Below are 72089 nucleotides of genomic sequence, written 5' to 3'. Positions count from 1 at the left end.
AAAGGTCATGCGTCAATATGGGCCACCAATGTGCTAACTGTTAAACCATACGCGCTAAAGTTTGGCTTCCACGCGCTAGGATAATTCTTCAATGTGCTAAACGGTTTTCAAAACGCACTACTTGAAACCGTTAGAATTGGATTTCTATGAAGCACTAATGTTAAGACTTAATGCGCTAAGGTGAAAGTTTAATGCGCTAAAAGATGGTCCCCACGCGTTAAATGAATATTTTATGTTCATTTCTCTATTTGATTAAATCCAATTTAATTAAATTATCTACATTCCTCTATTTTATCTTTAGCTAGTTTTTGATTTGACAACTTTTGTTCTAAGACTGGCTTGTTTGATTTGGAAATGATTTCTCTGGTGTTTTGATTTGATTAAAAGCAGACTTTTGATAGTATGCTCTTGTCTTCAAGGGTTCTTTGTCAAATTCGCTGGATTTGTTTTGTATATAACGTTTGACGTGATGAAGGAATACCCGGTGAGATTGAGTAGTTGACGATTGATGTATAAGAACTTGTTTCTTTTGATGAATTTGGAAAAACTAGGTTGTTGTTTCTTCAACGTGATGTTACGATAAAGGTTCTTTCTTCTCAGAATACGAGGATTAGTCATGCATGAGTGATCAATGGTTTCTTTTGATTGGTTTTGACTCAGTTAATCTTGTTTGAAAATTTTTAAAACTTAATCTATCAAAGTGAAGGCTTTTAGATGCCCCTTCACGAGAAAGCGTGTCAAATGATATGGGTAAAAGCCTCTCGATTTGGAAACTTGATTTGACAATTTGAAAATTTTAAACAAGGGTTTTGAGATAAAAATCCTTAAGATGGTAAACGATTCTGTTGATACTGATGATGAGGTTTCCGCATTATGATAAGAGAGACATCTTTTATCGCGTGATTCGTTTAAGATTTTACAACTTTTGTTTTGACACAAATTAGCTCAAGAAATAGTCTTAACGGTTTGTTTTTGCTATTCTTGTTTGATGAAAATGATGTTGATGGAAAAAGGCTTCTGAAAATGTTTCTAAAAATTTTAAAATTCCTCCCGGTTTTGCCCTCTGTTTTTCTGTTTTGATCATGTGCTAGAACAAAGTCTACATGCGCTAAAAAAATTTTGAACGGGCTAGAGAAAAGACTCCACGCGCTACACTGCTCCCTGATACACGCTAACTGGTTTATTTTTCTTTTGCATTGGTTCAAAAAGGTCATGCGCCAATATGGGCCACCAATGTTTTAACTGTTAAACCATACGCGCTAAAGTTTGGCTTCCACGCGTTAAGATAATGCTTCAACTCGCTAAACTGTTTTCAAAACACGCTACTTGAAACCGCTAGAATTGGATTTCTATTAAGCACTAATGTTAAGACTTAATGTGCTAAGGTGAAAGTTTAATGCGCTAAATGATGGTCTCCATGCGCTAAATGAATATTTTATGTTCATTTCTCTATTTAATTAAATCCAATTTAATTAAATTATCTGCATTCCTCTATTTTATCTTTAGCTAGTTTTGGATTTGACAACTTTTGTTCTAAGACTGACTTGTTTGATTTGGAAATGATTTCTTTGGTGTTTTGATTTGATTAAAAACAGACTTTTGATAGTATGCTCTTGTCTTCAAGGGTTCTTTGTTAAATTCACTGGAATTGTTTTGGATATAATGTTTGACGTGATGAAGGAATACCCGATGAGATTTGAATAGTTGACGATTGATGTATAAGAACTTGTTTCTTTTGATGAATTTGGAAAAACTAGGTTGTTGTTTCTTCAACGTGATGTTACGATAAAGGTTCTTTCTTCTCAGAATACGAGGATTAGTCATGCATGAGTGATCAATGGTTTCCTTTGATTGGTTTGGATTCAGTTGATCTTCTTTGAAAAATTATAAACTTTACTCTATCAAAGTGAAGGCTTTTAGATGCCCCTTCACGACAAAGCGTGTCAAATGATATGGATAAAAGCCTCCCGATCTAGAAACTTGATTTGACAATTTGAAAATTTTAAAGAAGTGTTTTGAGATAAAAATCTGTAAGATGGTAAAGGATTTTGTTGATACTGATGATGAGGTTTCCGCATTATGATAGGAGAGACATCTTTTATCGCGCGATTCGTTTAAGATTTTACAACTTTTGTTTTGACACAAATTAGGTCAAGAAATAGTCTTAACGGTTTGTTTTTGCTATTCTTGTTTGATGAAAATGATGTTGATGGAAAAAGGCTTCTGAAAAAGTTTCTAAAAATTTTAAAATTCCTCCCGGTTTTGCCCTCTTTTTTTCTATTTTGATCATGTGCTAGAACAGAGTCTACATGCGCTAAAAAAATTCTCAACGGGCTAGAGAAAAGACTCCATGCGCTGCACTGCTCCCTGATACACGCTAACTGGTTTATTTTTCTTTTGCCTTGGTTCAAAAAGGTCATGCGCCAATATGGGCCACCAATGTGTTAACTGTTAAACCATACGTGCTAAAGTTTGGCTTCCATGCGCTAAGATAATGCTTCAACACGCTAAACTGTTTTCAAAACGCGCTACTTGAAACCGCTAGAATTGGATTTCTATTAAGCACTAATGTTAAGACTTAATGCGCTAAGGTGAAAGTTTAATGCGCTAAAAGATGGTCCCCATGCGCTAAATGAATATTTTATGTTCATTTCTCTATTTAATTAAATCCAATTTAATTAAATTATCTACATTCCTCTATTTTATCTTTAGCTAGTTTTGGATTTGACAACTTTTTTTTTAAGACTGACTTGTTTTATTTGGAAATGATTTCTCTGGTGTTTTGATTTGATTAAAAACAGACTTTTGATAGTATGCTCTTGTCTTCAAGGGTTCTTTGTTAAATTCGCTCGATTTGTTTTGGATATAACGTTTGACGTGATGAAGGAATACCCGATGAGATTTGAATAGTTGACGATTGATGTATAAGAACTTGTTTCTTTTGATGAATTTGGAAAAACTAGGTTGTTGTTTCTTCAACGTGATGTTACGATAAAGGTTCTTTCTTCTCATAATACTAGGATTAGTCATGCATGAGTGATCAATGGTTTCTTTTGATTGGTTTGGATTCAGTTGATCTTGTTTGAAAAATTTTAGACCTTACTCTATCAAAGTGAAGGCTTTTAGATGCCCCTTCACGACAAAGCGTGTTAAATGATATGGATAAAAGCCTCCCGATCTGGAAACTTGATTTGACAATTTGAAAATTTTAAACAAGTGTTTTGAGATAAAAATCCGGAAGATGGTAAAGGATTCTGTTGATACTGATGATGAGGTTTCCGCATTATGATAAGAGAGACATCTTTTATCGCGCGATTCGTTTAAGATTTTACAACTTTTGTTTTGACACAAATTAGCTCAAGAAATAGTCTTAACAGTTTGTTTTTGCTATTCTTGTTTGATGAAAATGATGTTGATGAAAAAAGGCTTCTCAAAATGTTTCTAAAATTTTTAAAATTCTTCCTGGTTTTGCCCTCTGTTTTTCTGTTTTGATCATGCGCTAGAACACAGTCTACATGCGCTAAAAAAATTCTCAACGCGCAAGAGAAAAGACTCCACGCACTACACTGCCCCCCTGATACGCGCTAACTGGTTTATTTTTCTTTTGTCTTGGTTCAAAAAGGTCATGCGCTAATATGAGCCACCAATGTGCTAACTGTTAAACCATACGCGCTAATGTTTGGCTTCCACGCGGTAAGATAATGCTTCAACGCGCTAAACTGTTTTCAAAGCGCGCTACTTGAAACCGCTAGAATTGGATTTCTATGAAGCACTAATGTTAAGACTTAATGCACTAAGGTGAACGTTTAATACGCTAAAAGATGGTCCCCATGCGCCAAATGAATATTTTATGTTCATTTCTCTATTTGATTAAATCCAATTTAATTAAATTATCTACATTCCTCTATTTTATCTTTAGCTAGTTTTGGATTTGACAACTTTTGTTCTAAGACTGACTTGTTCGATTTGGAAATGATTTCTTTGGTGTTTTGATTTGATTAAAAGTAGACTTTTGATAGTATGCTCTTGTCTTCAAGGGTTCTTTGTCAAATTCGTTGGATTTGTTTTGGATATAACGTTTGACGTGATGAAGGAATACCCGATGAGATTTGAATAGTTGACAATTGATGTATAAGAACTTGTTTCTTTTGATGAATTTGGAAAAACTAGGTTGTTGTTTCTTCAACGTGATGTTACGATAAAGTTTCTTTCTTCTCAGAATACTAGGATTAGTCATGCATGAGTGATCAATGGTTTCTTTAGATTGGTTTGGTTTCAGTTGATCTTGTTTGAAAAATTTTAAACCTTACTCTATCAAAGTGAAGGATTTTAGATACCCCTTCACGAGCAAGCGTGTCAAATGATATGGATAAAAGTCTCCCGATCTGGAAACTTGATTTGACAATTTGAAAATTTTAAACAAGTGTTTTGAGATAAAAATCCGGAAGATGGTAAAGGATTCTGTTGATACTGATGATGAGGTTTCCGCATTATGATAAGAGAGACATCTTTTATCGTGCGATTCGTTTAAGATTTTACAACTTTTGTTTTGACACAAATTAGCTCAAGAAATAGTCTTAACAATTTGATTTTGCTATTCTTGTTTGATGAAAATGATGTTGATGAAAAAAGGCTTCTAAAAATGTTTCTAAATTTTTTAAAATTCTTCCTGGTTTTGCCCTCTGTTTTTCTGTTTTGATCATGCGCTAGAACACAGTCTACATGCGCTAAAAAATTTCTCAACGCCCTAGAGAAAAGACTCCACGCGCTACACTGCCCCCTGATACGCGCTAACTGGTTTATTTTTCTTTTGCCTTGGTTCAAAAAGGTCATGCGCCAATATGAGCCACCAATGTGCTAACTGTTAAACCATATGCGCTAAAGTTTGGCTTCCATGCGCTAAGATAATGCTTCAACTTGCTAAACTGTTTTCAAAACGCGCTACTTGAAACGGCTAGAATTGGATTTCTATGAAGCACTAATGTTAAGACTTAATGCACTAAGGTGAAAGTTTAATACGCTAAAAGATGGTCCCCACGCGCTAAATGAATATTTTATATTCATTTCTCTATTTGATTAAATCCAATTTACTTAAATTATCTACATTCCTCTATTTTATCTTTAGCTAGTTTTTGATTTGACAACTTTTGTACTAAGACTGACTTGTTTGATTTGGAAATGATTTCTCTGGTGTTTTGATTTGATTAAAAGCAGACTTTTGATAGTATGCTCTTGTCTTCAAGGGTTCTTTGTCAAATTCGCCGGATTTGTTTTGGATATAACGTTTGACGTGATGAAGGAATACCCGGTGAGATTGAATAGTTGACGATTGATGTATAAGAACTTGTTTCTTTTGATGAATTTGGAAAAACTAGGTTGTTGTTTCTTCAACGTGATGTTACGATAAAGGTTCTTTCTTCTCAGAATACGAGGATTAGTCATGCATGAGTGATCAATGGTTTCCTTTGATTGGTTTGGATTCAGTTAATCTTCTTTGAAAAATTATAAACTTTACTCTATCAAAGTGAAGGCTTTTAGATGCCCCTTCACGACAAAGCGTGTCAAATGATATGGATAAAAGCCTCCCGATCTAGAAACTTGATTTGACAATTTGAAAATTTTAAAGAAGTGTTTTGAGATAAAAATCCGTAAGATGGTAAAGGATTTTGTTGATACTGATGATGAGGTTTCCGCATTATGATAAGAGAGACATCTTTTATCGCGCGATTCGTTTAAGATTTTACAGCTTTTGTTTTGACACAAATTAGGTCAAGAAATAGTCTTAACGGTTTGTTTTTGCTATTCTTGTTTGATGAAAATGATGTTGATGGAAAAAGGCTTATAAAAATGTTTCTAAAAATTTTAAAATTCCTCTTGGTTTTGCCCTGAGTTTTTCTGTTTTGATCACGCGCTAGAACAGAGTCTACATGCGCTAAAAAAATTCTCAACACGCTAGAGAAAAGACTCCACGCGCTACACTGCCCCCTGATACGCGCTAACTGGTTTATTTTTCTTTTGCCTTGGTTCAAAAAGGTCATGCACCAATATGGGCCACCAATGTGCTAACTGTTAAACCATACGCGCTAAAGTTTGGCTTCCACACGCTAAGATAATGCTTCAACGCGTTAAACTGTTGTCAAAACGCGCTACTTGAAACTGCTAGAATTGGACTTCTATGAAACACTAATGTTAAGACTTAATGCACTAAGGTGAAAGTTTAATGCGTTAAAAGATGGTCCCCAAGCGCTAAATGAATATTTTATGTGAATTTCTCTATTTGATTAAATCCAATTTTATTAAATTATCTACATTCCTCTATTTTATCTTTAGCTAGTTTTGGATTTGACAACTTTTTTTCTAAGACTGACTTGTTTGATTTGGAAATGATTTCTCTGGTGTTTTGATTTGATTAAAAGCAAACTTTTGATAGTATGCTCTTGTCTTCAAAGGTTCTTTGTCAAATTCGCTGGATTTGTTTTGGATATAACGTTTGACGTGATGAAGGAATACCCGGTGAGATTTGAATAGTTGACGATTGATGTATAAGAACTTGTTTCTTTTGATGAATTTGGAAAAACTAGGTTGTTTTTTCTTCAACGTGATGTTACGATAAAGGTTCTTTCTTCTCAGAATATGAGGATTAGTGATGCATGAGTGATCAATGGTTTCCTTTGATTGGTTTGGATTCAGTTGATCTTGTTTGAAAAATTTTAAACCTTACTCTATCAAAGTGAAGGCTTTTAGATGCCCCTTCACGACAAAGCGTGTCAAATGATATGGGTAAAAGTCTCCCGATCTGGAAACTTGATTTGACAATTTGAAAATTTTAAACAAGTGTTTTGAGATAAAAATCCGTAAGATGGTAAAGGATTCTGCTGATACTGATGATGAGGTTTCCGCATTATGAGAAGAGAGACATCTTTTATCACGCGATTCATTTAAGATTTCACAACTTTTGTTTTGACATAAATTAGCTCAAGAAATAGTCTTAACAGTTTGTTTTTGCTATTCTTGTTTGATGAAAATGATGTTGATGGAAAAAGGCTTCTGAAAATGTTTCTAAAAATTTTAAAATTCCTCCCGGTTTTGCCCTCTATTTTTCTGTTTTGATCATGCGCTAGAACATAGTCTACATGCACAAAAAAAATTCTCAACGTGCTAGAGAAAAGACTCCGCGCGCTACACTACCCCCTGATACGCGCTAACTGGTTTATTTTTCTTTTGCCTTGGTTCAGAAAGGTCATGCACCAATATGGGCCACCAATGTGCTAACTGTTAAACCATACGCGCTGAAGTTTGGCTTCCACGCGCTAAGATAATGCTTCAAGCGCTAAACTATTTTCAAAACGTGCTACATAAAACATCTAGAATTGGATTTCTATGAAGCACTAAAGTTAAGACTTAATGCGCTAAGGTGAAAGTTTAATGCGCTAAAAGATGGTTCCCACGCGCTAAATGAATATTTTATGTTCATTTCTCTATTTGATTGAATCCAATTTAATTAAATTATCTACATTCCTCTATTTTATCTTTAGCTAGTTTTGGATTTGACAACTTTTATTCTAAGACTAACTTGTTTGATTTGGAAATGATTTCTCTGGTGTTTTGATTTGATTAAAAACAGACTTTTGATAATATGCTCTTGTCTTCAAGGGTTCTTTGTCAAATTCGCTGGATTTGTTTTGGATATAACATTTGACGTGATGATGGAATACCCGGTGAGATTTAAATAGTTGACGATTGATGTATAAGAACTTGTTTCTTTTGATGAATTTGGAAAAACTAGGTTGTTATTTCTTCAACGTGATGTTACGATAAAGGTTCTTTCTTCTCAGAATACGAGGATTAGTCATGCATGAGTGATCAATGGTTTCCTTTGATTGGTTTGGATTCAGTTGATCTTATTTGAAAATTTTTAAACCTTACTCTATCAAAGTGAAGACTTTTAGATGCCCCTTCATGACAAAGCGTGTCAAATGATATGGATAAAAGCCTCCCGATCTGGAAACTTGATTTGACAATTTGAAAATTTTAAACAAGTGTTTTGAGATAAAAATCCGAGAGCTGGTAAAGGATTCTGTTGATACTGATGATGAGGTTTCCGCATTATGATAAGAAGACATCTTTTATCGCGTGATTCGTTTAAGATTTTACAACTTTTGTTTTGACACAAATTAGCTCAAGAAATAGTCTTAATGGTTTGTTTTTGCTATTCTTGTTTGATGAAAATGATGTTGATGAAAAAAGGCTTCTGAAAATGTTTCTAAAATTTTTAAAATTCCTCCCGGTTTTGCCCTCTGTTTTTCTGTTTTGATCATGTGCTAGAACAGAGTCTACATGCGTTAAAAAAATTCTCAACGCGCTAGAGAAAAGACTCCACGGGCTACACTGCCCCCTGATACGTGCTAATTGGTTTATTTTTCTTTTGCCTTGGTTCAAAAAGGTCAGGCGCCAATATGGGCCACCAATGTGCTAATTGTTAAACCATACGTGCTAAAGTTTGACTTCCACGCGCTAAGATAATGCTTCAACGCGCTAAACTCTTTTCAAAATGCGCTACTTGAAACCACTAGAATTGGATTTCTATGAAGCACTAATGTTAAGACTTAATGCGCTAAGGTGAAAGTTTAATGCGCTAAAAGATGGTCCCCACACGCTAAATGAATATTTTATGTTCATTTCTCTATTTTATTAAATCCAATTTAATTAAATTATCTACATTCCTCTATTTTATCTTTAGCTAGTTTTGGATTTGACAACTTTTGTTCTAAGACTGACTTGTTTGATTTGGAAATGATTTCTCTGGTGTTTTGATTTGATTAAAAGTAGCCTTTTGATAGTATGCTCTTGTCTTCAAGGGTTCTTTGTCAAATTCGCTGGATTTGTTTTGGATATAACGTTTGACGTGATGAAGGAATACCCGGTGAGATTTGAATAGTTGACGATTGATATATAAGAACTTGTTTCTTTTGATGAATTTGGAAAAACTAGGTGGTTGTTTCTTCAACGTGATGTTACGATAAAGGTTCTTTCTTCTCAGAATACGAGGATTAGTCATGCATGAGTGATCAATGGTTTCCTTTGATTGGTTTGGATTCAGTTGATCTTGTTGAAAAATTTTAAACCATACTCTATCAAAGTGAAGGCTTTTAGATGCCCCTTCACGACAAAGCGTGTCAAATGATATGGATAAAAGCCTCTCGATCTGGAAACTTGATTTGACAATTTGAAAATTTTAAACAAGTGTTTTGAGATAAAAATTCGTAAGATAGTAAATGATTCTGTTGATACAGATGATGAGGTTTCCGCATTATGATAAGAGAGACATCTTTTATCGCGCGATTCGTTTAAGATTTTACAACTTTTGTTTTGACACAAATTAGCTCAAAAAATAGTCTTAACGGTTTGTTTTTGCTATTCTTGTTTGATGAAAATGATGTTGATGGAAAAAGGCTTCTGAAAATGTTTCTAAAAATTTTAAAATTCCTTCCGGTTTTGCCCTCTGTTTTTCTATTTTGATCATGCGCTAGAACAGAGTCTACATGCGCTAAAAAAATTCTCAACGCGCTAGAGAAAAGACTCCACGCGCTACACTGCCCCCTGATACGCGCTAACTGGTTTATTTTTCTTTTGCCTTGGTTCAAAAAGGTAATGCGCCAATATGAGCCACCAATGTGCTAAATCTGAAACCATACACGCTAATGTTTGGCTTCCACGTGCTAAGATAATGCTTGAAAGCGCTAAACTGTTTTCAAAACGCGCTACTTGAAACCGCTAGAATTGGATTTCTATGAAGCACTAATGTTAAGACTTAATGCGCTAAGGTGAAAGTTTAATGCGCTGAAAGATGATCCCCACGCGCTAAATGAATATTTTATGTTCATTTCTCTATTTGATTAAATCCAATTTAATTAAATTATCTACATTCCTCTATTTTATCTTTAGCTAGTTTTGGATTTGACAACTTTTGTTCTAAGACTGACTTGTTTGATTTGGAAATGATTTCTCTGGTGTTTTGATTTGATTAAAAGCAGATTTTTGATAGTATACTCTTGTCTTCAAGGGTTCTTTGTCAAATTCGCTGGATTTGTTTTGGATATAACGTTTGACGTGATGAAAGAATACCTGGTGAGATTTGAATAGTTGACGATTGATGTATAAGAACTTGTTTCTTTTGATGAATTTGCAAAAACTAGGTTGTCTCTTCAACGTGATGTTACGATAAAGGTTCTTTCTTCTGAGAATACGAGGATTAGTCATACACGAGTGATCAATGGTTTCCTTTGATTGGTTTGGATTTAGTTAATCTTGTTTGAAAATTTTTAAACCTTACTCTATCAAAGTGAAGGCTTTTAGATGCCCCTTCATGAAAAAGCGTGTCAAATGATATGGATAAAAGCCTCTCGATCTAGAAACTTGATTTGACAATTTGAAAATTTTAAACAAGTGTTTTGAGATAAAAATCCGTAAGATGGAAAAGGATTCTGTTGATACTGATGATGAGGTTTCCGCATTATGATAAAAGAGACATCTTTTATCGTGTGATTCGTTTAAGATTTTACAACTTTTGTTTTGATACAAATTAGCTCAAGAGATAGTCTTAACGGTTTGTTTTTGCTATTCTTGTTTGATGAAAATGATGTTGATGGAAAAAGGCTTCTGAAAATGTTTCTAAAAATTTTAAAATTCCTCCCGGTTTTGCCCTTTGTTTTTCTGTTTTGATCATGCGTTAGAACAGAGTTTACATGCGCTAAAAAAATTCTCAACGCGCTAGAGAAAAGACTCCACGCGCTACACTGCCCCCTGATACGTGCTAACTAGTTTATTTTTCTTTTCCCTTGGTTCAAAAAGGTCATGCGCCAATATGGGCCACCAATGTGCTAACTGTTAAACCATACGCGCTAAATTTTGGCTTCCACGCGCTAAGATAATGCTTCAATGCACTAAATTGTTTTCAAAACGTGCTATTTGAAACCGCTAGAATTGGATTTCTATGAAGCACCAATGTTAAGACTTAATGCGCTAAGGTGAAAGTTTAATGCGCTGAAAGATGATCCCCACGCGCTAAATGAATATTTTATGTTCATTTCTCTATTTGATTAAATCCAATTTAATTAAATTATCTACATTCCTCTATTTTATCTTTAGCTAGTTTTGGATTTGACAACTTTTGTTCTAAGACTGACTTGTTTGATTTGGAAATGATTTCTCTGGTGTTTTGATTTGATTAAAAGCAGACTTTTGATAGTATGCTCTTGTCTTCAAGGGTTCTTTGTCAAATTCGCCGGATTTGTTTTGGATATAACGTTTGACGTGATGAAGGAATACCTGGTGAGATTTGAATAGTTGACGATTGATGTATAAGAACTTGTTTCTTTTGATGAATTTGGAAAAACTAGGTTGTTGTTTCTTCAACGTGATGTTACGATAAAGGTTCTTTCTTCTCAGAATACGAGGATTAGTCATGCATGAGTGATCAATGGTTTCCTTTGATTGGTTTGGATTTAGTTGATCTTATTTGAAAAATTTTAAACCTTACTCTATCAAAGTGAAGGCTTTTAGATGCCCCTTCATGACAAAGCGTGTCAAATGATATGGATAAAAGCCTCCCGATCTAGAAACTTGATTTGACAATTTGAAAATTTTAAAGAAGTGTTTTGAGATAAAAATCCGTAAGATGGAAAAGGATTCTGTTGATACTGATGATGAGGTTTCCGCATTATGATAAAAGAGACATCTTTTATCGCGTGATTCGTTTAAGATTTTACAAATTTTGTTTTGATACAAATTAGCTCAAGAAATAGTCTTAACGGTTTGTTTTTGCTATTCTTGTTTGATGAAAATGATGTTGATGGAAAAAGGCTTCTGAAAATGTTTCTAAAAATTTTAAAATTCCTCCCGATTTTGCCCTCTGTTTTTCTGTTTTGATCATGCGCTAGAACAGAGTCTACATGCGCTAAAAAAATTCTCAACGCACTAGAGAAAAGACCCCACGTGCTACACTGCCCCCTGATACGCGCTAACTGGTTTATTTTTCTTTTGCCTTGGTTCAAAAAGGTCATGCGCCAATATGAGCCACCAATGTGCTAAATGTTAAACAATACGCGCTAAAGTTTGGCTTCCACGCGCTAAGATAATGCTTCAACGCTCTAAACTGTTTTCAAAATGCGCTACTTGAAACCGCTAGAATTGGATTTCTATGAAGCACTAATGTTAAGACTTTATGCACTAAGGTGAAAGTTTAATGCGGTAAAAGATGGTCCGCACGCGCTAAATGAATATTTTATGTTAATTTCTCTATTTGATTAATTCCAATTTAATTAAATTATCTTCATTTATCTATTTTTTCTTTAGCTAGTTTTGGATTTGACAACTTTTGTTCTAAGAATCACTTGTTTGATTTGGAAATGATTTCTCTGGTGTTTTGATTTGATTAAAAGCAGATTTCTGATAGTATGCTCTTGTCTTCAAGGGTTCTTTGTTAAATTTGTTGGATTTGTTTTGGATATAACGTTTGACGTGATGAAGGAATACTCAGTGAGATTTGAATAGTTGACGATTGATGTATAAGAACTTGTTTCTTTTGATGAATTTGGAAAAACTAGGTTGTTGTTTCTTCAACGTGATGTTACGATAAAAGGTCTTTCTTATCAAAATACGAGGATTAGTCATGCAAGAGTGATCAATGGTTTCTTTTGATTGGTTTGGATTCAGTTGATCTTGTTTGAAAAATTTTAAACCTTACTCTAGCAAAGTGAAGGCTTTAAGATGCCTCTTCACGATAAAGTGTGTCAAATGATATGGATAAAAGTCTCCCGATCTGGAAACTTGATTTCACAAGTTGAAAATTTTAAACAAGTGTTTTGAGATAAAAATCCGTAAGATGGTAAAGGATTCTGTTGATACTGATGATGAGGTTTCCGCATTATAATAAGAGAGACATCTTTTATCGCGCGAATTGTTTAAGATTTTACAACTTTTGTTTTGACACAAATTAGCTCAAGAAATAGTCTTAACGGTTTGTTTTTGCTATTCTTGTTTGATGAAAATGATGTTGATGGAAAAAGGCTTCTGAAAATGTTTCTAAAAATTTTAAAATTCCTCCCGGTTTTGCCCTCTATTTTTTTGTTTTGATCATGCGCTAGAACAGAGTCTACATGTGTTAAAAAAATTCTCAACGCGCTAGAGAAAAGAATCCACGCGCTACACTGCCCCCTGATACGCGCTAACTGGTTTATTTTTATTTTGCCTTGGTTCAAAAAGGTCATGTGCCAATATGGGCCACCAATGTGCTAACTGTTAAACCATACGCGCTAAAGTTTGGCTTCCACGCACTAAGATAATGCTTCAATCCGCTAAACTGTTTTCAAAATGCGCTACTTGAAACTGTTAGAATTGGATTTCTATGAAGCACTAATGTTAAGACTTAATGCGCTAAGGTGAAAGTTTAATGCGCTAAAAGATGGTCCCCACGCGCTAAATGAATATTTTAGGTTCATTTCTCTATTTGATTAAATCCAATTTAATTAAATTATCTACATTGCTCTATTTTATCTTTAGCTAGTTTTGGATTTGACAACTTTTGTTCTAAGACTGACTTGTTTGATTTGGAAATGATTTCTCTGGTGTTTTGATTTGATTAAAAACAGACTTTTGATAGTATGCTCTTGTCTTCAAGGGTTCTTTGTCAAATTCGCTGGATTTGTTTTGGATATAACGTTTGACGTGATGAAGGAATACCCAGTGAGATTTGAATAGTTGAGGATTGATGTATAAGAACTTGTTTCTTTTGATGAATTTGGAAAAACTAGGTTGTTGTTTCTTCAACGTGATGTTACGATAAAGGTTCTTTCTTCTCAGAATACGAGGATTAGTCATGCATGGGTGATCAATGGTTTCCTTTGATTGGTTTGGATTCAGTTGATCTTGTTTGAAAAATTTTAAACCTTACTCTATCAAAGTGAAGGCTTTTAGATGCCCCTTCACGACAAAGCGTGTCAAATGATATGGATAAAAGCCTCTCGATCTGGAAAATTGATTTGACAATTTGAAAATTTTAAACAAGTGTTTTGAGATAAAAATCCGTAAGATGGTAAACGATTCTGTTGATACAGATGATGAGCTTTCCGTATTATGATAAGAGAGACATCTTTTATCGCGCAATTCGTTTAAGATTTTACAACTTTTGTTTTGACACAAATTAGCTTAAGAAATAGTCTTAATCGTTTGTTTTTGCTATTCTTGTTTGATGAAAATGATGTTGATGGAAAAAGGCTTCTGAAAATGTTTCTAAAAATTTTAAAATTCCTCCCGGTTTTGCCCTCTCTTTTTCTGTTTTGATCATGCGCTAGAACAGAGTCTACATGCGCTAAAAAAATTCTCAACGCGCAAGAGAAAAGACTCCACGCGCTACACTGCCCCCTGATACGCGCTAACTGATTTATTTTTCTTTTGCCTTGGTTCAAAAAGGTCATGCGCCAATATGAGCCACCAATGTGCTAACTGTTAAACCATATACACGCTAAAGTTTGGCTTCCGCGCGCTAAGATAATGCTTCAACGCGCTAACTTGTTTTCAAAATGCGCTACTTGAAACCGCTAGAATTGGATTTCTATGAAGCACTAATGTTAAGACTTAATGCGCTAAGGTGAAAGTTTAATGCGCTAAAAGATGGTCCCCACGCACTAAATGAATATATTATGTTCATTTCTCTATTTGATTAAATCCAATTTAATTAAATTATCTTCATTTATCTATTTTATCTTTAGCTAGTTTTGGATTTGACAACTTTTGTTCTAAGAATGACTTGTTTTATTTGGAAATGATTTCTCTGCTGTTTTGATTTGATTAAAAGCAGACTTTTGATAGTATGCTCTTGTCTTCAAGGGTTCTTTGTAAAATTCGTTGGATTTGTTTTGGATATAACGTTTGACGTGATGAAGGAATACTCGGTGAGATTTGAATAGATGACGATTGATGTATAAGAACTTGTTTCTTTTGATGAATTTGGAAAAACTAGGTTGTTTCTTCAACGTGATGTTACGATAAAAGTTCTTTCTTCTCAGAATACGATGATTAGTCATGCAAGAGTGATCAATAGTTTCTTTTGATTGGTTTGGATTCAGTTGATCTTGGAAAAATTTTAAACCTTACTCTATCAAAGTGAAGGCTTTAAGATGCCCCTTCACGACAAAGCGTGTCAAATGATATGGATAAAAGCCTCCCGATCTGGAAACTTGATTTGACAATTTGAAAATTTTAAACAAGTCTTTTCAGATAAAAATCCGTAAGATGGTAAAGGATTCTGTTGATACAGACGATGAAGTTTCTGCATTATGATAAGAGAGACATCTTTTATCGCGCGATTCATTTAAGATTTTACAACTTTTGTTTTGACACAAATTAGCTCAAGAAATAGTCTTAACGGTTTTTTTTTGCTATTCTTGTTTGATGAAAATGATGTTGATGGAAAAAGGCTTCTGAAAATGTTTCTAAAAATTTTAAAATTCCTCCCGGTTTTGCGCTCTGTTTTTCTGTTTTGATCATGCGCTAGAACAGAGTCTACATGTGCTAAAAAAATTCTCAACGCGCTAGAGAAAAGACTCCACGCGCTACATTGCCCCCTGATACGCGCTAACTGGTTTATTTTTCTTTTGCCTTGGTTCAAAAAGGTCATGCGCCATTATAGGCCACCAATGTGCTAACTGTTAAACCATACGCGCTAAAGTTTGGCTTCCACGCGCTAAGATAATGCTTCAATCCGCTAAACTGTTTTCAAAACGTGCTACTTGAAACCGCTAGAATTGGATTTCTATGAAATACTAATGTTAAGACTTAATGCGCTAAGGTGAAAGTTTAATGCGCTAAAAGATGGTCCCCACGCGCTAAATGAATATTTTATGTTCATTTCTCTATTTGATTAAATCCAATTTAATTAAATTATCTACATTGCTCTATTTTATCTTTAGCTAGTTTTGGATTTGACAACTTTTGTTCTAAGACTGACTTGTTTGATTTGGAAATGATTTCTCTGGTGTTTTGATTTGATTAAAAGCAGACTTTTGATAGTATGCTCTTGTCTTCAAGGGTTCTTTGTCAAATTCGCTGGATTTGTTTTGGATATAACGTTTGAAGTGATGAAGGAATACCCGGTAAGATTTGAATAGTTGATGATCTATGTATAAGAACTTGTTTCTTTTGATAAATTTCGAAAAACTAGGTTGTTGTTTCTTCAATGTGATGTTACGATAAAGGTTCTTTCTTCTCAGAATATGAGGATTAGTCATGCATGAGTGATTAATGGTTTCCTTTGATTGGTTTGGATTCAGTTGATCTTGTTTGAAAAATTTTAAACCTTACTCTATCAAAGTGAAGGCTTTAAGATGCCCCTTCATGACAAAGCGTGTCAAATGATATGGATAAAAGCCTCCCAATCTAGAAACTTGATTTGACAATTTGAAAATTTTAAACAAGTCTTTTGAGATAAAAATCCGTAAGATGGTAAAGGATTCTGTTGATACAGACGATGAAGTTTCTGCATTATGATAAGAGAGACATCTTTTATCGCGCGATTCATTTAACATTTTACAACTTTTGTTTTGACACAAATTAGCTCAAGAAATAGTCTTAACGGTTTGTTTTTGCTATTCTTGTTTGATGAAAATGATGTTGATGGAAAAAGGCTTATGAAAATGTTTCTAAAAATTTTAAAATTCCTTCTGGTTTTGCCCTCTCTTTTTCTGTTTTGATCATGCGCTAGAACAGAGTCTACATGTGCTAAAAAAATTCTCAACACGATAGAGAAAAGACTCCACGCGCTACACTGCCCCCTGATACGCGATAACTGGTTTATTTTTCTTTTGCCTTGGTTCAAAAAGGTCATGCGCCAATATGGGCCACCAATGTGCTAACTGTTAAACCATACGCGTTAAAGTTTGGCTTCCACGCGCTAAGATAATGCTTCAACGGGCTAAACTGTTTTCAAAACACGCTACTTGAAACCGTTAGAATTGGATTTCTATGAAGCACTAATGTTAAGAATTAATGCGCTAAGGTGAAATTTTAATGCGCTAAAAGATGGTCCCCGCACGCTAAATGAATATTTTATGTTCATTTCTCTATTTGAATAAATCCAATTTAATTAAATTATCTACATTCCTCTATTTTATCTTTAGCTAGTTTTGGATTTGACAACTTTTGTTCTAAGACTGACTTGTTTGATTTGGAAATGATTTCTCTAGTGTTTTGATTTGATTAAAAGCAGACTTTTGATAGTATGCTCTTGTCTTCAAGGGTTTTTTGTCAAATTCGCTGGATTTGTTTTGGATATAATGTTTGACGTGATGAAGGAATACCTGGTGAGATTTGAATACTTGACGATTGATGTATAAGAACTTGTTTCTTTTGATGAATTTAGAAAAACTAGGTTGTTGTTTCTTCAACGTGAAGTTACGATAAAGGTTCTTTCTTTTCAGAATACGAGGATTAGTTATGCATGAGTGATCAATGGTTTCCTTTGATTGGTTTGGATTTAGTTGATCTTCTTTGAAATTTTTTTAATCTTACTCTATCAAAGTGAAGGCTTTTAGATGCCCATTCACGACAAAGCGTGTCAAATGATATGGATAAAAGCCTCCCGATCTGGAAACTTGATTTGACAATTTGAAAATTTTAAACAAGTGTTTTGTGATAAAAATCCGTAAGATGGTAATGGATTCTGTTGATACTGATGATGAGGTTTCCGCATTATGATAAGAGAGACATCTTTTATCGAGCGATTCATTTAAGATTTTACAACTTTTGTTTTGACACAAATTAGCTCAAGAAATAGTCTTAACTGTTTGTTTTTGCTATTCTTGTTTGATGAAAATGATGTTAATGGAAAACGGCTTATGAAAATGTTTCTAAAAATTTTAAAATTCCTCCCGGATTTGCCCTCTGTTTTTCTGTTTTGATCATGTGCTAGAACAGAGTCTACATGCGCTAAAAAAATTCTCAACGCGCTAGAGAAAAGACTCCATGCGCTACACTGCCCCCTGATACGCGATAACTGGTTTATTTTTCATTTGCCTTGGTTCAAAAAGGTCATGCGCCAATATGGGCCACCAATGTGCTAACTGTTAAACCATACGCGCCAAAGTTTGGCTTCCACGCGCTAAGATAATGCTTCAACGCGCTAAACTGTTTTGAAAACACGCTACTTGAAACCACCAGAATTGGATTTCTATGAAGCACTAATGTTAAGACTTAATGCGCTAATGTGAAAGTTTAATGCGCTAAAAGATTGTCCCCACGCGCTAAATGCATATTTTATGTTCATTTCTCTATTTGATTAAATCCAATTTAATTAAATTATCTACATTCCTCTATTTTATCTTTAGCTAGTTTTGGATTTGACAACTTTTGTTCTAAGACTGACTTGTTTGATTTGGAAATGATTTCTTTGGTGTTTTGATTTGATTAAAAGCAGACTTTAGATAGTATGCTCTTGTCCTCAAGGGTTCTTTGTCAAATTCGCTGGATTTGTTTTGTATATAACGTTTGATGTGATGAAGGAATACCCGGTGAGATTTGAATAGTTGACTATTGATGTATAAGAACTTGTTTCTTTTGATGAATTTGGAAAAACTAGGTTGTTGTTTCTTCAACGTGATGTTACGATAAAGTTTCTTTCTTCTCAGAATACAAGGATTAGTCATGCATGAGTGATCAATGGTTTCCTTTGATTGGTTTGGATTCAGTTGATGTTGTTTGAAAAATTTTAAATCTTACTCTATCAAAGTGAAGGCTTTTAGATGCCCTTCATGACAAAGCGTGTCAAATGATGTGGATAAAAGCCTCCCGATCTGGAAACTTGATTTGACAATTTGAAAATTTTAAACAAGTGTTTTTAGATAAAAATCCGTAAGATGGTAATGGATTCTGTTGATACTGATGATGAGGTTTCCGCATTATGATAAGAGAGACATCTTTTATCGCGCGATTTGTTTAAGATTTTACAACTTTTTTTTTGACATAAATTAGCTCAAGAAATAGTCTTAACGGTTTGTTTTTGCTATTCTTGTTTGATGAAAATGATGCTGATGGAAAAAGGCTTCTGAAAATGTTCCTAAAAATTTTAAAATTCGTTTCGGTTTTGCCCTCTGTTTTTCTGTTTTGATCATGCGCTAGAACAGAGTCTACATGCACTAAAAAAATTCTCAACGCGCTAGAGAAAAGACTCCACGCGCTACACTGCCCCGTGATACGCGCTAACTGGTTTATTTTTCTTTTCCCTTGGTTCAAAAAGGTCATGCGCGAATATGGGCCACCAATGTGCTAACTGTTAAACCATACGCGCTAAAGTTTAGTTTCCACCCGCTAAGATAATGCTTCAACGCGCTAAACTGTTTTCAAAACGCGCTACTTGAAACCGCTAGAATTGGATTTCTATGAACCACTAATGTTAAGACTTAATGCGTTAAGGTGAAAGTTTAATGCGCTAAAAGATGGTCCCCACGTGCTAAACGAATATTTTATGTTCATTTCTCTATTTGATTAAATCCAATTTAATTAAATTATCTACATTCCTCTATTTTATCTTTAGCTAGTTTTGGATTTGACAACTTTTGTTCTAAGACTGAACTGTTTGATTTGGAAATGATTTGTCTGGTGTTTTGATTTGATTTAAAGCAGACTTTTGATAGTATGCTCTTGTCTTCAAGGGTTCTTTGTCAAATTCGCTAGATTTGTTTTGGATATAACGTTTGACGTGATGAAGGAATACCCAGTGAGATTTGAATAGTTGACAATTGATGTATAAGAACTTGTTTCTTTTGATGAATTTGGAAAAACTAGGTTGTTGTTTCTTCAACGTGATGTTACGATAAAGGTTCTTTCTTCTCAGAATAGGAGGATTAGTCATGCATGAGTGATCAATGGTTTCCTTTGAATGGTTTGGATTCAGTTGATCTTGTTTGAAAAATTTTAAACCTTACTCTATCAAAGTGAAGGCTTTTAGATGCCCCTTCACGACAAAGCGTGTCAAATGATATGGATAAAAGCCTCCCGATCTGGAAACTTGATTTGACAATTTGAAAATTTTAAACAAGTGTTTTGAGATAAAAATCCGTAAGATGGTAAAGGATTCTGTTGATACTGATGATGAGGTTTCCGCGTTATGATAAGAGAGACATCTTTTATCGCGCGATTCGTTTAAGATTTTACAACTTTTGTTTTGACACAAATTAGCTCAAGAAATAGTCTTAACGGTTTGTTTTTGCTATTCTTGTTTGATGAAAATGATGTTGATGGAAAAAGGCTTCTGAAAATGTTTCTAAAAATTTTAAAATTCCTCCGGGTTTTGCCCTCTGTTTTTCTGTTTTGATCATGCGCTAGAACAGAGTCTACATGCGCTAAAAAAATTCTCAACGCGATAGAGAAAAGACTCCACGCGCTACACTGCCCTCTGATACTCGCTAACTGGTTTTTTTTTTTTTTCGCTTGGTTCAAAAAGGTCATGCGCCAATATGGGCCACCAATGTGCTAACTGTTAAACCATACACGCTAAAGTTTGGCTTCCACACGCTAAGATAATGCTTCAACGCGCTAAACTGTTTTCAAAACACGCTACTTGAAACCGTTAGAATTGGATTTCTATGAACCACTAATGTTAAGACTTAATGCACTAAGGTGAAAGTTTAATGCGCTAAAAGATGGTCCCCACGCGCTAAATGAATATTTTATGTTCATTTCTCTATTTGATTAAATCCAATTTAATTAAATTATCTACATTCCTCTATTTTATCTTTAGCTAGTTTTGGATTTGACAATTTTTGTTCTAAGACTGACTTGTTTGATTTGGAAATGATTTCTCTGGTGTTTTGATTTGATTAAAAGTAGACTTTTGATAGTATGCTCTTGTCTTCAAGGGTTCTTTGTCAAATTCGCTGGATTTGTTTTGGATATAACGTTTGACGTGATGAAGGAATACCCGGTGAGATTTAAATAGTTGACGATTGATGTATAAGAACTTGTTTCTTTTGATGAATTTGGAAAAACTAGGTTGTTGTTTCTTCAACGTGATGTTACGATAAAGGTTCTTTCTTCTCAGAATATGAGGATTAGTCATGTATGAGTGATCAATGGTTTCCTTTGATTGGTTTGGATTCAGTTGATCTTTATTTGAAAATTTTTAAACCTTACTCTATCATTGTGAAAGCTTTTAGATGCCCCTTCACGACAAAGCGTGTCAAATGATATGGATAAAAGCCTCCCGATCTGGAAACTTGATTTGACAATTTGAAAATTTTAAACAAGTGTTTTGAGATAAAAATCCGTAAGATGGTAAAGGATTCTGTTGATACTGATGAGGAGGTTTCCGCATTATGATAAGAGAGACATCTTTTATCGCGCAATTCGTTTAAGATTTTACAACTTTTGTTTTGACACAAATTAGGTCAAGAAATAGTCTTAACGGTTTGTTTTTGCTATTCTTGTTTGATGAAAATGATGTTGATGGAAAAAGGCTTATAAAAATGTTTCTAAAAATTTTAAAATTCCTTCCGGTTTTGCCCTCTGTTTGTCTGTTTTGATCATGCGCTAGAACAGAGTCTACATGCGCTAAAAAAATTCTCAACGCGCTAGAGAAAATACTCCACGCGCTACACTACCCCCTGATACGCGCTAACTAGTTTATTTTTCTTTTGCCTTGGTTCAAAAAGGTCATGCACCAATATAGGCCACCAATGTGCTAACTGTTAAACCATACGCGCTAAAGTTTGGCTTCCACGCGGTAAGATAATGCTTCAACGCGCTAAACTGTTTTCAAAATGCGCTACTTGAAACCGCTAGAATTGGATTTCTATGGAGCACTAATGTTAAGACTTAATGCGCTAAGGTGAAATTTTAATGCGCTAAAAGATGGTCCCCACGCTCTAAATGAATATTTTATGTTCATTTCTCTATTTGATTAAATCCAATTTAATTAAATTATCTACATTCCTCTATTTTATCTTTAGCTAGTTTTGGATTTGACAACTTTTGTTCTAAGACTGACTTGTTTGATTTGGAAATGATTTCTCTGGTGTTTTGATTTGATTAAAAGCAGACTTTTGATAGTATGCTCTTGTCTTCAAGGGTTCTTTGTCAAATTCGCTGGATTTGTTTTGGATATAACGTTTGACGTGATGAAGGAATACCCGGTGAGATTTGAATAGTTGACGATTGATGTATAAGAACTTGTTTCTTTTGATGAATTTGGAAAAACTAGGTTGTTGTTTCTTCAACGTGATGTTACGATAAAGGTTCTTTCTTCTCAGAATACGAGGATTAGTCATGCATGAGTGATCAATAGTTTCCTTTGATTGGTTTGGATTCAGTTGATCTTGTTTGAAAAATTTTAAATCTTACTCTATCAAAGTGAAGACTTTTAGATGCCCCTTCACGACAAAGCGTGTCAAATGATATGGACAAAAGCCTCTCGATCTGGAAACTTGATTTGACAGTTTGAATATTTTAAACAAGTGTTTTGAGATAAAAATCCGTAAGATGGTAAAGGATTCTGTTCATACTGATGATGAGGTTTCCGCATTATGATAAGAGAGACATCTTTTATCGCGCGATTTGTTTAAGATTTTACAACTTTTGTTTTGACACAAATTAGGTCAAGAAATAGTCTTAACGGTTTGTTTTTGCTATTCTTGTTTGATGAAAATGATGTTGACGGAAAAAGACTTCTGAAAATGTTTCTAAAAATTTTAAAATTCCTCCCGGTTTTGCCCTCTGTTTCTCTGTTTTGATCATGCGCTAGAACAGAGTCTATAAGACCACGCGCTACACTGCCCCCTGATACGCGCTAACTGGTTTAATTTTCTTTTGCCTTGGTTCAAAAAGGTCATGTGCCAATATGGGCCACCAATGTGCTAACTGTTAAACCATACGCGTTAAATTTTGGCTTCCACGCGTTAAGATAATGCTTCAACGCACTAAACTGTTTTCAAAACGCGCTATTTGAAACCGCTAGAATTGGATTTCTATGAAGCACTAATGTTAAGACTTAATGCGCTAAGGTGAAAGTTTAATGCGCTAAAAGATGGTCCCCACGCGCTAAAAGAATATTTTATGTTCATTTCTCTATTTGATTAAATCCAATTTAATTAAATTATCTACATTCCTCTATTTTATCTTTAGCTAGTTTTGGATTTGACAACTTTTGTTCTAAGACTGACATGTTTGATTTGGAAATGATTTCTCTGGTGTTTTGATTTGATTAAAAGCAGACTTTTGATAGTATGCTCTTGTCTTCAAGGGTTCTTTGTCAAATTCGCTGGATTTGTTTTGGATATAACGTTTGACGTGATGAAGGAATACCCGGTGAGATTTGAATAGTTGACGATTGATGTATAAGAACTTGTTTCTTTTGATGAATTTGGAAAAACTAGGTTGTTGTTTCTTCAACGTGATGTTACGATAAAGGTTCTTTCTTCTCAGAATACGAGGATTAGTTATACATGAGTGATCAATGATTTCCTTTGATTGGTTTGGATTCAGTTGATCTTCTTTAAAAAAATTTAAATCTTACTCTATCAAAGTGAAGGCTTTTAGATGCCCATTCACGACAAAGTTTGTCAAATGATATGGATAAAAGCCTCCCGATCTGGAAACTTGATTTGACAATTTGAAAATTTTAAACAAGTGTTTTGAGATAAAAATCCGTAAGATGGTAATGGATTCTGTTCATACTGATGATGAGGTTTCCGCATTATGATAAGAGAGACATCTTTTATCGCGCGATTCGTTTAAGATTTTACAACTTTTGTTTTGACACAAATTAGCTCAAGAAATAGTCTTAATGGTTTGTTTTTGCTATTCTTGTTTGATGAAAATGATGTTGATGGAAAAAGGCTTCTGAAAATGTTTCTAAAAATTTTAAAATTCCTCCCGGTTTTGCCCTCTGTTTTTCTGTTTTGATCATGCGCTAGAATAGAGTCTACATGCACTAATAAAATTCTCAACGCGCTAGAGAAAAGACTCCACGCGCTACACTGCCACCTGATACGTGCTAACTGGTTTATTTTTCTTTTGCCTTGGTTCAAAAAGGTCATGCGCCAATATGGGCCACCAATGTGCTAACTGTTAAACAATACGCGCTAAAGTTTGGCTTCCACGCGCTAAGATAATGCTTCAACGCGCTAAACTGTTTTCAAAACGCGCTACTTGAAACCACTAGAATTGGATTTCTATGAAGCACTAATGTTAAGACTTAATGCGCTAATGTGAAAGTTTAATGCGCTAAAAGATGGTCCCCACGCGCTAAATGCATATTTTATGTTCATTTCTCTATTTGATTAAATCCAATTTAATTAAATTATCTACATTCCTCTATTTTATCTTTAGCTAGTTTTGGATTTGACAACTTTTGTTCTAAGACTGACTTGTTTGATTTGGAAATGATTTCTTTGGTGTTTTGATTTGATTAAAAGTAGACTTTTGATAGTATGCTCTTGTCTTCAAGGGTTCTTTGTCAAATTCGCTGGATTTGTTTTGGATATAACGTTTGATGTGATGAAGGAATACCCGGTGAGATTTGAATAGTTGACGATTGATGTATAAGAACTTGTTTCTTTTGATGAATTTGGAAAAACTAGGTTGTTGTTTCTTCAACGTGATGTTACGATAAAGATTCTTTCTTCTCAGAATACGAGGATTAGTCATGTATGAGTGATCAATGGTTTCCTTTGATTGGTTTGGATTCAGTTGATCTTGTTTGAAAAATTTTAAATCTTACTCTATCAAAGTGAAGGCTTTTAGATGCCCCTTCACGACAAAGCGTGTCAAATGATATGGATAAAAGCCTCCCGATCTGGAAACTTGATTTGACAATTTGAAAATTTTAAACAAGTGTTTTGAGATAAAAGTCCGTAAGATGGTAATGGATTATGTTGATACTGATGATGAGGTTTCCGCATTATGATAAGAGAGACATTTTTTATCGCGCGATTCGTTTAAGATTTTACAACTTTTGTTTTGACACAAATTAGCTCAAGAAATTGTCTTAACGGTTTGTTTTTGCTATTCTTGTTCGATGAAAATGATGTTGATGGAAAAAGGCTTCTGAAAATGTTTCTAAAAATTTTTAAATTCCTCCGGGTTTTGCCCTCTGTTTTTTTGTTTTGATCATGCGCTAGAACAGAGTCTACATGCGCTAAAAAAATTCTCAACGTGCTAGAGAAAAGACTCCACACGCTAGACTACCCCCTGATACATGCTAACTGGTTTATTTTTCTTTTGCCTTGTTTCAAAAAGGTCATGCGCCAATATGGGCCACCAATGTGCTAACTGTTAAACCATACACGCTAAAGTTTGGCTTCCACGCGCTAAGATAATGCTTCAACGCGCTAAACTGTTTTCAAAACACGCTACTTGAAACCGCTAGAATTGGATTTCTATGAAGCACTAATTTTAAGACTTAATGCGCTAAGGTAAAAGTTTAATGCACTAAAAGATGGTCCCCACGTGCTAAACTGCTTTGATATATTTTGACTTGGTTGAATTTTTGAGAGTTTTGGAATTTTCAACGCTTGTGATTTTGATGGATGATTTCTTTTTGGATACTCAAGCTTACTACGTCGAATAGATAAATTCGTGATCACTTGGTTTGATATTCCCCTAATCTTGTTTGATGAAAGTCTTTCCTAAAGATAGTTGAAATGTTGATAACCATCTCAAAAGATGTTTTGTTGGATTTGGAAATCTTCTCCACTTTATGATTTTTCCTTGTTTGAACTGACTTTTGAGTTTAATTGTTGGATACTTTGCAAGATATTTTAACATTTGTGACAAGAATACATAGCACACATGAAGACAATGATTATCCTAATGCTAAACATTGAGTGTATATTCTTTTGAGGATGTGTTCAAATCCTCAATGTTATCACTGGTTTGATCTACAACAAAAGACACATCAGATAGACTCTTTATTCAAAGGTCATTGACAATATCATAGCCCACTAGTCTCAATACTCCGTCAGCTCAAACAGCCTTGTCACCCCTAGAGGGCGCCCATTTTTTTGCCTTTTGCCAGAATTTAACTCAAAGTGAATTTCTTCACAATTGAGTAGTTATCTTGGGAGATATATGGTGAGTAATCCTGGGGGCGGATTCTTCCCCACCCTTGCACTATGATATTGCCAATGTTTGGCGACTGACTTGGTTCAAAGTTTTTAATGCTATGGTTCGTAATCAGGCTTCCTGTTTGGCCGTCAGTGATAAAATCCCTCAGGAGGCTTCCCAACCTTTAGAACAAAGGCTTTACGTATCACAAGGATACTGGGGGAAGGCTAATCGCTGCGTGTAACCGTTGAAAGGGACTTTCGTCACCCCCCACTTTTGATTATAGTGGGTTGGAACACTTGGCATCAAAGTCGTTCCCCACTTAGGTTGTTCCCTTCACACCGGCCAAAGAATGGCTTTAAGAGTTTTTCAACCCCTCGGGAAGGCAGGCCTGCTAAAGGATGTAAATGCTTGAAGTACAGAAAGCTTAAGAGTTGTTTGGATTTTTGGTCACCCAGTTATGGGGAGAGCATATGCCTTCCACTTTTGAGACAAGGCAAACAAGGTTCATTTTAGCCTTCAAGACAATAATTTGCTAACTTCTATTTGGAGATGTTGTTCCAAAAAGCATGATGTTCTTTTTAACCCTTCATAGCAAAGTGTGTATTTCCAAAAGCTTTTGAAAAATAAACCTGGTCAACAAAGTAAATCGTGATGTTTGGTCAACAAAATTAAGGTCGATAGGGGAAAGTTTTCCCTCTTTGCTTTGCACAAAATGAAGATGAGGTTCTTTTACTTTGCAAAATGAAGTGAATCCTTTTAAACACCAAAGGATGGTGAAGTTCTTTTTAAAACTTTTGCCAAAGTAAAGATTGTTGGTTCTTTTTACAGCTTCCAAAATGAAGTGTTTTCCTCTAATCTTGCAAGAAAGCAAATATGAATTTGTTGTTCTTTTTACCTTGCAATAAAGAAAAGATGAAGTTTTATTTCAAAACACCAAAAAGGAAGGCATGAAGTTCATTTTATGCATCCAAATTAAATGATGAGGTTTATTTTAACTTTTGCAAAAAGGAGAGAGTTCTTTTTAACCAACTTTTGTTGAAAGAAAGTAAAAAAAGAGACTTAAAGCCTCTAAACTTGCTCCTTCCCCTGCACAAAAAATATTAGAACCTGCACACAGTCAGTGATCAAATGTTAGTGTGGGCTTACACAAGCCTAAATTCTGATCTTGGTTACAAATTTTACAATCCTGATCTTGAAATGCCCTGAAATTTGACTAAGTCTAAAATTTGGAAGATCTTCCAAAAACTAGATTTTGCATTATAACTCCTAGAGGTCCGAAACCCCTCTCAAACATCCTGACAATATATATGAAATATAACTTAAAGTATAAGAAAGAGAAAAGAGAAGAGGAAATGTCACTGCTATATATATATTATAGGAAAGTATATATATTATGCCTCCCACAAGCCTAATTTTTGACTCTGTCATAAATGTTTGGCTCTGCCAACTCTATGCGCTAAGAAATGATGTCTATGCGCTAAGGAAAAGCACCTACGCGCTATTATGTGCCCCCAATGCGCTAAGCTATTTTTCCGATGCGCTATTCTATTTTTCTCTCATGTTGATACCTACAGAAAACTGTTAGAATATGATGCGCTAAAGAAAAGACTTTACGCGCCATATAATAGACTGCACGCGCTAAACAGTGAGCCGGATGCGCTATCTAATAGACCCGATGCACTAAACTATTTTTCAAATGCGCTACTCTATTTTTCTCCCGCGTTGATACCTACAAGAAAATATTAGTGGAAGTCATGTGCTAAAGAAAAGACTTCACGCGCTAAACAGTAAGCGGGATGCGCTAGACTGTTAACCGATGCGTTATTCTGTTTTTCTCCCACGTTGATAACTACAAGAAAAGATTAGTGGGGTTATGCGCTAAAGAAAGGTCTTCACGTGCTAAACAGTGAGCAGGATGCGCTAGACTGTTAATCAGATGCGTTAGGGAATGTTTCTCAAGCGATGATTTCTATTTCCCACGGACCTGCAAAAGTGGTTAAATTCAAAAACTGATTTGATATATGGGGTCTAGCCCCACGGTGGGCGCCAGAAATGTATGCGGGAAAAGTGGGCTGATAAAACTCAATATATGAAAATATTATAAATACTAGTCCACACACACACAGAGGACTTCTTGGTGCAAGCTATGGAGTAACTTATTACTCAGCTTCCCAAGGTGGGTCCCATGGTTCTCTATCTCACAATGTCCCTCCAACCAATGTTTTGCTCTCAGAGCCCTGAGCAAAATGGTTTAGGGATGACAAATGCAAGAACGAGAGATGTTTTGATAGTTTTTAGTATGAAAGGTATGCTAAGCTATATATGATCTTAGAAATGCAATAAACTATATGATAAGATGACAAGATTAGTATGAATACTATCCTAGCATACTATATTTAGTCTACGATTGAACTAAAATGATAAAGAAATTATTCTAAACATGCATATTTAGTCTAATTCCTGATTTAAGAGAGACTAAATGATGAGCATATATAAAATGAGAAAGCTTGAATGTATTTGAGCATAAGTGTGATGCTACAAATTTGGATGATTGATATGGAGGAATGAAAGCTCTATTTATAGCAAAAACAGGGCAATGGATGGTCAGGATTGAATGGTTTAATCAAGGGTTGAGTTTGAAAGTTGGGGATCCATGTTTGTAATTGGCACCAATGAAATGGTGACAAGTGTCAACATAGGGTTGGGTTGAGAGAAGGGGTTGGAGACATTGAATGTCTGAGAAGACCTCATGGTTATCTAGGAGCTAAGGGTCAAGCTTAAATTAAGATTACCCATTGGATTAAGAGTTAATCCAAGGATAAACCCTTGTGCAAATATTTAAGAGATAATCATCGTCAAAGCATTAAAGGCCTGATGAGACCCTTGGGTTGGATGAAGGTTGAGTCGAAAAACAAATGTTTTAACCATGTAGGAGGGTTTGAGTTAACCATTAATGGTTATTGGAGACTTTGGGGGATTAAGTGGTTGAAAGTTGAAAGCCTTCAATGGTTATCAAAGACTTTGAGCCATTTAGTGGTTGAAGGTTGAAAGCCTTTAATGGTTATCAAAGATTTTGAGCCATTTGAGAAGTGACTTCCCTTTGCTTAGGGATGTGACAAAGTTTAGAGGAGGGGTTAGGCTAATTAGAAGCTATTAGAAGAGTCTAGAAGGGATTAGAAATAGGTTTAGGATTTTGCAAGTGGATGGAGGGATAATTAAATGATTTAATTCAATTTGGTTGTAATTTGGAGAAATTAAATAAATTAGATTTATTCAATTTATGATAACTATTTAATTAAATTTGAATTTAATTAAAAGTGGATAGGGGGGATTTAATTGAATAAAATGATTTATTCATTAAATGGGTATAGCGAATTTAATTTAAATAAATTGAGTAATTTACTTAATTAAATAGAGGAATGTAGATAATTTAATTAAATTGGATTTAATCAAATAGAGAAATGAACATAAAATATTCATTTAGGAATATGGTCATTTTTATACGTCTACAGTTGAAAGTGATACTGAGAGTCCAATTCTTTGGACCAAGAACAACCTTGAATGCCACCATTAGACCTCTACAAATTAAGCAATCTACCAAGATCTTATTCCATGAGGATAAATAGATAGGGTAACAAAGGATTACCTTGTTAGTGCTTGCTAAATGATGAAAATATAAGGATGGAACAACATCGATAAGGAGTAAAAAGGAGGGTCTATTCACATATCTCATGATCTAATCAATATAGCCCCCATAAAATCTAAAAGATGATAACATGTTCTTAAGGAATGATCATCATACCTTGTCATGAGATTTAAACATATCCAATTTAATAAAAATGGCTTTTTGATTAGAACTAGAAATAAAATAATTGCTTTCGAGAAACAATAACACCATTTAGAATTTGGTGACCCTTCACAAAACCTCCCTTCTCTTGAGAAATGAGAGAGTTAAAAAACTAATTTATTTATAAAAAAATAAGCTAAGTTATTATGATCTTATATGTAACATTACATAGATAAATGGGTTGAAATGAGTCAAAAGAGATATCATTCTCCTTACTAGGAATAAAACAAGAAAGTTGGAATTGATAGATGTTGGCATTTTCTTGTTAGACTAGGATTCTTGAACCACCTTGCAAAGTTCATCTTTAAGTATGTCCCCAAATTCTTTAAAAAATTCAACATGAAAGCCATGAGGACTTACAACTTTACCTTTCATAATTTGGAATACCACCTTCTTCGATTTCTCATTGGAAATTGGACTAATTAGATGATTATTCATCTCACCTAAGAACAAGGAAGGAATTCAAGTCAAGATAGTCCTTTCCTTTACTAACATACAATAAATAATGATAAAATAGAATGAAGAACATTGACTCACCTTCTTTCTTTGACAAAATTATGAAAAAGGAAGAGTTCTTATCTCCTTGAAGTTATTGGATTTATTTTTTTCTAAATATCTTTTTCTTAAGATTCCATTCATTTATCTCTTTGGAATGAAATGATTCATAGAGAAACAACTCCCTAGTCAAACCCCACTCCCTGATTTGAGCATGAAACTAACTAATTGAATATAAAATGGAACAAATTTGATTTTTCAAATTATATAAACATGACATAAGAAATAACAATGTGTAAGATGATAACACATGCAATAATATAAGCTCATAAACTATAGTTTACATAAATGAATGCCACCAAATCTAAACATTTCATACAAAAACCAAATCTAGAATTGAAAATCAGAAAATATGCAAGTGTAAGATACATCAAGTTCACCAAAATAAAATGTACTAAAAGGGGTTCTTATCCTATAGACATGAACTAAGAACCAATTCAATATATAATTCATTAGAGGAAATTGCCAACAAGGTCCAACTTCATTCCTAAAGGAGAGCTAGATGCTATGTGTGATTATTTCCTCATTTTTTGTTTCATTTAATTTGATGTGAATATGTAATGACCAAGTAAAATGATGCAAAATTAATAATATTCAATATATATATTAAAAAAAGATATAGAATTGAAAGTCAACAAAGAAGTACAGATCTAGAAATGAGATGTAGAGAAGAACCTATCATTGAAACTTGAAGCTAAAAGTGGAACACTATAGAGATAGTTGCCCTAGTCCTATAGCTATCTTCATCAACTAAGGATGCAAATTTTAGATTAGGAGGCTCTATAGATCACTCCCTAAAAAATTTAGCCAAAAATTGTCAAACTATTAAGCTAATCGGATTAGCCATAAGTTTTTCACCTTTTCAAAGTGTGAAACTGTTTCTCAATCTTCTCTACACAATCTGTCACTTTCGGTAGTCAGATATATACTTTGCACATAAAGACAAAAAAAAATTGTGTTATATACGGGCTTACAACTCCACTACAACTATGATGATGAAAAAGAGTACATGCCCCTAGTAGATCAGAGGCTAAATCTAAATTAAAATGATAATAACTTAGGACTCCACTAGAGCTAAAATTTTCTTGTTGACAAAGATAAATGCTTTACGTATTAATATTGATGAATAAAAATTGCTATGATGCCATGTTGTCAAATTCAAATGGAAGACCAATCCCACCCTTTCAACTAGTTGTTATGTGCTAACTTAGATTGTGACACATTTGACTTACCACCTTGTGGAGTTGTGTTTAAGGGTAACCCTAATTCATTTTTATAAATTTGATTATTTGACACCTAAAAAATTTCAATAAAGAGAATTCAAGAGACATTCATTGATATTATTTAATAATTGATTATTTCATTTAATGCTTGCATCAAAATCTAGGGAATCTCCTATACACTTTCATATACTTTTTTTTCTTTTTTTTTGCAAAAAGAGGAAAATTATATTAAACAAACTTTAAGAAAATTACAACAAAAGTATTTCTAAATAACCAAAGCCGTTGTTAGGGTAGGAATTAGGAAAATCTAGGGGAGTTTACCTCAAATCCACCAACCCAAAAGATCCTAATAAATCAAAATGTCATCAATGCCTTCCTACTTCCAAACCCACAAAAAACAAGGCTAAGTTTGGTCATTTCTAAGATTCTTGAGGAGGTGGTCCAAAGTATCATGGTGGAGGAATCCCTAGTACCTTGCATCCCAACTACTCTCAACAAAGCCCACTTAGCTAGGAGATCAACCATGCCATTCCATTCTTGATAAATATGAGAAAAGGAAATAAAGTAAAAAATAGAAATAAGACAAATAATATCCTCAACCATAGAGGCCATGTCCAAGAAGAATCACTCACTCCACCTTTTTTCAAAGGGACACCAACATCATGGACTCCATATCACATATTATTTTCTTCTAGTCCAACCCACATGCTTTTCAAGCATAAGAAGAAGGGCTCTGCCTTCTATTTGTTTGTTAGTGCACATATCCCCATGCGAGGAGAGAAAAAATAAGATAGTTGAACCATTACTATATTGCCTAATTCCTCTAACACCTATAGGCTCTACATTATCTTTTTTTAAGCCATCAATGTTAATTTTCAAAAAACCAAGAGGGGGCAAAGCCACTTACCAATACTATTCACCTTCTTATAAGATTTACCTCTAGGAAATGATTAGTTACGATACTAGTTGGGTAGGTAATCTTCAAATGATTAGCCAAAAAAGGATCATGAGAATAGAGAGGCTTTTAAAAATAGCACTTTGATGCAATAGTTTCATTAACCGAATCTACGATTTTTTCTACTCCTAGGCAACTACTATTTGGCACCCCTAAAAAAACTAATAATTTCTCTATAGCCATTTTGTTTTGGATAATAAAGATAAGACCAATCTCCCAAGTAGCTATCAAGAGAGAAGCAAAAACAAGTGACTTGCCTAAAGTAGTCCAAAACTTCAAATCAAAGGTGCATGAATTGTAGGTTGTTTCCGTTTACTCCACCATTGTCTCCAAATTACCAGTGAGAAGGGGCATTGGAAAAATGGTTCAAATTTTTTTTCTCCTTTGGGATTACATAAAACACACTTAGGCGGGCCTTTGAAATCTTTCTTCCAAACATTATCCCATGTAAGGTACTTGTTTTGACATATTAGCCAAATAGTCATATTATATTTTTGACAACTGTACTTGTTTCAAACTTTTTTCCACCAAGGGTTTCCCTTCTCTCACCTATCATCTTTTTAGAACTATAAAACCTAATAGTCAAGTGAAACCAAATATGATCCTTTGGGGTCATTTCCTCATGTTAATGTATTCTCTTTGTCTAAAGGAAAACATGATATTTTAGCTAGAATGGAGGCTAGAATACTATGATTTTCAAGAGTTCCGACTTTCGGCCAACTGTTAGGATGTTTCCATTTATTGTTTTGAAATTTCTCAAGTCTAACTAAAGTTTTGAAATCAACCACCTTAGACCACTTTGCATCAATCTAAAAAATTCACTTAATAACACCAAGGAGGGGAAGGAAGTAAGAATTAGAGAATGTAAATCTAAAGAACCATTTTATAAAAGGGCTTTTCTTTTTCATTTTTAACAATACAAAAGAGGACCTCCTTAACAACTTAAGAACCCCTCTTAATTGTATACTAGATCATATATATTTTTCAAGTATAACCATTCTAGGAATATCCTCATTGGAAACTCCTCCTAAATACTTTAAATTGAGAATTCTAGCTTGAGGTTGTGTAGGATACCACTTCTAGATAAGTTTAGTAGTAAGGATTTGCTAGTTAATCTATATTTATTGAAGACCAAGACCACCCAAATGTTTTGGCCCAAAAATTGGGTCCTAATCAACTAGACTCCATTCTTAGGTCTTTAAATGTATTACCCATGGAAAATTTCTAGAAAGCATATTAGATTTCTTAAGAAAGATTATGGGAGATGATAACATAAAGAATCTATACATATGTAGAACTTTCAAGACACACTTTAAAAGAACTAGTCTCCTAGAAATAGACAACCATCTAAGAGTCTAATGAATAATTTTCATTCAAAAACTTTCTAAAATATTCTACCACTACACCATTTTGAGTTTAATAGAATATAAGGGAATGCTAATATAATCAAATGAGAGCTCCCTTATTTGAAAATAGTAAATATTTGTAATTCTTTGTTAGATTAGATTTATCAGTGTTAAAGAAGAAGATATTGGATTCATCTTAATTAATTTTTTGACTAAAAGGAGCGAGATATATGTCCAACACATTCATTAAAGGCTTCAATTCTTTGATTCAACCAATGCCCAAGAAGGTCAAGTATCATCCACAAGTTGAAAGTGATACTAAGAGTCCAATTATTTGGACCAAGAACAACCTTGAATGCCACCATTAGACCTCTACAAATTAAGCAATCTACCAAGACCTTATTCCATGAGGATAAATAGATAGGGTAACAAAGGAGTACCTTGCTAGTGCTTGCTAAATGATGAAGAAATAACGATGGAACACCATTGATTAAGAGTAAAAAGGAGGGTCTATTCACATATCTAATTGATCCAATCAATATAGCCTCCATAAAATCTAAAATATGATAACATGTTCTTAAGGAATGATCATCATACCTTGTCATGAGATTTAAACATATCCAATTTAATAAAAATGGCTTTTTGATTAGAACTAGATATGAAATAATTACTTTCGAAAAACAATAACACCATTTAGAATTTGGTGACCCTTCACAAAACCTCCTTTCTCTTGAGAAATGAGAGAGTTAAAAAACCAATTTATTCATAAAAAAAAAAGATAAGTTATTATGATCTTATAGGTAACATTAAATAGATAAATGGGTTGAAACGAGTCAAAAGAGATATCATTCTCCTTACTAGGAATAAAACAAGAAAGTTGGAATTGATAGATGTTAGAATTTTCTTGTTAGACTGGGATTCTTGAACCACCTTGCAAAGGTCATCTTTAAGAATGTCCCCAAATTCTTTAAAAAATTCAACATGAAATCCATGAGGACTTACAACTTTACCTTTCATAATTTGGAACACTACCTTCTTCGATTTCTCATTGGAAATTGGACTAAGTAGATGATTATTCATCTCACCAAAGAACAAGGAAAGAATTCAAGTCAAGATATTACTTTCCTTTACTAACATACAATAAATAATCTCTGCAAGTTGATAAAATAGAAGGAAGAACATTGACTCACCTTCTTTCTTTGACAAAATTATGAAAAAGGAAGAGTTCTTATCTCCTTGAAGTTATTGTATTATTTTTTTTCTAAATATCTTTTTCTTAAGATTCCATTCGTTTATCTCTTTGGAATGAAATGATTCATAGAGCGAGAGCTTCCTAGTCAAACCTCATTCCCTGATTTGAGCATGAAACTAACTAATTGAATATAAAATGGAACAAATTTGATTTTTCAAATTATATAAACATGACATAAGAAATAACAATGTGTAAGATGATAACACATGAAATAATACAAGCTCATAAACTATATTTTACATAAATGAATGCCACCAAATCTAAACATCTTATAAAAAAACAAAATCTAGAATTGAAAATAAGAAAATATGCAAGTGTAAGACACATCAAGTTCACCAAAATAAAATGTACTAAAAGGGGTTCTTATCCTATAGGCATGAACTAAGAACCAATTCAATATATCATTCATTAGAGGAAATTGCCAACAAGGTCCAACTTCATTCCTAAAGGAGAGCTAGATGCTATGTGTGATTATTTCCTATTTTTTGTTTAATTTAATTTGATGTGAATATGTAATGACCAAGTAAAATGATGCAAAATTAATAATATTCAATATATATATATTAAAAAAAGATATAGAATTGAAAGTCAACAAAGAAGTACAGATCTAGAAATGAGATGCAGAGAAGAACCTATCATTGAAACTTGGAGCTAAAAGTGGAACACTATGGAGATAGTTGCCCTAGTCCTATAGCTATCTTCATCAACTAAGGATGTAGATTTTGGATTAGGAGGTTCTATAGATCACTCCCTCAAAAATTTAGCCAAAAATTGTCAAACTATTAAGCTAATCAAATTAGCCCTAAGTTTTTCACCTTTTCAAAGTTTGAAACTGTTTCTCAATCTACTCTACACAATCTGTCACTTTCGATGGTCAGATATATAATTTTCACATAAAGAAAAAAAAATGTTGTGCTATATAGAGGCTTACAACTCCACTACAACTATGATGATGAAAAAAAGTACATGCCCCTAGTATATCAGAGACTAAATCTAAATTAAAATGATAATAACTTTGGACTCCACTACAACTAAAATTTTATCGTACATGTACGAGAATACAAGTACAAGAATATGAGTATGAGGAAAAGATTATGAGAATATTCTTTTAGGGTTAGGGTTACTTATGTTAATAACTTTGTAGGTTTCCCTAAAATTACATATTATAAACAGTTGGAATGAAAAAGGAAATGTAATGATGTACATACTATTTTTATTGGATAATAAGAAAAGATTGGACGCTTGTGTTTCTATGGATGTAGCCCATCTTGGGTGAACCATGTTAAATCTTTGTGTTATGTGTTGTACATTTTTCTTCATCTTTGTGTATTTGGATCTGCATATAACTTTTAGTTTGTGTTTGATTCAGAATTGTTGAAACCCTAACATAGGGATCCATCAAGTTGTCTCTTGGCCCTCGTAAGGATATAATTATCTATTACAATCTTGTAAACTCTTTGGATAGCAATCTATATTGAGTTCAACACCAAACCCCTTATCTATCTCCAAAAAATAAATTTTACAATGTATGTAACCTTTAACTTTGTCAAGAAAAGAAAAAGAAAGAAAATAAGCCAAAAACACTTCTCATGCATAACACTATCTTGAAGCAAGAAGGTAACTTGAGACGATGAAAATATTTGATCCTCTAGTGCTAGAAACCTCCAAAATGATTGAGATTAATCCTTACACCCAAAAAGTAGCACAAAGGAACTACTACAACCTTTGATAGAGGGATAACATGTACAATAGTCTCTTGATCAATCACTCCATAAATAAGCTCAAATGTGATAACTGACATCTAGGAATCACATAAAACTTTAGCTTATATTCCGCTACTAGAAAATTATTGATAGATTACATAATACCCCACTATGAAGGATGGAATTGGAAAACTCAAGCTTTCCATTGTATACAAATTTACAATGATGGAAAACTACCAACCTCTATTACATGGCTTCTTTCTTCCACTCAATATCCTTTCTCCCTAAATGTGCCTTATTGCACACAATTAGGTATGTATTGCATGCAATTAACCAAACATAAACTTTATTTTTACTTATAATATAATTTAATAAAATGAAATTAAGAGTAAATTAAATAAAATATACCTAGTTTTCCTTCCCTAAATTTTCAACACTTTTCTCTATTTATCCATCGATAGACAATAGCCCCTTAAGTCTTCAAATTGATATTATAAATCAAGTGCTAACTCTCTTTTATTCTTCTTTCATTGATATCCTTGAATCCTGGTCGCCTATGCCTTTGCTTGTTTGTAGTGATATCAATAAAAACACCTTAAACCTTTATTCTAGGCATCCTTGACACATTATCTCAATGGTATTAATGAAGCTATTGGTAATAAACTTCTATTCGATGCATCACATGCGGTAATAGAGAAAATTTGAATGTCAACAATGCGTTGGTCTACTTGTGTCTAATGGAAAAAACCCATAGATACAATATGAATGTACCTTTGTATCTTTTTCACACATTCATCCACTATCTCACCAATTCCTAATAGTACATGAGATTATGCTACTTTCTCCAATTTTAGCATTATTTTCTATTGCATCTTCCATGCTCCTCAAGTCTCTTGCATGAAAAGACATATATAGGTTGTCTATACAAACAAAATTATTAACATCATGCCTCAAAAGATGGTTTGCAATAGATGCTTGGTGACTTTCAAACACCTAGGCATAGGATTTCACAATGTCAATTTCTTACATGTAGTCATAAGACTTAAATTGCTATGATGCCATGTTGACAAAGATAATTTCTTTACATATTTATATTGATGAATAAAAATAACATTTATAGGGATACAAGCATAAGTAGTTGATTAAATTGCATATCCGCCTTAACTAAATAAAACTAAACAATATAATATATAAATGATACATTGAATTTTTTTTAGTTTATTTTATTATTATTCTAATTCAAAATTATCTAATGATGTAATATTCCAACATGTAATAGTCACTTGTGCAAGCAACCTCAAACCTTAATGAAGTTGAAGGAACTAATTAGGAGATGCAATGTCTTAAGACTAGCATTGATATTGGTAATGCTTTAGTGGAATGTAAGCATTTCCTTCACATAAGGTGTTGGTTCAAATAATAGTCTATTCAGACCATCTTCAAAAATGACAATCAAGAGAATACTATCACATGCTTTCTTGAAAGAAACTTGAATTTTTTCAATAATGCACATTCGAAACCCTACTCTCTAGGATGGTTATAATAAGAAAAATTAAATAGGGGACTTTATATGGATTTAAAAATAAATAAACATATTCAAAATAAATTAATAAATGCTTTAATATATAATACAAAATTTATGGACATGGTTTAGTTCAAGGCCACACATGTAACCTTGACTTTCTCAATCTAAATTTAAATTTAATTTGGTCTCAAGCCATTGAAATTAATGTTACCATTAATTAGCAAATCACACTCCAAAATATTTGAATTGTACCCTTAGAACTTGTATAAAAGTACATTCTAGGTCATTGCAATCATCCATTCCAATTATGATAACCCCTTAATATCCATTATTAAATGAGGAAAGATCATTCACTAATCACACCTTTGTCAGACCCTAGTCTTTGCATCAACCATCTCATTTACATCATTTGTTGCATCAATAAATATCAAAACTTTAGTTCTTGTACTTTTTCTATCACTCTAGCATCAACTAACACATGCAACATCAACTGACACATGCACCATGTCTCAAATTTTCACCAACATTGAATATAACTACTTGCACATTTATTGCATACACTCCTTTGTGTGTCTTCCAAGTTTTTAAACTATCAATGAATCAATCAAAGAGGATTAAGAAAAGTGGAAGGAGAGAAGCTAGTTAACTTTCAAATGCCTAGCATAATGACCCTCAATAGTGTTTCTCAACACCATCAAATTTTTATTTGTAGGTACATACACAATAGGACAATTTGATAAGGCAAGGAAAACCCCTAATTTCTTAGAGTCCAAGGCCACACAAAAAAATTAAGGTCACTCTTTTGCGTCAAAGGTGTACCCAAAAGATTTAGAGCCGTTCTTATGATTTTGATTGAAGTTTTCACAAGTTATTTTGTCTGCACGTGTACTTGTTGATCCCTCACATTACATTTTTCATTTATGCTGTCTGTTTTTCCATACAAGAAATGTCTATTAGAGGCATATTTGTTGCTAAATTAGAGTATGATGATGAGCCATTGCGTCTCAAAAAGTTCATTGAGCTTGTCTCTCAAGCAAATTTATGATTTATCAACTTTTCACTGGCAGAGAAGAAATGTTTATGAAAGATTTAGCCACCCCTTCAGATGGCCCTTTATGGCTCTTTGTGTCAAATTTATGGTTCTCTTGTCAAACTAACCATGCATTCCTTACAAATATACATACATTTGACAAGGTTTAAGGGTGGAGATCCTCTTTTCTTTATGGAAGATATAAATTTGTTCTTTTTTCTTACAGTTTTGTTGATATTTCCATTTCACTTTATATTAAAGGCATCATTTGTAGTAATCTAATGATGTAGATTCAACTTCAAGTGAATAAAGTGGCTATGGAGGTCTCCTACCTTCAAGAGCTAGTTGACCATTGGGGTAATACCTCATGCAATGTGGCCAAAGTGCCTCTAGATAGTTCCACCTTTCATTGTTGGTCTTCCTCCTAGGGCTATTGACATAAATTTTTCTCTTCTTGGCACTCTTGTTCACCGAGATCTCGGGCCCCTCACTACCAATCTAGTGCCAAGGGTGGTTCGGCTCAACAACACTCTGCTTGTCCTCTACACAAAGGTATTGCTTCAGGGTGGCCTTTAGGTGGTATGGGGCCATCTACTAGTGGTGGTAGTGATTAGCCTTTAGCTAGTCGTGGTGGTGGGTGGCTAGATTCTTCTAAGAGATTCCCTCATTTTGATCTTGTGATTTCTCCAAAAAAGTTTGAAGATAAAGAAGAGTGAGATATAAATTCTAATGAGGGGTGGTCCCTACCTAATATCATCTTGAAACCAGCTAATGTATGGGGTAATTTTGTAATGACATTCTTGTGTGTATATATGTATGTTTAATGGATTTGAAACCTAATAGTCATAATATTTGGCCCTAAATTTTCATAATATGTCCTTGTATGTTGGTTATTTGGATCTTTATGTAGTTTTTAAGATTAATCATTTTTACGATATTGAAAATATGGTTGTTATGACAATTGCAAAATGATCAATGAATGTATATAGATATTGTAATTTTGTGATAATCATTTCCTTTTTCATCTTTTATATGAGATGGACTAATTTTATTAGTTCCTGCAGGATACTAACGCATCCGTTGGATGCATTTTTATTAATTCTACCAACCAATCATATTCAAATATTTTTTTGCTCTTCTCACATTATTCAATGTTCTAATATTTTAATAGAATTAATAATTATAATAAAATTATTTTTTGTTTTTATCATTGGTTGTTGCCGCTAATTTTATTTATTTTTTCCCTAAAATTATGAGGATGATTCGAGAAGGTTGCAGATGAGAGCAAGTGGGAAAAAGGATTGCAACTTAAACGGCCGGGACAGCAGCTTGGTCTGTTCTGGGCGTTTCCTGAGGATAAAATGGACCCTCACAGCAAGAAGCTTAAGACCCTCTCCAATGGAACCGCCGTTTCTGATGCTAATGAAAAGGAGTTAATATCGGTTGGTTTAGGAAGCAAATCAAAGGCTTGCACCAAGTTTTTCAGTACATCTGGATGCCCATATGGTGAGGATTGCCATTACCTTCATTATGTTCCTGGTGGAGTAACTGCTGTATCTCAGCTGTCAAAACTATCAAACACTTTAGGACTTTCAAGAGAAGCAATAGGGTTCACCTCCAGTTTTTCACTATCAGATAAGTCAGGTCCTGTGACAGGCTACAAGACATGTCTTTGTAACCATTATGCTAGTGCTGAAGGATGCCAGTTTGGAGATAAGTGCCATTATGCTCATGGAGAAAAGGAATTGAGAAAAGAAAATGTGCTTCCAAACGAGTTACTACCATCTGGGGTGGGTACTGCCATTACAAATTTTGGTACTGCTACTACAAATTTTGGTGCTGGCTCTAAAGCAAATCCGGGCTATAAGACATGCCTTTGTAACAATTTTAGCAGTTCTGAAGGATGCAAGTATGGAGATAAGTGCCATTTTGCCCATGGAGAAAAGGAGTTGAGAAAAGAAAGTGCGCTTCCAAATGGGGCAACTGCTGCAGCAAATTTTGGTGCTTCATCAAAAGCAAACATTAGTATCGTTGCTGCTTATGCTGGTGGTGTAATTGGGAAAGATGGTGTAAACTCGAAGCACATTTACCGTGCCACAGGGGTGAAGTTGACAATAAAAGACCACGAGTCAGATCCTAATTTGAAGACGATTGAGTTTGAAGGTTCATTTGACAAGATTAATCAAGCCACAGCCATGGTTCGTGAGTTGATTTTAAAAATTGGATCACTTTTGGGTAAACAATCTGGAAATTCTCAACAAAGTCACAAAACTAGGCTATGTGAACATTTTGCTAAGGGTTCATGCACATTTGGGGATAAGTGCCACTTTGCACACGGTGCTAGTGAGTTGCGGGATGATTCCGCTTCCATTGCTCCCTCATTCATGTAACTTTATGTAACTTTTTATTATGTCGATTTGTTTCCCTGAATAGTTCCTAATGTGTATTGTTCAAGGTCCTCTGCCTTACCCGAAAAAAAAAAAAAAAAAAAATTCATCTCATCTGATGGAGTCCAACAATATTTTCTTGATTCGTTGCATATTTGAAGAATATTTGAATCCAGATGATACCCTAGATCTGCGGGCTGCAAAAACATGTCTCTTATCAACAACTCCCCCACGCCTAACTTCACCATTTTTCTCCATAATTTTTCACCAACATAACACTCACACACTCTCAAAAGTTGCAACCCTCAAAATCTTCGGCAGAAATTCTAACAGGGAGAAAAAATTTCTCCACATTTATCTAAAACTCTTCCTCTAAACAAAATTGTTGCATGAAATCCATTATTTCCCGTCCACTGTCAAGAGGGATTCTAGCTCAAACTCTAGCAAATCCATTCCCTTCCATAGCCTTCTAGCCAGGATTCATCAAATCTATCAAATTCGTCAAAATCTTTCAAATCTATTTTGCTGGAATCAAAGCGAAATGCTGCCAAAAGATTAAAAAAAAACCATGTAAAACTTTAAACCAAAAAATTGTCAAACAAATGAAGAAAACAATACGAAACTGTTGCTGGTAATAATCACATTAGTCAACAATGGAATGAATTTTAGGAGTGGTGTGCAAGCATTACCAAATCCACTTGTCCACATAAACTCGAGGCAATAGACTAAAGTAATCAACTCGTTACCTCTTACTGCATAGGAAGCACATACCTATAAGCATTCCTTTACATCCCCCTTACTTGAGGTCTAGATAACTCGAAAGACCAACCATCAGAGGTTGGCCCATTAGAATGAGAACTCGGATATTAATAGTGGTAATTTCTCCAACTTAATACTCCAAAACCAAATTAATTCTCATTTAATTCAATTCAAGCTCAAATGAGAAGAGAACAGAGTGATAGGTCTAGCAAATCGGGCCAATTAAATCGAATAAAAAAGCATTAAGAAATCGGTACCTGAATGAGTTCAGTGGAGGTAAACCATATAATAACCACCACAACAATCAGGAGCATTTGAATAGGATTAATTTTATATTTTTATTTTAAAAAAGCTTTCCGTACAAGAACTAGCAAAGAATTCACATCTTCTAAAATCCAAAATGCTAAATATCATTGCAAAGAGAAAGGATTTGCCTGGTAATATCTTCCATCGATCTTCTTAATGCCATACACCGTATGAACATTTCCAAATGACTTGATACCAGTCCATTCAATGAATAAATCCTCATTTCAATGTTATTCTTAATTCAATATCGTTTTTAATTACGAAATGGAGAATTTGCCTAAAACACAGCCTATATCCAATTAAACAACTTATATGCTAGAAAATGTTACTCACTGTATGAAGCCAATTTTTTTTTTTTATTAAATCCTTGCGAAAAGGTGAGGAAAGGAAACATTCTTTGAAGGTCCACCATGTCTGTTGTGTTCTGCACCTAATTGCGCTTAGATTTTTGGGTAATTTTTTATAGTTTATGTAACTGTATTATTGAGACTCCATCTACTATATGTTGTATCATGATGTTCATGCCATCTCCATTGGTGTTAAATTCTTGTCAAACAAATGTGTGTATGCAACATTCAACACTACCTCATGTATAATATAAATGACAATAATTAGGACCCACAACCACAGTTCAATGCATTTCACCACTACTAGTCCAACCAATAAACTAATTTAAATATCCTGATTGCCTCAATCTTCGCCAAAATTTCCCCCACTTGGCCCTCCACTTTTTCCCCTCCTCCTAGCCTTTCTCCTTGCTTTTGTTCTCTCTTCTAAATAGGCAAAAATTATTGAGTGTTTCTTTACTCAGCTCAACCAAAAATAACTAATCTCTTCATTACAATTTTTCACCTTAATGAACATCTTACCTCTCCCTTTTCTTCTCTCTCCTCCACCTCTAATGCAATCGGCAGGAACATGATGCTTTGCATCTCTTGTTCCTAATATTGGAATGTGAAAAGATAGTTATGTACTCTCATGGAAGAGAGAGAGTATCACCGAGAAGAGGAGTCAGCCATCCAAGGACAATTTAGGTAAGAACCTGCACACACCACACATAGCAAGCTTGCATTTCCTAATGGGTAGGGTAATTAAGTGCCATGATTAAATATTTATTTATCTAAATTAAAAAAATTTGAAATCCCTATTAATAACAAATTTCATATTCACAATAATGAATAATAGGGAAAGAAAGTAATTTATAACATTAATAAGAAAAAAGTAACTAAAAAACACACACAAAAAGAATAGACTCATATAAATATACACATGTAATAGAAATAATAAACAATAAAAACAGGAGTGTATACAAACTTTATAAGGGTGGGACCCAAAAGTTGAAAGAAGAATTTTTAAAAAAACATGAAATAAAATAAATATCTTATAAGTACCTTGAAAAGGTATGTAAACCCATGTTCTTCAAAGCAAAAGAAAAAAGGGAAAATAAGAGACATATGTCTTGGAGCACCTAATAGCTAGCACCTCCCAGATAGCTGCCCTCAAGGAAAAGCTAATTAAAATAAATAAATAAACAGCTAGTACCTTTGGAGGAGGTCTTAGCTCCCACATAGCAAGGAAGGATGTAGGAGCTTAAAACAAGGACAAGATGGTAAATTTGGAAGGAAAATAAGTGTGGAGGAAAAGTACAGCAAGGGGAAGAAAGGAGGGAAGCTACGTTGGTCTGAGTAGTAAATTTTCTGTATTTACTTAGAGGTAAGTCATGTGGGTTTTGCTTCCATTGCCAATGCTTACTATATAAGAATTAGCTAATAATATTCATACTGGCTACTCTTGGAATAACCAAGTGGTTTTCCTTTAGAATTAAGCTATGTTCTCAGTCTGGAGAGTTAACTATTCTCTAATCCGCATAATATCATCACTCTCATATGAAATATGGCATTGGGTTAGACCAGGTTTCAGGTTTACCTAAGATATCAGTAATTTTCTTTAAAGTCCAGAACTTCTAATGGGGTTTAACTCTTAACTCTTAGTTGATAAATTTTGCTAAAAGCCTGTATGGGAGAAGGACTGGTAGCACTGAAACTGAAAAAAAAAACAAGCTACTTGGTAATCAAACTAAAGGCCAATTATGATCATGTAAAACAAAAGGAAAAAACCCTTTCAGGGAAGTCTAATCTTTAGAAATTGAAAGAGTATAATCATGGGTGGAATGTGATTGTCCTGAGTATACATCAACCATGGGGAAGACAAGTATTCTATGGCTTCACATAACTGCTGTAGTAATTCCCAACAGTCACATACTACCCACCATTAGAACCATTGTAAAGCTTGAGTTTGTAGTCAACACTTATTTTCACAACTTAATTATTGAATTACCAGCATAGTAAATCAAAGAGAAGTCTAGTTGATTAATTAGTAAGATGGTGAAGGGAAGAATGTGCAAAATAGCATCATTATGCAACTCACTTGCATCTTAAAAATGTTGTAGTTTTGCAGTCTATTATTCCCACCTTATTTGAACCCTACAACTACACTTGAGTTTCTGAAATTAATGACCAACAATTTTAGATGTATAATTTGATCAACTACATAAACAGTAATATCTTTGGCACTATTGGGTTAGACCCGAGGGAAACAATGAAATAAATGTCGTGGCCAAAGAAAGTAACTATAATGATTAGCTAAGAATTTTTGGGTTGAAATTGAGTCACTTCATGGGTAAAGGGGCATATGCATAGATATTTCTTCTTGGGCATTAATAGGATGCATGTGTCAGTTGTACCATATGTAGTGTCCTAAAATTGTGACACTTGCAATTTCGACTGCATTTGGGTCTTCACGATGGCGGCGCAACGTTGAACCTGAATGGAGACCCTGAAACCTGTTTATGACATCAAAAACTGCATATTTCTGCACCTTGGCCTGATCCTTCCTTGCACCTTGCTATCCCGGGAGGTGGGACCATGGCGCCTAGTGCCCTGGTCCCTGGCCCTATTTTGGGCCTGGTCTCTTGTTGGGCATCGGGTCTTTAAGTTTGCAATTCAGAAAATAATGTTCCTAGGTCGGCCTAAGGTCGGAAAAATCAGTCTCCTAACCCTAATTGACAAGTATATAAACTACATTTCCCCTCCCAGAAAAAGGTATAAAACTTATGTGTGCAAGAGGCGGAAGCGACATTCAAACATTCAAGCATTCAAGCATTCCTTCAAGCAATTGAGTATTCTAAGTCTCCATTCAAGGCTAGGTGTTGCATTCAAGACAAGGATTCAACCATTGAAGAGAAGATCACTTACAACATATAACATACAACATCATTACACCTTCGCATGTAAGAATACAAACATTCTTACAACAAGGTATCAGTACTTGATTACATTACAAACATTTACATTTACAGCATTCTCATTTCTTGGTTAATTCCAAAACCGGGGTTTGACCTAAAGGCAAACCCCTAATCCCTAACCCCCCAATCGTCCTCTCTTTGCTATGTGTAGGTTGCAGGTACGCGGCTTTATTGAAGATCTGGAATCCTTGTACAGAGACGAATAGATCCCCATTCGTTTCGCGGATTTTTCAGAGGACCGTGTGCACTCCGGGTGCCATCGTCCCGTCAAATTTCACTCAAATTTGCAGAACAGCATCGTCTCGACATTTTACTGCTAATTCCAGGTCTGCAGCTTCATCCCGTATCCCTATCTCTGTTTATAAGTGAATCTTTCTTACTTTACATGCATTCCTAGTTCAATCGTTCTATCTACATTCTTTACAAAAGAGGGTATCCTTGATGTCTTAACCCTTGAAACTCATTTCGAATCCAATCCTGTATTGTGTGGGATTGGATCTTGTGAGTTTCAACCCCTCTTTTGAATGTAAAGTCTCTCCTAAGTGAAAATTGTCAACCCTAGTGACCCTCCTTTCTCTCTCCTTGGAGTGGGGGGGGGAACACCTAGGGTTCGATATTTCCGCTTTACATTTTGGTGAACCCGACGTGAAACATCCTAATTTTGATTATTCATGGTTAGATCTGAAAAATTTGCTTCCTTAATTACATTTCCATGTTTGATCTTTTGCAAATTTTAGAGGTTAATTGCATAAAAACCCTAAATTTTCTTTTTACTAATTGAACTTGTGAAGTGTTTAATTGTTAATGCTTGTTTCAGATCTACCCTTCTATTGCACATTGTCAAATCATATTTGTGCTTTAATTTTGAAAATTAAGTGGTTAAGTGTCAAAACCCTAATTTTTAAAACCTTCTTGATTCAACCTTTGACTGATGATTTCACTAATCAAAACACCTCCAAATCGGCTGTAACTTTGGATTCCGCAACAAAATCACAATATCTCTCATCCCTGAAAATTTTGAAAAAAGTTGCGAGGACCGTGTGCACCCCGAGAGCCATCGTCCCCGACATTTTTTCCGAAATTTCGGGAGCTAGATCTTATTGTATTTTTCTGCTAAAATCCAGAATCTTGGCTGATTTCATTAATTCTAACACTTTCAAAATTAAGGTCAAAGTTGGTCTAGTGATTGCTTGGATTAAGGCTTATAATCATTCAAAAATTGTTGAAATTGAAATTTGTGTCAAAATTGTGTTTCTTACTGTCCTAAATCTGAAAAGTGTGTTAGCATTCATTTGAAATTTCAGTGCTTTATTCAAATTTTTACAATTTGTGACTTTTGAAATTAAGTGTTTAATTGCAACAACTTTGATTTCCACTTTCAAATTTGAATTTTGCATGAAATTGAGTCAACTTTTAAATTTCAAAGCCTGCGTTGCTTTCAGTATTCCCTCTAAAATCATAAAATTCAAAATTTCAGTTTCCCTCTCTTTTTCAAAATTCAAAATTTGCATTTTTCAACAATCTTGATAGGGTTCAATTTTGAGATTGCAACTTTAATTTGGCCTATCTACAGATCGTAAAATCACTCAATTTTTTCAGATTAGCTTTAAAATCATCATAACTTTCATCCCTGAAAATTTTGAAAATAGTTGCGAGGACCGTGTGCACTCCGTTCGCCACGGTCCCTGACATTTTTTTTGAAATTTCGGGAGATTGTCCTGATTGTATTTAACAGCTTAAATCTAGGAGATTGGCTGATTTTATTGAAATTTGCTACCTCTAAAATTCAAAATCTTCTCTCTCTCTCTTTAGTGCATGAGTTTTACAACAATAAGCCCTACTTACACTATTCCCGTTAGACGAAGCCTTAGAATTAAGTCCTTCCAAGGTTTAATTACTGAGGAGATGGAACCTAATTTGAATGGCCTTTTTAACGAGGACATGGGTAATTCCTCTAATCCTCTTAATGATGAAGAAGCTCTCCATGAGGTTTCTGTAGAACAACTTTCGAAATTGGATAACCAATTTGATGATTTTCGACAATGGATGTCTCAAGAATACCCCGATAGTCAAGCTCTTTCATTAATTGAGGGTCTAAAATGTATGGTTCAAAGTGATAAGAATGGAATTGATATTTTGCGTGGTATTGCACACATTGTGGATTCGAATGTGATGCCTATGAAGAGTTGTGCCGAAACTTTAGGTTATACACAACCTCCTACTCAAGTCAATCATTCTATTCCTTTGACAACTCCTATTGCTAGTATACCTACTTTTACATCAAACATAATGACTACTTCAATACAAGACATTCCACCTATGATCACCAGTCATGGGGGCAATCCTTTTTCTTCAATCAACCCTCTTCCTTCATTTAATCTGACTTCCTCATTCATTCCTTCAATGAGTGTTCCTATTTGTAGCATCCTAAAATTGCGACACTTGCAATTTCGACTGCATTTGGGTCTTCACGATGGCGGCGCAACGTTGAACCTGAATGGAGACCCCGAAACCTGCTTGCGATACCAAAAACTGCATCTTTTTGCACCTTAGCATGATCCCTCCTTGCACCCTGCTATCCCGGGAGGTGGGACCATGGCGCCCAGTGCCCTAGTCCCTGGCCCTATTTTGGGCCCGGTCTCCTTTTGGGCATCGGGTCTTGAAGTTTGCAAATTGGAAAATAATGCTTCTAGGTCGGCCTAAGGTCAGAAAAATCAGTCTCCTAACCCTAATTGACAAGTATATAAACTACATTTCCTCTCCTAGAAAGGTAGTAAGGAAAAAGAGGGAGGAAAACATATGTGAGCAAGACGCGGAAGCAATATTCAAACATTCAAGCATTCAAGCATTCAAGTATTCCTTCAAGCAATTGAGCATTCTAAGTCTCCATTCAAGGCTAGGTGTTGCATTCAAGACAAGGATTCAACCATTGAAGAGGAGATCACTTACAACATACAACATACAACATACTACAACATCATTACACCTTCGCATGTAAGAATACAAACCTCCTTACAACAAGGTATCAGTATTTGTTTACATTACAAACATTTACATTTACAGCATTCTCATTTCTTGGTTAATTCCAAAACCAGGGTTTGACCTAAAGGCAAACCCCTAATCCCTAACCCCCCAATCGTCCTTTCTTTTCTATGTGTAGGTTGCAGGTACGCGGCTGTAATTGAAGATCTGGAATCTTTGTGCAGAGACGAACAGATCCCCCTTCGTTTCGCGGATTTTTCAGAGGACCGTGTGCACTCCGGGCGCCATTGTCTCATCAAATTTCGCTCAAATTTGCAAAACAGCATCGTCTCGACATTTTACTACTAATTCCAGGTCCGCAGCTTCATCCCGTATCCCTATCTCTGTTTATAAGTGAATCTTTCTTACTCTACATGCATTCCTAGTTCAATCGTTCTATCTACATTCTTTACAAAAGAGGGTATCCTTGATGTCTTAACCCTTGAAACTCATTTCGAATCCAATCCTGTATTGTGTGGGATTGGATCTTGTGGGTTTCAACCCCTCTTTTGAATGTAAAGTCTCTAAGCGAAAACCATCAACCCTAGTGACCCTCCTTTCTCTCTCCTTGGAGTGGGGAAGGGAGGAACACCTAGGGTTCGATTTTTTCCGTTTTACATTTTGGTGAACCCGACGTGAACATCCTAATTCTGATTATTCATGGTTAGATCTGAAAAATTTTCTTCCTTAATTACATTTCCATGTTTGATCTTTTGCAAATTTTAGAGGTTGATTGCATAAAAACCCTAAAATTTTCTTTTTAGTAATTGAGCTTGTGAAATGTTTAATTGTTAATGCTTGTTTCAGATCTACCCTTCTATTGCACATTGTCAAATCATATTTGTGCTTTAATTTTGAAAATTAAGTGGTTAAGTGTCAAAACCCTAATTTTTAAAACCTTCTTGATTCAACCTTTGACTGATGATTTCACTAATCAAAACACCTCCAAATCAGCTGTAACTTTGGATTCCGCAACAAAATCACAATATCTTTCATCCCTGAAAATTTTGAAAAAAGTTGCGAGGACCGTGTGCACCCCGAGCGCCATCGTCCCCGACATTTTTTCTAAAATTTCGGGAGTTAGATCTTACTGTATTTTTCCGCTAAAATCCAGAATTTTGGCTGATTTTATCAATTCTAACACTTTCAAAATTAAAGTCAAAGTTGGTCTAGTGATTGCTTGGATAAAGGCTTATAATCATTCAAAAATTGTTGAAATTGAAATTTGTGTCAAAATTGTGTTTCTTACTGTCCTAAATCTGAAAAGTGTGTTAGCATTCATTTGAAATTTCAGTGCTTTATTCAAATTTTTACAATTTGTGACTTTTGAAATTAAGTGTTTAATTGCAACAACTTTGATTTCCACTTTCAAATTTGAATTTTGCATGAAATTGAGTCAACTTTTAAATTTCAAAGCCTGCGTTGCTTTCAGTATTCCCTCTAAAATCATAAAATTCAAAATTTCAGTTTCCCTCTCTTTTTCAAAATTCAAATTTTGCATTTTTCAACAATCTTGATAGGGTTCAATTTTGAGATTGCAACTTTAATTTGGCCTACCTACAGATCGTAAAATCACTCAATTTTTTCAGATTAGCTTTAAAATCATCATAACTTTCATCCCTGAAAATTTTGAAAATAGTTGCGAGGACTGTGTGCACTCCGTTCGCCATGGTCCCTGACATTTTTTCTGAAATTTCGGGAGATTGTCCTGATTGTATTTAACAGCTTAAATCTAGGAGATTGGCTGATTTTATTGAAATTTGCTACCTATAAAATTCAAAATCTTCTCTCTCTCTTTAGTGCATGAGTTTTACAACAATAAGCCCTACTTACACTATTCCCGTTAGACGAAGCCTTAGAATTAAGTCCTTCCAAGGTTTAATTACTGAGGAGATGGAACCTAATTTGAATGGCCTTTTTAACGAGGACATGGGTAATTCCTCTAATCCTCTTAATGATGAAGAAGCTCTCCATGAGGTTTCTGTAGAACAACTTTCGAAATTGGATAACCAATTTGATGATTTTCGACAATGGATGTCTCAAGAATACCCCGATAGTCAAGCTCTTTCATTAATTGAGGGTCTAAAATGTATGGTTCAAAGTGATAAGAATGGAATTGATATTTTGCGTGGTATTGCACACATTGTGGATTCGAATGTGATGCCTATAAAGAGTTGTGCTGAAACTTTGGGTTATACACAACCTCCTACTCAAGTTAATCATTCTATTCCTTTGACAACTCCTATTGCTAGTATACCTACTTTTACGTCAAACATAATGACTACTTCAATACAAGACATTCCACCTATGATCACCAGTCATGGGGGCAATCCTTCTTCTTCAATCAACCCTCTTCCTTCATTCAATCCAACTTCTTCATTCATTCCTTCAATGAGTGTTCCTATTATATCTCCACAAATAAACATGACGCAAGGGGGCAATTCATTTAACCATTCCATTCCTCCTTGTAGTGTTCCTCCTTTCCAATCATCTCCTATGACTAACTATCATAGTGTCCCACCACCTTACTCTCAATCAATACCTTCTTTCAATAACATAATACCTCCATCACAATCTAACACGTCTAATATGAACTCTTCGACTGAAGCGACCATTAACAATCTTGCACAAACTATCTCTTCTTTACAGCAACAAATTGCCTCTATGAATCAATCTAAGTCTAGTGTGCCCAAATTTGATGTTGTGAGCCCACTTTCTCTTGACATTGTTCGAGCTATCCCCCCTAAACATGTTGAAATTCTGCATTTGGAGCTTTATAATGGTAAGGGTGATCCTCTAACACATGTTAAAACCTTTCAAACAATATGTACCGATTTTGCTTATGACCAAAGGTTGCTTGCAAAACTGTTCAGTAGAACATTAAGAGATAAAGCCCTATAATGGTATTGCTCGTTGCCTTCTTATTCTATTACTTCTTTCGAACAACTTGCAAATGCTTTCATTCAACAATTTCAAAACAATATAAGTCCTAAAGTTACTTTGATTGATTTAATGCATTGTAAACAAGGTGTTAAAGAAAAAGTGACTGATTTCATTGGTAGATATAAGCATTTGTATGCTCAAATTTCTTTTCCAGTACCTGACAATGATATTCAAAGAATCTTTATTTCTAATTTACAAAAAGATATTAGAGAAACTTCTGTTTTCTAAGTTTACTTCTTTCCAACAGTTGTGTGCAACTCTTCACAATTATCAACTGACTATGAGTCAAATGGAACAAGCAAATCCTATGGCTCCAAGTGATAAGGGTGATTGTAGTCAACAACCATTTGGGAAGTCTAAACCGAACAGAGAGGTCATTAAGTTCAATGAAAACATCATCAACAACAATGTGAATGCAGCATCAGGTGTGCCTCCTATTTCTAAGTTTTTCAAGAAAGAAAGAAAGTTTACTCCTTTGAATGAATCATTGCATAGTATTATGAATAAGTTATTGGAACAAAATGTGCTTACTCTTCCTCCTATAAAGCAAATAGATCCTGCAAATATTAACTCACCCTATTTTGATAACAAATCTTTTTGTCAATTTCATCGTTATCCTGGGCATGATACCGAAAAATGTTTTGCTTTAAAGGGTAAAATTCAAGATTTGATTGATAATAATACTATCTCTATTTCTGGTGTGAATGATAAAGGCAACACATCTGTAGCTCCTCCTAACCAAAATCTTAAGATTTTTACTGATCCATTACCTTCTCATACCTCTAATGTGGTTGAGACTAATGATTCCTCTTTCTCGCCTGATAGTCTTGTGTCTATGACTTCGAATGTGATTAACTTTGTGGAACAACAGAAAATTCCTAAGGAACCTTCTATCACATTTGATTCCAATGAAACTATCAGGGCACCTGATGGTCCTTTATATATAGTTGCAAAAGTCAAGAATACACCTTGCCGTGGAGTGCTTATTGATCCTTCTTGTATGGTTAATGTCATTACTGAAGAATTTCTTTTTACTTTGCAATTGAATCAAGTGATCTATGATGAAACAAATGTGGTTGTGAAATTATTTGATGCATTTTCTTCTCCTGCAATTGGTTCTATTACATTACCTATTGAGGTTCATAACAAATCTCTTGATGTGAGCTTTGCTATTATTCCATCGTCCGAACAATTTCGTGTGAAGTTAGGCTATCCTTGGCTATCTTCCATGAAAGCAATTACTTCTACTATTCACAGTTGTTTGAAATTTCCTCACAATGGTGAAGTTGTTACTATCAATCATAGTCTCTTTAAACCAGCTGAAAGAACTTCTAGCGTTCCTATTGATTATTTTTGGCCTAAACAATTCCAATCTCTTCCACCGCGGAGTGATCATCTTTTCAAATCTTATCAAAAGTGGAAAAAAGATATGATCCTATCTCTAAGTGAACCTAGAACACCCAAACTTGATATTCCTATCATTCTTGAGAAGGAAGTTCTTCCTTTGAAAGATAAAACTAATGTCTTTCCTCAAGAAGATTCCCAACCCATCCCTATGAAAGTGACTATGCCTATGACTAATAAACTTCCTAAAAGTAGACCTATACCTCCTCGTCATGATGGGCTTGGTCTCCTTCCTAAACCAAATATTCCTCCCTTATATGGAGAAATTCCTCCTCCTGCCTCTTATGGAGAGAAGAGACCTTCCTCTTCTCCTATTATTCAACCTAAGAGACCACAACCTAAACACCCAAGTGATAAGGATGAGAACATTCCTCCTCCTCAATCTTCTCAACTTCCTACTAAGACTAGACGAAATCGTTCTGCATGTGAACGCCGACGAAAGCGTCGTCTTAGAGCTTAGGCAGCTGCTTCTCAAACTTTGCAATCCCCCAAAACACCTTCAGCCAGTATTATTCCATTTTCTCCTCAACCGAAAATTGAGCCAAAATCTCCTAAACATAAGGTGCATGATGGTCTTGATCCTGTGCGAGTTAAAGATCCTATTTTTATAAATCTTGATGATGATATAGATGAAAATGTTATTCATGATGAAAATGTTACTCCTCTTTCTTCTGATAGTGAATATGAATATGTTGATGTTGATAACCATTTATCTAACGAATTTTCTAAAGCACTTATCCTAGCTCCTAGACAAGAACAACGTGGCTTGAAACATGAACATAGCCCTTGTTTGGATCTTGTGATAGCTCCATCTACTGTGTTGGATGTTCCTCCTCTAGCGTGTTTCCTGCCTTCCTGAAATATTGATCAGCAAGATCGAGGGGTGGATGATGTGCTAGACTGTTTCATTAACATAGCAGACTCTCTCCTCCTCTCTTGATCTCTTTTGTTACTTCTTCTATGTGTTATTCTCATTCTTCTATTTGTTGTCCTTAGTGTTGTTTACTTGAGGACGATGCAAAGCATTGAGATCTCTTTTGGTCTCCCTCATGTTGACTCAAAAGACACATGTGTTCCCTTCTTCTAGGTGACCTTCCTCGATTGGGGAATGAAGAACAATTATGCATACATACATATGATATACATGAATTATCATACAACATACTGACCCCGAGGAAAGCAAAGTCACCTCGTGCTTTGTGTTTTGTGTCTATTATCCTTGGGTTTATCTCACACTTGGGGGATAAATCCTTGTGATAACGTGCTCCTTTCCCTTCTCATTTCTTATATGTATCACTACCTTAAAGCAATCACCCCCAATGAGGCATGTGCGATCGCTTTAACGTAGGGGGGCATACACCCCGTTCATATCTCTCCAAGATACTTGAAAATTTCTTTAGCTTTGCCTTGAAAATTTTTGATATCGTTCTTGCATGACTCATAGTGAGGGAACCTTACTACTGATAGTCATGGTTCTCCCTCGTGATCTTCCCTTTTACTTTGTCAGTCGAAGTCGTAAGATCCTTAGTCCACTGGGGGCTTGGTGTATCTTGCCTCCTTGACATGGTGAAAGTCTTTCAATGTTGTTTCCTTGTACTTTACCAGAAGTATGGGCATACGCTTATACTCCCGCTAAAGTGGGGGCTAAATGTAGCGTCCTAAAATTGTGACACTTGCAATTTTGACTGCATTTGGGTCTTCACGATGGCGGCGCAACGTTGAACCTGAATGGAGACCCCGAAACCTGCTTGCGACACCAAAAACTGCATCTTTTTGCACCTTGGCATGATCCCTCCTTGCACCCTGTTGTTCTGGGAGGTGGGACCATGGCGCCCAGCGCCCTGGTCCTTCAGGACTAGGACGCCCAGCGCCCTGGTCCCCCAGGACCATGGCGCCCAGCGCCCTGGTCCCTGGCCCTATTTTGGGCCCGGTCTCCTTTTGGGCATCGGGTCTTGAAGTTTGCAAATTGGAAAATAATGCTTCTAGGTCAGCCTAAGGTCGGAAAAATCAGTCTCCTAACCCTAATTGACAAGTATATAAACTACATTTCCTCTCCTAGAAAGGTAGTAAGGAAAAAAAGGGAGGAAAACATATGTGAGCAAGACGCGGAAGCAATATTCAAACATTCAAGCATTCAAGCATTCCTTCAAGCAATTGAGCATTCTAAGTCTCCATTCAAGGCTAGGTGTTGCATTCAAGACAAGGATTCAACCATTGAAGAGGAGATCACTTACAACATACAACATACAACATACTACAACATCATTACACCTTCACATGTAAGAATACAAACATTCTTACAACAAGGTATCAGTATTTGTTTACATTACAAACATTTACATTTACAACATTCTCATTTCTTGGTTAATTCCAAAACTGGGGTTTGACCTAAAGGCAAACCCCTAATCCCTAACCCCCCAATCATCCTCTCTTTTCTGTGTGTAGGTTCCATGTACGCGACTGTAATAGAAGATCTGGAATCCTTGTGCAGAGACGAACAGATCCCCCTTCGTTTCGCGGATTTTTCGAAGGACTGTGTGCACTCCAGGCACCATCGTCCCGTCAACTTTCGCTCAAATTTGCAGAACAACATCGTCTCGACATTTTACTGCTAATTCCAGGTCCGCAGCTTCATCCCGTATCCCTATCTCTATTTATAAGTGAATCTTTCTTACTTTACATGCATTCCTAGTTCAATCGTTCTATCTACATTCTTTACAAAAGAGGGTATCCTTGATGTCTTAACCCTTGAAACTCATTTCGAATCCAATCCTGTATTGTGTGGGATTGGATCTTGTGGGTTTCAACCCCTCTTTTGAATGTAAAGTCTCTAAGTGAAAAGAATCAACCCTAGTGACCCTCCTTTCTCTCTCCTTGGAGTGGGGAAGGGAGGAACACCTAGGGTTCGATTTTTTCCACTTTACACTATTATATCTCCACAAATAAACATGATACAAGGGGGCAATTCATTTAACCCTTCCATTCCTCCTTGTAGTGTTCCTTCTTTCCAATCATCTCCTATGACTAACTATCATAGTGTCCCACCACCTTACTCTCAATCAATACCTTCTTTCAATAACATAATACCTCCATCACAATCTAACACGTCTAATATGAACTCTTCGACTGAAGCGACCATTAACAATCTTGCACAAACTGTATCTTCTTTACAGCAACAAATTGCCTCTATGAATCAATCTAAGTCTAGTGTGCCCACATTTGATGTTGCGAGCCCACTTTCTCTTGACATTGTTCGAGCTATCCCCCCTAAGCATGTTGAAATCCCGCAATTGGAGCTTTATAATGGTAAAGGTGATCCCCTAACACATGTTAAGACCTTTCAAACAATATGTACCGATTTTGCTCATGACCAAAGGTTGCTTGCAAATCTGTTTACTAGAACATTAAGAGATAAAGCCCTACAATGGTAATGCTCGTTGCCTTCCTATTCTATTACTTCTTTCCAACAACTTGCAAATGCTTTTATTCAACAATTTCAAAACAATATAAGTCCTAAAGTTACTTTGATTGATTTAATGCATTGTAAACAAGGTGTTAAAGAAAAAGTGACTGATTTCATTGGTAGATATAAGCATTTGTATGCTCAAATTTCTTTTCCAGTACCTAACAATGATATTCAAAGAATATTTATTTCTAATTTACAAAAAGATATTAGAGAAAAACTTCTATTTTCTAAGTTTACTTCTTTCCAACAGTTGTGCGCAACTTTTCACAATTATCAACTGACTGTGAGTCAAATGGAACAAGCAAATCCTATGGCTCCAAGTGATAAGGGTGATAGTAGTCAACAACCATTTGGGAAGTTTAAACCGAACAGAGAGTCCATTAAGTTCAATGAAAACATAATCAACAACAATGTGAATGCAGCATTAGGTGTGCCTCCTATTTCTAAGTTTTTCAAGAAAGAAAGAAAGTTTACTCCTTTGAATGAATCATTGCATAGTATTATGAATAAGTTATTGGAACAAAATGTTCTTACCCTCCCTCCTATAAGGCAAATAGATCCTACAAAGATTAATTCACCATATTTTGATAACAAATCTTTTTGTCAATTTCATCATTAACCTGGGCATGATACTGAAAAATGTTTTGCTTTAAAGGGTAAAATTCAAGATTTGATTGATAATAATACTATGTCTGTTTCGGGTGTGAATGATAAAGGCAACACATCTATAGCTCCTCCTAACCAAAATCTTAAGATTTTTACTGATCCATTACCTTCTCATACCTCTAATGTGGTTGAGACTAATGATTCCTCTTTTTCACCTGATAGTCTCGTGTCTATGACTCCGAATGTGATTGACTTTGTGGAGCAGCAGAAAATCCCTAAAGAGCTTTCCATCACATTTGATTCCAGTGAAACTATCAGGGCACCTGATGGTCCTTTATATATAGTTGCAAAAGTCAAGAATACACCTTGCCGTGGAGTGCTTATTGATCCTTCTTGTATGGTTAATGTCATTACTGAAGAATTTCTTTTTACTTTGCAATTGAATCAAGTGATCTATGATGAAACAAATGTGGTTGTGAAATTATTTGATGCATTTTCTTCTCCTGCAATTGGTTCTATTACATTACCTATTGAGGTTCATAACAAATCTCTTGATGTGAGCTTTGCTATTATTCCATCGTCCGAACAATTTCGTGTGAAGTTAGGCTATCCTTGGCTATCTTCCATGAAAGCAATTACTTCTACTATTCACAGTTGTTTGAAATTTCCTCACAATGGTGAAGTTGTTACTATCAATCATAGTCTCTTTAAACCAGCTGAAAGAACTTCTAGCGTTCCTATTGATTATTTTTGGCCTAAACAATTCAACCTCTTCCACCGCGAAGTGATCATCTTTTCAAATCTTATCAAAAGTGGAAAAAAGATATGATCCTATCTCTAAGTGAACCTAGAACACCCAAACTTGATATTCCTATCGTTCTTGAGAAGGAAGTTCTTCCTTTGAAAGATAAAACTAATGTCTTTCCTCAAGAAGATTCCCAACCCATCCCTATGAATGTGACTATGTCTATATCTAATAAACTTCCTAAAAGTAGACCTATACCTCCTCGTCATGATGGACTTGGTCTCCTTCCTAAACTAGATATTCCTCCTTTATATGGAGCAGTTCTTCCTCCTTCCTCTTATAGAGAGAAGAGAGCTTCCTCTTCTCCTATTATCCAACCTAAGAGACCACAATCTAAACACCCAAGTGATAAGGATGAGAACATTCCTCCTCCTCAATCTTCTCAACTTCCTACTAAGACTAGACGAAATTGTTCTGCACGTGAACACCGATGAAAGCGTCATCTTAGAGCTCAGGCAACTGCTTCTCAAACTTTGCAATCCCCAAAAACACCTTCAGCTAGTATTATTCCATTTTCTCCTCAGCCGAAAATTGAGCCAAAATCTCCTAAACATAAGATGCATGATGGTCTTGATCTTGTGCGAGTTAAAGATCCTATTTTTATAAATCTTGATGATGATATAGATGAAAATGTTATTCATGATGAAAATGTTACTCCTCTTTCTTCTAATAGTGAATATGAATATGTTGATGTTGATAACCATTTATCTAACGAATTTTCTAAAGCACTTATCCTAGCTCCTAGACAAGAACAACGTGGCGTGGAACATGAACATAGCCCTTTTTTGGATCTTGTGATAGCTCCATCTGCTGTGTTGGATGTTCCTCCTCTAGCATGTTTCCTGCCTTCCCGAAATATTGATCAGCAAGATCGGGGGGTGGATGACGTGCTAGACAAGTTTCATTAGCATAGTAGACTCTCTCCTCCTCTCTTGATCTCTTTTGTTACTTCTTCTATGTGTTATTCTCATTCTTCTATTTGTTTTCCTTAGTGTTGTCTACTTGAGGATGATGCAAAGCATTGAGATCTCTTTTGGTCTCTCTCTTGTTGACTCAAAAGACACATGTGTTCCCTTCTTCTAGGTGACCTTCCTTGATTGGGGAATGAAGAACAATTATGCATACATACATATGATATACATGAATTATCATACAGTATACTGACCCCAAGGAAAGCGAAGTCACCTCGTGCTTTGTGTTTTGTGTCTATTATCCTTGGGCTTATCTCACACTTGGGGGCTAAATCCTTGTGATAATGTGCTCCTTTCCCTTCTCATTTCCTATATGTATCACTACCTTAAAGCAATCACCCCCGATGAGGCATGTGCGATCGCTTTAACGTAGGGGGGCATACACCCCATTCATATCTCTTCAAGATACTTGAAAATTTCTTGGCAAATTTAGCTTTGCCTTGAAAATTTTTGATATTTTTCTTGCATGACTCATAGTGAGGGAACCTTACTACTGATAGTCATGGTTCTCCCTCGTGATCTTCCCTTTTACTTTGTCAATCGAAGTCGTAAGATCCTTAGTCCACTGGGGGCTTGGTGTATCTTGCCTCCTTGACGTGGTGAAAGTCTTTCAATATTGTTTCCTTGTACTTTACCGGAAGTATGGGTGTACGCTTATACTCCCGCTAAAGTGTGGGCTAAATGTAGTGTCCTAATATTGCGACACTTGCAATTTCGACTGCATTTGGGTCTTCACGATGGCGGCGCAACGTTGAACCTGAATGGAGACCCCGAAACCTGTTTACGACATCAAAAACTGCATATTTCTACACCTTGGCCTGATCCTTCCTTGCACCCTACTGTCCTGGGAGGTGGGACCATGGTGCCCAGTGCCCTGGTCCTTCGGGACCATGGCGCCTAGCACCCTAGTCCCTCAGGACCATGGCGCCCAATGCCCTGGTCCCTGGCCCTATTTTGGGCCCAGTCTCTTGTTGGGCATCAGGTCTTTAAGTTTGCAATTCAGAAAATAATGTTCCTAGGTCGGCCTAAGGTCGGAAAAATCAGTCTCCTAACCCTAATTGACAAGTATATAAACTACATTTCCCCTCCCAGAAAAAGGTAGAAAACTTATGTGTGCAAGAGGAGGAAGCGACATTCAAACATTCAAGCATTCAAGCATTCCTTCAAGCAATTGAGTATTCTAAGTCTCCATTCAAGGCTAGGTGTTGCATTCAAGACAAGGATTCAACCATTGAAGAGGAGATCACTTACAACATATAACATACAACATCATTACACCTTCGCATGTAAGAATACAAACATTCTTACAACAAGGTATCAGTACTTGATTACATTACAAACATTTACATTTATAGCATTCTCATTTCTTGGTTAATTCCAAAACCGGGGTTTGACCTAAAGGCAAACCCCTAATCCCTAACCCCCCAATCGTTCTCTCTTTGCTGTGTGTAGGTTGCAGGTACGCGGCTGTAATTGAAGATCTGGAATCCTTGTGCAGAGACGAACAAATCCCCCTTCGTTTCGCGAATTTTTTGAAAGACTGTGTGCACTCCGGGCGCCATCGTCCCGTCAACTTGCGCTCAAATTTGCAGGACAGCATCGTCTTGACATTTTACTGCTAATTTCAGGTCCGTAGCTTCATCCCGTGTCCCTATCTCCGTCTACAAGCGAATCTTTCTTACTTTACATGCACTCCTAGTTCAACCCTTCTATCTACAGTCTTTACAAAAGAGGGTATCCTTGATGTCTCAACCCTTGAAACTCATCTAGAGTTCAATCTTGCATTGTGTGGGATTGGATCTTGTGAGTTTCAACCCCTCTTTTGAATGTAAAGTCTCTCCTAAGTGAAAACCGTCAACCCTAGTGACCCTTCTTTCTCTCTCCTTGGAGTGGGGGGGGGGGAACACCTAGGGTTCGATTTTCCCACTTTACACCATAATGCACAATTTTCACACATGTTGGTCATAGAATGCTAGACTTCTTGTGATGGGTTGGGCTCTCTTCATGGGGTAGCACGAGGAAGCCTATAGCTTTGTGGTAGGGTGGAAAATAGTTTTGGTGATTCTCTCTCTCTCAATTCAATCTCCTATCTTTGCTCAGATTATGGAGAAAGGACTAAAGAGATTTGGATTTCTTTGTTATGTTAGACTACAAAAATTATTGGTCAAAAAATGAATAACTTTAATTTCAGATCAATTTTTTTCTTACTTTGTTGTGTTCTTAAGATATGAATGAATTGGTAGCAATGATATTCCCTTCATATGCTAGCCTCTAGTTGTTCTAAATCTGATAACTTATCAAAATTCAGATGAATATTCAACTAGGATTTTGTTTTTTTGTTTTTTTTTAACCTTTGATGACAAATGTATTATGTTGTTAAGAACTTGTAAAGGATACATTGGCACACATTCCTTCAAGTTGTTATTTCTTGTAGGATACATGAACTTGCACTATGATTAGGATTAGTAGATCTATATTCTTGGAAAATTTTCCTTATGATTGTTGAAGTATTGTATTATGATATTAATTACTTGTAACATGTGAAAGGGTACTCTTTTGTTTATGTTGTTACATAAGTGCTTCATAAGTTGGTGTTAGTTTTATTCTATTAAGGCATTACTCGTATGATTCATATTTTGTTTAGTTATTTCCTAACTTTCTAGCCTATGCGTGTGTGACTACGGTTCTACTTTCAAGACTCTGCCCATCTAACTTGGAGGGGTGATCATGTGTCCCCCTATATTCTTTTGTGAATATGTGTATTATATCTTTAATCTAATATAGATACTTATGCATGTATTCATCAAAAAATATGAAGAAGCCAACTTGATTTATCCAAGCACTTGATTCAAAGGTAATAAAATATTAAATGAAGCTATTAAAATATTTATAAAAGAAGAGATTTATTCTTTTAAATCATTTTTTTTGTTTTTGAAAAATTGTTTTTTGTTGAAAGAATTTTTTTGAGTTTATCTTTTCGAAAGAGAGGTGGTTTTAAAGTTAATTTTTTCAAAGAAGAAGATTATTATAGCACATTTTTATAAAGGAAAAGACGAAAAAAAAGGAATAAAGGAAATTAAGACAATGCATTCATATTCAAAATAAAAACACCTTATGAAGTTGAATGAAGAAATATTGCAAACATATTTCAAAGGGATAAAAGGTGCTTTTTGAAAAAATTCTTTCTTTAATTTAAATATCAAGGTTATGAATAGTTGTTTAATTAATAAAGGTAGAGATAAACTTAGCTTAATTGAATATGGAGAACAAGCTCAAATTAATTAAGGGGGACAAGCTCACCTTAATTGAGCAAATAGGGTAAGTTAATAATAATTGATGTGTTTGTTGATGTTGTGAGAAGGTGTGCATGCAATATATGAATTTAATATTAGTCTATGTTGATTTTTATGTGTGCATGTTATATGTGAATATAGTTTTAATCTAAATGTTGTCTCATGTTTTATGTGTATTATTGATTCATATTATCAATATGTTTGGCCTAAGATCAATTGAATGATAGCTGCTATAAAATTAATTATAAAAATTTAAAATTGATACTATTATATTAACTATAAAAAATTATTAGAAATAATTAAAATATTATATAGATATTAATTGTAATCATTAAGAAAAAAACATATATTCCTAACATTTAACTTTTAAACAATATCTTTTACACTAGATCACAATAAATTGGTAAAGGTAACACTCTTATATTCTATGGGTTAGAAATAGCTTCGGTTGTGATGATAATGAATGACCATTATCTTAGAATTGATGTTAAATTTTGACTATCTATGCCCAAACGTGTGAATTCAAATGAAGGTGATATTGTCCAACGTATATAGTCAGTCATACCACGCGATTAAGAAATTTGTGTAGACTACGTCTTTTGTCTGTTTACACCACAATAACGATAAAGTAGATTTGATACTCTACTCTCAACGTCACTTGATGTGGAAGTGTGGGCTCCTAAAATAAACAGATAAGAAATGAGTGATTTTAAAGAGATTTTGGAGTCTTTCCTTGACTCTTAAAGATAAGAAATAAATGGTCCTAGAAAGTTTAGTTTTGACCAATGTATATATATTTTTTAATGGTAGATGTTGAGTAATGCTAATAAATATTAAATTAGTAATGTTTAGAGAGATGTTTAAATTATGTTCAAGTGGTTCTTGATTTAGAAGAATGATTTTAGGTAACTAGTTCTAGATTATTATTTATTTAGATATATGCTTTCAGGTTAAATGTTGATTGAAATAATAACCTAAATTAACGATTTCAAATGAATTATTCTTAGATTAAATACTATTATGATTCCTAAGATCATTTTTTGAAACTTGGCGCTGTAATGAATCAATTTGGTGCGTGGATAATTGTTGATAGGTACAAGACCAAGCCAAGTAGAAAGATAGCATCATGTTTGCTAGGGATTTTATTGTCTAGTGATGATGCATGATTGAACCAAAAGCATGTAAAATTGAGAGACAAGGTGTCAATCATTATGATAATAGGAGAAACACAATTGGTTAATATAATCAACATAGATAGAAATCAGGGTCAATAAACTCAAAGTAGATGATATGAGGATCACCAAGAGAAATTGTGAAAATAGAGGTACATGGAGAGGTTGTTGTAAATACTAGGAAACAACTCATTAATTGATAAAAAGACGACAAATCAAATTAAGAAATGATGAAGCATCAAGTAAGCAATGAAAATACCACCTTGAACAACCTACTACAAATAAATCCAATTCAAAGAAGCTAGATCTTTGACAGTTCAAAGAGCACAAGAATGTGTTTAGTTGTGTATGTAGAAGGAAAATCATGAACAAATATTCAAAGAATTATTGTGCCTCTCAAATTAGGCAATGAATTCCCAAAGAGGTAAGTTAAGAGAATTAGTTTAGATTACCAAAAGAAACTACTAGATACATAACTAAAAGAGGATAATAAATGAAATAATTGATAAGGTATATATATTTATGATTAGGTTTGGTAATATTGAAACCTATGAATACAATTTTCATATTTATGTGATTATGTGAATATTTTAGTATTGTGGAGTTCTAAATGACACAAGAGAAGATTATGAATCATTGTACAATTGAGCAAGGTAGGAATAAGCTTAGATTAATCAAGTTGGAGGCACAAGCTTAATTGAGTGTAGATAAACTCATCATAATGATTATACTTGGTTGAGGCAATACAAAGTTTGGAAGATACTTTGTGTTGAGTCCAATATATGCATATAATATGTGACTATAATTTTAATCAAATATTGTCTCATGTGTATCTATATAATTGATTATCTTATCAATGTATTTGACCTTAGATTGATTAAAATAGTAAATTATTTATATTAGATTAGATAAATAATAATAATTAAATAAAATAATCATATCAATAAAAAAGACCATATAAAAAATATCTTAATATGTAACTTTTAAACAAAATCTTTTACAACTCCACAATAAATTGGTTTTGATAATGATGAATGATTCTATCTTTGCACAATGTATCTAGTCAGTCTTACCACGCGATTATGAAAATTGTGATGAGTACGTCTTTTGTCTGTTTACACCCCACCACGATAAATTAGATTTGACAACACTTTATTTCTGCCCTGCTCTCTTAACTCACAACGTGACTTGATGTGGAAGTTTTAATTGACGTGTTGGAAACTAAAATCAACCCCTCTCCCAATCTAACTGATAAGAAATGAGTGATTTTAAAGAGTTTTTGGAGTCTTCCCTCTCAATCTTAAAGATAAGAAACAAATGGTTTTAGAGAGTTTTTTAATCTTGTTTTCTCAATTACAATCTTTTAAGGTTTATTTTAATTTATTTTTAATAATAATATTTATTGTGATTTTAGGTAAAAGTTGGTATACAATATGAAGTTTGTTTGATTTTATTTACACTTGTTTTTAGAACGGATTCAATTTTAGATTTTAACAGTTTTCATTTAGGATCAAATTCATAATTTTCATTACTGAAGTCAATTATTCAATTCACAGAAATGAACTCAAAAATTTTAGTTTCAAATTCAAATTGAAGGCCAATTTAACCCTTTCAACTAGTTGTTATGTGTTAAGTTAGATTGTGACACATTTGACTCACCACCTTGTGGAGTTGTGTTTAAGGGTTAGAACCCTAATTCATTTTTACAAATTTGATTATTTGACACCTAAAAATTGTTCAATAAAGAGAATTCAAGAGATATTCATTGATATTAGTAAATAATTTGATTATTTCATTTAATGCTTGCACCAACATCTAGGGATTCTCCTATATACTTTCATATAGTCTTTTTTTTTGGGGAAAAAGAGAAATTATATTAAACCAACTTTAAAGAAATTTACAACAAAAGGATTAAATCTAAATAACGAAAGTCACCATTATGGTAGGAATTAGGGAAATCTAGGGGAGTTTACCTCAAATCAACCAACCCAAAAGATCCTAATAAATCAAAATGTTATCAATGCCTTTCTACTTCTAAACCCACAAAAAACAAGGTAAACTTGGTTTATCTTTTAATCAAAATGTTATCAATGCATTTCAAGATGGGTTATCTTTTAACCAACATAGCCTCTAGTGGTCTCGTCTCATCTATGTTCAAGGCCTCCCTTTGACTTGTTATATGTGTGTTTGTGCTATGCAAATTCATAAAAAGGGCATCCACGCTCCTTGAGAATTGTTTTTCAAGGCTATCATGAGTCTTCGCACTTGGAAAGATTCAAGAGTTTAGTACTATCTTTTATAGCCAGATCAACAAGCATTTGATGCACTTGTGTCATCTCTACATCTAAATATAATGCACAAGCTTGGCATTCATTCTGTCAAGCCCTAATGGAAGGATTGGCATTGGTATCCCAACACTAAATTTTGTAACTACAAACCATGACTGGGCTACCATTGGCTTTCTCCTCACCTTATGATGGTATTCGTTCTTAATTTGTGGTGGCACTTGCAGTCGTTGTTTCCTATTTAGCAAAGGCATTTTAACACTATTTGGTTGGTTACTATTGAAGTCGAGTTTGGTCATTTTGCTTGTTGTATTCTTTTCAAAGGTTTGCTTGTGGTTTCTCATCTTAGACACATGGGGTTCATGGACTTGTGATGCCCTTTTTATGGCCAACCTGAGACGTTCAAACATCTCTTCTAGTTTTTTCATAGTGCTTAACAATTGTGTAGCTAGATTCATGATTTTTTTCTCATTTTAAACATAACATTTTTCTTGGCATAGGGTTCTCTTATGGGACTAGCCTCATATTCCTTTCAAATATATGTACATTTTCCATGCTTTTAGGGTGGAGATCCTCTTTTCTTTATGGAAAATAGAAATGTTGTTCTTTTTGCTCATAGTTATGTTGATACGTTTGTTTCGCTTTATACTAAAGCCACCATTTGTAATAATGTCATGATGCAGATTCAAGTTCAAGTGAATAAAGTAGCTATGGAAGTCTCCTACCTTCAAGAGATACTTGACCATTGGGGTAATGCCCCATGCAATGTGGCCAGAGTGCCTCTAGATAGTTCCACCTCTCATGGTTGGTCTTCCTCCTCGTGTCATTGACATCAAATTTTCTTTGCTCTAAACTCTCATTCACAAAGATCTCAAGCCCCTCACTACCACTTTGGTGGAAAGGGTTGTTCGTCTCAACAATACTTTGCTTGTCCTTTACAGAAAGGTATTGCCTCAGGGTGGCCTTTAGGTGGTACAGGGCCATCTACTAATGGTGGCAATGGCTAACCTTTAGCTAGTAGTGGTGGTGGGTGGGTAAATTCATCTAAGAGATCCCCTCATTTTGATCTTGCAATTTATCCAAAATAGTTTGAAGATAAAGAAAAGGGAGAGACAAATGCTGATGAGGGGTGGTCCCTACCTAACATCACCTTGAACCCCACTAATGTATGGGGTAAGTTGGATGACAAAGATCCTCCTCCACCCCTCTGGAATGATTCTTACTACATAAGTTGGTGTTGGTTTTATTTTATTTGGGCTTCACCCTTATGATTTCTATTTTATTTAGTTGTTTCCTTACTTTTTAGGCTCTACACGTGTGACTCTAGTTCTACTTCCTGGGCTTTACCCATGTGACTTGGAGGGGTGACCATATGTCCCCCTATATTTTATTGTGGATATGTGTATATACTTTTAATCTACTATAGATATTGATACATGCATTCATCAAAAAATGTGAGGAAGCGAACTTGATTTGTCCAAGCACTTCATTCAAAGACAATAAAATATGAATTGAAGCTATTAAAATATTTATAAAAGAAGAGATTTATTCTTTTAAATCAATTTTTTTATTTTGAAAAATACTTTTTTCTATTTGTATCATTAGCTGAAAGATTTTTTTTTAATTTATCTTTTCAAAGGAGAAGTGGTTTTAAAGTTAATGTTTTTTAAAGAAGAAGATTATTATAACACATTTTTATAAAGAAAAAGATGAGAAAAATGGAATAAAGGAAGTTAGGGCAATGCCTTCATATACAAAATAAAAAGATCTTAGGAAGTTGAATGAAGAAATACTGCAAACATATTTCAAAGGGATGAAAGGTGCAAACGAAAGAGTTCGTTTTTACGAGTATCGACCACTCACTAAAATATATTAGTATTTAGGCAGTGTTACGTGCAACACTCACAAAAGCCTTTTAACTTGCTAAAGTGCAAAGACATGCCTAACCAAACTATGCTTCAGAAAACACTATCATGTATGCAAATTTTTAATTAGTTGAATTCATTGAAATAGTTGTATTCAAATATGGATAATTATAGGTTTTAAGTGGAAATTTATACCGTGTCTATTTTCCATTTTAATCTTTTGAGTTTATTTTTGTTGCAAATTTAAGAGTCTTTTAATTTATTATGATTTTTTAATTTAAATCTTATAGTTCATTTTTATTGTAAATATTTTATTTATTTTTAATTTTTATCTCTATAAATAAAAGACAAAAATTGATCTATTCTATTATAAATAGATGTAAATAATTATTTATTGTGAAGTAAATATGTAAATAATTATTATTTATTGTAAATTTTACATTCTACTTTTTATTATAAATTTTTAAATATTAATTATATAATGATATTGTATTACAACGGACTCATTACACATTCTCTATTGGTAAATATATAAATGATATAAATTTGATAATTACGTCGCAGGCGTCTCTTTATATGAGATGGATGAACTAAATTTATAGATCAAGGGTTCATAACATTGGAGAGGCATGCAAGGTGATCTAAACGTTTCTTGTCGTTCGATTTTGCAATGTTTTTCTTGTTCTGAGCGCTAACTTTAAACCCAATTTCTATACGACAGCGTACTATTGACAACAGATTGCATGGATAATCGTATTCACTCACCATTTTCCCAGTCACGAGTAGCGGAAATAAACGCCGAAGGCGTCTCTTTATATGAGATGGACGGACGTCTCTTTATATTTATATGAGATGGACGGGCTAAATTTGCAGATCAAGGGTTCATAACATTGGAGAGGCATGCAAGACGATCCAAACGTTTCTTGCCGTTCGATTTTGCAATGTTTTCCTTGTTCTGAACGCTCACTTTAAACCCAATTTCTATACGACAGCGTACTATTGACAACGGATTGCATGGATAATCGTATCCACTCGCCACTTTACCAATCACGAGTAGCGAAAATAAATAAAGAAAGTGGGCTCTTTCTTCTTTGTCTGACAGACACTTTCTTTATCTTGCAATGCCATCGACACCTAGCTGAGAAAATCACATAAACAAAAGGGTTAAAGGAGACAAGTGTTTGATAGAAGTGATCACTGCAAGTATGCAACTGACACAACCGACTCATCATTCAAAGAGAGAATGTGGAGGAGAATTCATTACTAAACTCACGATGCCACCCAAAAAAAGGAGACAAAATTTGGAGGAGAATTCATTACCCACCATCCATTATAATCGCAACAATCTGAACAAAGCGCCATTGACTACAATTATTGTTTAATTTGTGAGACTCCCTTACCTTATAATTATTGCAGAAATATACATGACAGTATGGAAAGATAAATGATTAGTTATGTAAACATTTTTATGTCACTTAAGCTTTTCTTTAAATTGGTCCAGATGATACAATTTTTTAAAGATTTGGAACATCATTTTATGGAAGTGGTTGGACATCCCATTATTTTTTTATTGGAACATTCATATTTTTCTTCGAATTTGTCTAATTTGAAACTATCTTCTATAAGGAATAAGGAAGAAAAGAAAATGTATCAGATTATAACCATGGTAAAGGATTCGACCCATTATAAGATAGAAAATTTCAATGTAATTTCATTATATTTGAAATTAATATTCTTCTTTTAGGACATTTGAAGTATTTGACCTCTTTAAAAATGTAAAATCTTGAGTTTTTATCCTCATCACGTAGCTTCTAAGTTTTGCTCTTTGTCATATATTAAATGTCAAAAATGTGTGTATTACAAATTATTACTACAAGGCTTTGGGTATATGAGAATGTTATCCAAGTAGATGTTGACAAAGTTATCAAAGTAAACCTATTTAAAGTCATATTTATCAAATGTTTGAATATGTATATGCAATTTTGATCCACGACATAAACAACTACTAAAATAGAGCTACCCTTTTCATGCAAACACAAAGGACATTATTAAACATAATGGTAATTTTGTTAAGAGCCCTAAGACAATACAAAGACAAATTACAAATAAAATTAAGCAATATAGAATTTTATTATAATATTGTCATTGTAAAGATTCTAATGCCCCCAATTAGGTTATTTCATCACAAAAAAATGAACAAATTACGAATAAATGAAAAAAGTAATAGTAATTTGTTAAAACTAAGCATGTTTACATATATGTTAAGTATAAAAAATTGGTAGGCAACTATAGCTGTTTGATCATATGAATGAAAGAAGAACAAGATGACATCTCATGGAAAACGATTATCACAATGTACACTACTACATATCGGCAATGAGAAAGCAGAATAAAAAGATTAAATGCTTATTACAATTCATCAAGTTAAATTAGTTGTTTTAGATTAGAGCCCAACTAATACAACTATATTTTTTCGAATCTAAATTTAATCATTTGAGCCTAACGTTAAAATTATGCAAGTGTTTTTTCATTCAAGTTGTGCATCCCTGGCATAACTAAGATAATTTAGTTTTATTAAGAAAAAACATAATTGTATTTTATATAATGAATATAAGATTTGAGAATTAATGAATTCTTCTCTCACACTAAATGGACAACACATGAAACCTCTTCAAAAGAACAACTAAGATCTACTTTAATGAATATTGCTTGCTTAAAATTTTATTTAGTATCCATACATATCACACGTATCCTAAATAGATAGAATTAATCCTAATAGTTGGAAGGTCTTCAATGATCGAATAACATGTCAATGCTACCACAATACACTACATGAAACACAAAATATACGAAAGACATGAGAAGGTCATGTCATGAAGCACACCAAAAAAAAGTAGGGTAGGTTTCATAGTATATCATGTTTGACAATTTGTAACATACACATCAAATATATAGTAGCACCTATCCAAAATGTCATTATCACCCTATGAGTTTGATATCTTATAGCATACTATTCACACGTGTGACATGGCCATACACATTCAACACATGTTGAAGCATATTAGTGGCTCTTAAATATTATTCAAATACGATTTCAATTATACCATCTAAAAGGGAGAAAGCATAATAAATTATGTCTTCAAAAGGTTCCTTTTAGAATAATTCCTTTGTTTAATGGTCAAAATAATTTAGATTGGGTCTATATGTTTGAACAAAGTAATCCATTTTTTTTTTCCAACAACAAAGGTTCTTCAACACATAGTTTACCTTTACTCTATACTGCTTTGCATTCAAATTTTTTATGCCCAGTAATGAGTATTACTACAAGTATATTTTGCATTTCAATGTAAACCCTGCACGGAGCATATTTTTTCCCTATGTTAGTTATTTCTTTTAATAATAAATATAACCTTGATAATACATACACTAAACTCCACATACCATCTTATAGAGTAAAAATATAGTCAATTGCCAATAGGCTTCACTCCATCCATTGACATGATCATCTACTAGGGAATTTGAATCATCAAAACATCAGCAATTTGAGAATGTTCTATTTATAACAAGTAGGGGGGTGAAATGGTCAATGAAAAACAAAATCTTGATCATGTATATGCTATTTTGGTGTCCAAGACTTTAGCCTTTTCTTATAGTGTTTTAAAATAAATTTAAATATTTATTCAATACATTACTACTTAAATTTTAAAGAACAAGAAAAAGCATATTGAGAAGATCAAATATTATCATACTTTAACCTTGAAATCAATATGATTGTTTGTAGGAAAGAAGGATTACTAATCTAATTTTATTGTTTTGTATTATTAATGATGAATATTTTTTAATGAATAAATTTATATGCATTTTTAATCAATTTATTATATCTAAGGTATTTAGAATCTATGATTGATAGGCATATTTAGTCATTCAAGACAGTGGAAGCCATGTTATTCCTCTATGTCTAAAAAGTGCATT

General features: G+C 34.3%; 1 protein-coding gene across 1 annotated transcript; it reads left to right on the top strand.

The window, feature by feature from the left end:
- The first annotated feature begins 14089 nt into the window (after nt 1-14089).
- Nucleotides 14090-41920, top strand: LOC131046317 (zinc finger CCCH domain-containing protein 14-like). The gene is made up of 2 exons (XM_057980023.2): nt 14090-14128; nt 40802-41920. The coding sequence occupies exons 1-2, from the start codon at nt 14090-14092 to the stop codon at nt 41918-41920; spliced, it is 1158 nt and encodes a 385-aa protein (XP_057836006.2).
- The last annotated feature ends 30169 nt before the right edge of the window (nt 41921-72089 follow it).

The sequence above is a fragment of the Cryptomeria japonica genome, chromosome 2 (assembly GCF_030272615.1).
Source record: "Cryptomeria japonica chromosome 2, Sugi_1.0, whole genome shotgun sequence".
Lineage (NCBI taxonomy): Eukaryota > Viridiplantae > Streptophyta > Pinopsida > Cupressales > Cupressaceae > Cryptomeria > Cryptomeria japonica.
This window is presented reverse-complemented; position numbering and strand designations above follow the sequence as displayed.

What these genes read in the sequence shown, in the direction of transcription:
- LOC131046317 (XM_057980023.2), top strand. Translation starts at nt 14,090, where the DNA reads ATGGTAAACGATTCTGTTGATACAGATGATGAGCTTTCC. An exon ending in ATACAGATGATGAGCTTTCC is followed by an intron (nt 14,129 to 40,801) that starts GTATTATGATAA and finishes TGATTCGAGAAG; the next exon opens with GTTGCAGATGAGAGCAAGTG.